The 72,089-nt window shown below is 40.1% G+C and overlaps 1 protein-coding gene across 1 annotated transcript; it reads left to right on the top strand.

The window, feature by feature from the left end:
- The first annotated feature begins 14,526 nt into the window (after positions 1-14,526).
- On the top strand, positions 14,527-71,765 carry Oprm1 (opioid receptor mu 1). The gene is made up of 4 exons (XM_052750926.1): positions 14,527-15,137; positions 43,844-44,196; positions 44,993-45,513; positions 63,899-71,765. The coding sequence occupies exons 1-4, from the start codon at positions 14,857-14,859 to the stop codon at positions 63,935-63,937; spliced, it is 1,194 nt and encodes a 397-aa protein (XP_052606886.1). The 5' UTR covers positions 14,527-14,856; the 3' UTR covers positions 63,938-71,765.
- The last annotated feature ends 324 nt before the right edge of the window (positions 71,766-72,089 follow it).

Genomic DNA, 72,089 nt, shown 5'->3' with positions numbered 1-72,089 from the left:
AAATACCTAGTAGTCTCAGCAGTTATTAAATATGAAAAATTTCTCACAATAATGTGGAACTTATAACAAAAAACTAGATGGATTAGTGGGATAAAATGGAAAATTCAGAAACCAATTTTATTTCATATCCATAATATATAAAATCTCAAAGGTGACAGCTCAAGTTTCTTAGTAAGTGATGTAACAATAGCTTGATAATCAAGTGGGGAAAACATAAAGGCTACATGTGCCCCTTTCGCCAGACATGAGAGTAACTTCCCAAAGTATCAAGATTATTCTAAAATAATCGATACTGCAGTACTGAAAGTTAATTAAAATTATGTCTTCTATCATCTCTGCTGTGTGTGGTGATTGTTCCCAAAACGTCCATGTGTTAAAGGCATGGTCACCCAGGCGGTACTATTGGAAGATGGTGGCTTTTAGGAGGTGGGACTTTACAGGGCACACCTAAGTAAATGGGAATCCTCTCAAGGATTAGGAACTGTTGCCTGTTCTGTCTCTGTCCCCTCTCCTCCCTCTCCCTCCTCCCTCTTCCTCTCCCTCCTCCCTCTCCCTCCTCCCTCTTCCTCTCCCTCCTCCCTCTCCCTCCTCCCTCTCCCTCCTCCCTCTTCCTCTCCCTCCTCCCTCTTCCTCTCCCTCTCCCTCCTCCCTCTCCCTCTCCCTCTCCCTCCTCCCTCTCCCTCCTCCCTCTTCCTCTCCCTCCTCCCTCTCCCTCCTCCCTCTCCCTCTCCCTTTCTCCCTGTGAGTGCATTAGTTTCTTGTCCTGTTGTTGTTTTAAACTATCCAACAAAAGCAACTTGAGATGGACATTCGAGAAGCACCCTTTAATCCCAGCACTGGGGAGGAGGGGCTGAGTGCAGAATCAGCTGGATCTTTGAGTTCAAGGCCAGCCTGGTCTACAGAGAGAGTTCCAGGGCAGCCAGGGCTACACAGAGAAAAACCCTGTCTGGAAAAACAAACCAAAAACAAACACAGCAATTTGAGGGGAGGGGAAAGATCTCTTTTACTTACAGTCCCGGGCACAGACCATCACGATGGGGAAATCTGGACAAAAGACGAATAAGGCAGTTGGTCACATGACACCTGCCCTCATGAAACAGGAAGTGGTGATTTCTGGTGCTCAGCTCAAGTTTTTTTGTTGTTGTTGTTTTGGTTTGGTTTGGTTTGTGTGTGTGTGTGTGTGTGTGTGTGTGTGTGTGTGTGTGCAGTCCAGAACCTAAACCAGGGAATGGTGCCCCATGGGTTCGGGGTGGGTCTTCCCATCTCAATTAACATAATCAAGAAAATCCCCCACCAGCACCTGTAGAGGTTTGTCTTCCACATGAATCTAGACCCTGCTGAGTTGACAAGCAGTATTAAACACGTGAGGCAGGCGAGTCCAGTTCCCTTCCACTACAATGTGTTCTCTCCTCCGACTGGGACTGCTAATAACATTAAGTATTGTGTTATAGTAATGGAAAGCTAATATAATTTAAAGGTAGGAAAATATGCCTCCTGTAATCATGTTTGGAAGTAAGGACGTGGAAAAGGATGAGCATAAATATATAACATAAAATGATTTTGTATGGCAAATTGAGAAAACATTAAAGTGGTAATATCCTTAAAATATAAAGAGTTCATAAAATAAAAATAAAAAGATGTCTCTATTTTAAAGTGGGGTGGAATATTGACCTGAGAAAATTGAGCAGAAAATTAAAGGCCAGTAGTTTCTTAGGAAAGGTAGGCAGTTTTGCTGGAAATACAAAAGCAATTAAACTTCCACCAAAATACCATTTCCTACTGAATGGGTAAACCCTCTGAAAGGCTGAAACCATACTGTTAAATTAAGGAAATGTCAGCACTCAGATAAATCTCTTCCAGAGTTGTAATGTGTGTGTGCGTGTGTGTGTGTGTGTGTGTGTGTGTGTGTGTGTGTGTGTGTGTGTGTGTGTAATTTACCCCAGAAGTAACTCTAGGAATCCCCATGAACGACTAACACACAGGACTCACAGGGCTACATGTTAGCCTATTAGCTGAAATAACAAAAGCCTGAAAAGAGTTCAAACTCCATGAAAAAAGTAGAGTACATCCACATCCACACAGAGCAGGTGGTTGCATCTATTGGAAAGAATCAGCAGTGTCTCCACATACCATCATATACACTCACAAGTATCTAGGTAGCAGAGTATCAAACACGGAAAAAGCATAGGAGAGAAAAGAGGATTGAAACTGTGTACTGTGTAAAAAAACTAAGAGTGAAAGGGACACTATATGTGTGTATGTGCATATATATATATATATATATATATATATATATATATATATGATTAGGACTTTTGAAATATACAGAACAAAAACAGATTTTCCAAAACAATTGCCTTTAATTCAAAGTGCAAGAAGAAAAGGAAATGGATAGAGAGGCACTGACACCCTTTAGATTGTACTTTACTGTGGTTAGACTTAATTCGGACGATAATTTAAACTGTTGATGGAACATAATTCTGTAACTTCTAAAACTGCAGTTGAAGAATTTCCACTGAAAATGTTTTTTAAATCCCGGAATTCTAGTTCAGCAGTATAGCGTTAAGTTGTTTCCTGGAGCTGGCAATACATCGCGGAAATTTCAGAACACGTGAATTGTAATACATGGGCCCCGTTTTCACTGTGTCTGGTACTTTAGTGCTCAGCAGAGAGAGACTGAGTCTGGTGGAGCCTGGAACTGAAAATCAGGTTGCCAGCCAAACAAGCAAACAATAAACTTATTTATAAGCATGAAATGCCAGCAGTTAATAATCATGTCCAGAAATAAAAAATTTGTTCCTTTAATGGCCCTGATCTAATTTACGTCATCAAATACAAACACACCAGAAAGTCACCTAATTTGGTTTCTTACTCAGCTATCAGTCTGGTTTTTGACACAAAATTGACTTATTTTCCTTGCTAGTATTTTATACTTTTTACTATCTGATATTATATTATCTTTCCTCTTCTCTCCTCCCCTCCCCTCCCTTCTCCTCTCTTCCCCCTCCTCTCCTCTCCTCTCCTCTTCTCTCCTCTCTATCTTTAGAAGAGAAGCCACAATAAAGCAGAGCACTTTTTGTTGTTTACTATTTCTACCAAGTATCTGGTACTAATATGTAGCACATGGTTGATGCCAAATAAGCACTTAAAATAAATGAAAATACGCAGGTTATCTACTTCCCATCCCTGGAAAAGTAATGTGTTCACAGCACGTTGGGTCAAGTCTATAACCCAGGTATCAGGACAAATAGCATTTGGTCTAGACTTTTGATGACACTGAGTCTGGGGGTGCCTATGTGGTGGTAGACAGTGGCTAAAGTAGCGTGCTATGAAGTCCTTTGAGATACCTTCTCATAGCTCCTAGGTGTTCACCTGGGTAGACAAGTAGTCCAGTCACATTTCTCCACATAAGTGCACGTATGGTGTCTGGCACGCAGTTAGTCCCAAGAAAACATGCCATTCCTATGTGTAAATTGCCCGAAGGGACAAAGAAAAGAAGTCTGAAGAAATCATGATGACTTCCCACATCTGTCTTATTCATGTCCACATCCTGCTGCAGTCCACACAGGTGACTTGTCAAATTAATGGGAGTGTCAGGTTATTTATAATTCAATTTTTGAATTACAAAAACAGTAATGAAATAACATATACTAAATAAAACCTACTAAATCAGACCATTTATATGAAAAGGATGTGTTATTTTATAATTGATGCATTTCATCTTCTACTCACATACACAGTGAAAGGCACCAAAGCCATCTAGTACGTAACATAACAAACTTGTTCTTGACAGGTCACCTGAAAAAGAGTCACTGAGTCTTCTGATTTTTGTTTGACATTTCAGTACTGACACACTAGTATAAATACAGAGATTTTTTTTCCTATGAAGAAAATATTCCCATATTCCAAGTCCTTTCTCCTTTCATATTATACCCCGATCCTTCCTTCTGCCTATTTTCTGGTTAAAAATGTAGAAATCCAAACCTGATTCCACTTCTGGTAAATAATAAAAATACACTGACATACCTAGGCTGACCCAGGAGAGATCACCGAAGAGTCTCTTTCAGCAGAATGTCATTTTCTCATCCAAACTGTAGGTCCAGGAATGAAGGCTCACCTGCCTAACTGCTCTATGTTTAGATAAGACACATTTCTCTTCCTGTTTGTATACTCCGGGAAAGATAAGGCCTATTCTACACATCTGTGATGGGGCTCTTTCCCCAAACAGCTCAGCCCTTCTTCCCCCATCCATTATTCTCTTTCTGAACACACAATTTCTCTCTTACAATTTTTCTTTACTAGATATCAACTCACCCTGACAGTATCCAGTATCATCATCATCAGTGGTCCTGATGATGGATCCTCTGTAATTCAGAGACCTCTGGGGCTTTTCTGAGCTCAAATGTCTATTTGCGTGTTTAAAAGTAACTCTAAAGCCTTTTGGTGTTCCATGCCTGTATTCACAGAGTCAGGGAGGTTAGATGGAGGAGGAGTTTATCGGGAGTGTAAGAACAGCCTGGGCTATAAGGGAAATCTTTCCTCAAATACAGAGAGAGACAGACAGAGATAGAGAGAGAGAGAGAGAGAGAGAGAGAGAGAGAGAGAGAGAGAGAGAGAGAGAGAGGCAGAGACAGAGAGACAGAGAGACAGAGAGACAGAGAGAGAGAGAAGAGAGAACCAGAGAGAGAGAGAGCATTGATCTCCCCTTAAAATATTTGACTGCATGTAAGAAGGTGTTTTCTAACATATTGCATGTATACTGATACAACAAATTAAATCTTTCTTTTTTATGAGAGTTACGTATTCTAATATATGGATGCCAAAAGGAAAGTAGTCTATCAAATCAATCAATCATTTTGTACCATTGTATATTTCTAGCAATACTTTCTTCTTCAAGAACTAATCTTTAAATTGCCTTTAAAATGATATGCCAATTAGAAATAGATCCATCCCCACACTTTAAAGCTGAGTATATATTTTTTAAACTTCAAGACAAAAAATTATCTGAGAATAATATACAAACTCGGCCTGAATGAGTTCCTTATAATTTCAGAAAACCAATTTGCTGCTGTCAGAACAAATAAAGATTTAACCAGGTGTAGCTGAGTTTATGTCATGTCAATAGTGACACGTAGGTCCATCTCCACCTGAGAGCTGCTGAAAGCACTATTGGATAGTTCCAGAATTTCTGTGGTCTCCCTTTAGGAAACGTCTGATATATTGCATTTAGCTCATACTTGCCCACTTCCGATACTCTCCTCTCTGTATAAATTTCATCCAAGAAAAAGACATTTTAACATATTTGCAAAGAATTATCAAGCTTGGTCTTTGCTCTTAAGGTACTTATGTTGTAATAAAAAAAAAAAGGCAAGCTGTCTGGAGACGTGGAGTTTTAGAACATTTTTGTTAAGTTCAGAAAAAAACTGTATAAAAGATTCTAAAAAGACACATGTCTGTCTTTCCAAGAATTTAAATCGTGGATATTCAAGTAGTATTACCTAGGACAAGCTTGGTCAGGTTCCTTCAATCCAAAGTCTTAGTATTTGCCTAGAAAGGAGGACAATGTGTAACCATATGCTCTTAAAGGGGAGAACACATAATATTGGCCAAATATATGTCAGTATCCCCCCCCAACAAATTCATTTTTAACAAAACAAAACAAACAAGCAGAAATAGTTCATGGATATCCTACTCCCAGGTATACTCTACAGAATATAGGGAGGTAGTGAGAGAGGTTTGGTCTGTGTAATGTCTTCACTGAAGAAGAAACATTTTATAAAGCTAAGAATGATCCAGAATGAAAATATAGCATTAAAATATATCTATTACTTTCATGGTTCCTAGAAGAAAGGGTTCTAGACAGACAGTAAGGCAAAGTTTTATTGGAATAGCCCTCTACTTGCAGACAGCTACAGATGAAGCTACAATATGTGGCCCCCCTCCCCCATAGTAAGAAGCAGGTATCTCGGCCACTGAGAAATTGTCTATTAATTCTAAGATCATCAAGTTTGTTTTACCCTTGCATCACAAGCAAGAAGAAAAAAATGGTAAAAACTTCTTTGACACTTTAATCCTATCAAAAGTCCTAAGAAGGAATTTGTATTTCTTTAAATAATATTTCAAATAGTCTGTTAATGTTGACAAAAATTATTGACAGCCGGGCAATTTCTAATTTTATTATAAAAGGAAAAATGGCACAAGAGCATTAAGCTCTGAGATTCTCTTCCTCATGCGTCTACAATGCTTTTGATCACCCATTGAGACTGCTTCCCTTCCTGTGGCAGCTGAGAGATGACTGAGGATTTGCTACATCGCCCCCATGCTAGACCACACTGTCAGCAGAAATGGTACTCCACAGCCAACAGCTGATTCTTAAATATCTACCATGTAACAGCAGAGAAAATGAGCAAAACACCAAGGAATGAGGGAACACAGCACACATTAGCCACCCACTGTGTCTTAGCACCTCAGTAGTCACGTGTGCCAACTACTAGATGCTCACATTTGTCCTGTTTGATGTTTTGTCAACTTGACACAAGCTGGAGTCATTTCGGAGGAGGAACTCTCAACTGAGAAAACTGTCTCCATAAAATTGGCCTGTAGACAAATCTGTCAGGCATTTTCTTGGTAGATTGATGTGGGAGGGCCCAGTCTTCTGTGGGCAATGCCACCCCTTAGCAGGTGGCCCTGTGTTATAGAAAGGAAGCAGGCTGAGCAAGCCATGAGGAACAAGGCAGTAAGCAGCATTTCTCCACAGCCTCTATTTAGGTTCTTGCCTCTCGGTTCCTGCCTTGAGTCCCTGGCCTGACTTCCTTTGGTGATGGAATGTGTAAACTGAGATAAACTCTTTCCTCCCCAGGCTGCGCATAGTCACGGTGGTTTTAATCACAGCAATAGAAAGCTAACTATGGCAGCACTCCAAAGAGCAAAGCACAGTGAGTGGCAGAGGTGCAGCCCTGGGGGTGGCCCTGAAGATGCCAGGATGTCAGCTCTGCCCCGCAAGTTATAGCGACCCAAGGAGCAGGGTCAGCAGTGACACAGTCACCCATCTGTTTCCTAAATCTCATTTGAGTAACATTATATAGGGTGAGTGTGTGGGGTGGAAGATAGATCAGCGTCAGAAAAGGTTGAACTAGGGAAGTGATACCAGCACCACGAGTACATTTTTAAGATCTAAGTCAGTGATCCTGGTAATTAAATATTGGGATGAGAAGGGAGTGGAAATGGCCTATGATATTGCTTAGTAAATATTTACATCATGCTTAAATATGCTGGAAATTCTCACAAGCACTTTACTAATCCAAACCCATTTAATACTTATGTAAAATGTCTATGGGGTAGACACTATTAGGAAGTAAAACCTATGAATGTTTCAAACAACAGACCATCAGTGAAGTACATAAGTTGGGTATGGCCATGCCCCTTATCCTCAATTCAAAGATAATTTTACCGTGAACAGAAACTAAGAGTTTATACCCTTACCTACTGCCAGGTACCGAGGATGGAGGGATGATACAAGGATGGTGGTTCCGTTAAGAGAATGATGCTGCTCCAGGAAGATGAGAATAGTTGACACATTGTATCTCCAGTGAACATGTTCACCAAACTGATGCACATAGGAATCTTACTCTCTGTGATGAAAGATGGAGCTGGGGATATAGATTGGCTTCATCACCACATACACAAAAATGCAGATGAGCATGGTTTGAGATCGCTGTGAAGGGCATGCTGAGAAGATGAGTGGGAAGAATGCCGAAAACACCCTGTGTGAGATACAAGCAAAGGAAAAAAATAAACCGTAGGATAAACAGAAACAAAACTGGAAAATTGGAAGTATAATAAATGAGGAGTTGGGGAGAAGGAGAGAGAGAGGGGAGAGGGAAAGAGGAAAAACAAGAAGAGCGATAAAGATTGAAATGCCAGTAAGTTTAGCCTTATTAAAGTCCCTGATAGCCTCTGAAACAGAAGGTTCTGATATTAAAGTATGGGAGAATAAATAGGGTTGTGAGAAAACAGAGAGAAAGTAGGCAGGACGTGGCTTAGAAACAGAAACCACCTTACAACTTTACCTTGGATAGCTTTCAAATAGTTTTCAAAAACAGGGCAGCCTTGTGATATCCAAGGTAAAGTTGTAAGGTCTTCTGTGCATAGGAGCTTGCATGGTGCTTTGAAAGCAGAGTTGAGTGCTAGAAGAAATGCCATCCCTATTGATTTCCTTGTGATCTGTGGAGTGTGAAGGTTCAGAGAGAGTGGAGAGGGAGGGAGGAAGAACAGACAAGAAGGGAGCCCTGAGAAATGGAGACAAGAATGCAGGTTAAAGCAGGGCAATGGTGATGCACACCTTTAATCCCAGCCCTCAGACAGAGGCAGGCTGATCTCTATGAGTTCAAGGCCAGCCTGGTCTACAGAGTGAGTTCCAGGACAGCCAGGACTGTTGCACAGAAAAACCCTGTCTCAAAAATTCAAACAAACAAAAATAAATATGAAGGTTAATAGGATTTTAGTGGAAGTGGAAGAAAGTCATTGAAGGCTGTGGGGTACAGGAGCCAGTGCTCAAGGAAAGAGACCTGGGTGCTGCTAGGCAGGGGCATCCATGCATCTCTGCTCTGTGGATTAACAGGAAACAAAAACAGAGAAGCCAGAACATTTTTATGATGGTGTAAATTAATAAGCATGAAGATATGGTTTATGGACCCTGGAGGTCTCTAAGAGTCATGAAATCAACAAGGTAAAAATTTATTTTAACAATTCTATAAAGTCATGAGGCTTTTATTAGATTAAGTTGGAGATAGTATGGAAAGCATGGTTGATAAAGCTGCCAGCACTGTGAATCAACTCTGTCCGCTACTCACCGCTGTCTTCCTCACATTCACGATGCAATAAAAAGAAAACAAGCCCCACCCTAGACAGATACATCTCTGCACTTTGACAAGTTGTGAGCTTCTGTATTAACCACACCCCACTGCACAGAGATGCTTCTCTGTTGAGGTCTGAACGTTATCCTGTATAGAGATTCATATTTAGAAAGCAGTTTGATACCATGTCCATTAGCAAACTAACAATGATAGATTTACCCATGGATTCTGTGAGCTCTACAACCGAGTTCTTGGCCAGATTTACAAGACAGGGGAAGAGTTTATTCCTGTGGATGGGGCCTTAAATCTAATCAGAGAGTGCTTATTACCTCTATGACACTCATGCTATATATCTTGACAGGCTGGTCATTATTGTAGCTGGCAGGAGTCACAGCTGGGAAAGACTGATGACCACTCTTCTCCCCATAGTGACCTGAAGAGCATCTTCTGGTACTGGGAAAGCTGGCCGGCAGAAAGGAAGCTTCCAGAACAGTATCCACTTCACTTTTCCAAGTCCTGCGACCAAAGTGTGTGGTATCCTCAGCAAAGGGGGTCTCATCGTCAAGTCCCGGCGGGCAACCAAGAGTGATGACGATAGCTTATGCTGCTGGGGAGAGTCTCATCCCTTCTGCACCAACAACTGCAAGAGAGAATGGCATCGATGAATGAACAAAAGCTAAGTTTATAAAACTTCAACCACTGGAGGCTGAGGAGATGGCTCAGCAAGTGGAAGGACTTGTGCAAGCACGAGGACCTGAGTGCAAATCCTTGGAACTCACATAAAAAAATCTGGGTGTGGCCATTGGAGTATTGTGACCCCAGCACTGTGCAGCTCAGATATAGAAGGATTGCTGGGACTCTGGCCTCGAGCATAGCTCCAGATTCAGTAAAAGAGAGTAAGGCATCATCGAGCACTAGAAGAGGACACCCAACATCCTCCTGTGGCCTCTGCACACTCATTTCACGTACATCATGTGTGCGTAGTCTATACGTATAAACATTACACACATACAAACACAAAGAGATCCTGACCCTTGACATGCTGTGTGAGGAAATAGGAAGTACACACAGAACACTTCGGTCACCACAAGCCGCAGAGGGTTGCCACTCACAAGGAAAAGCCCTTGGGAGGTTGTCACAGCTCTAATGGGAACCATGTACTTTTTTCCATGGGACACTACTTTTATTTGAAGAATGATTGAAAGACAGCTGTCTACATTCAGAACCATATGTTTGGCTGATATTTTATTTAAAATGAAGAAGGTGAGTCTATCACTTCTGATAGGACTGAAAGCATTAATTATCAATGAGGAAGTTCTGGCTTCCCAACAAAACTGGAAATATAAAAAAAAATTAAAAAGAGCTCAACAGCATCACAATATTGAGAATTTCTCCTACATGGTGTGGATAGCTGTTAGTAGAATGGAGTCCTTTGCCATTTGGAAAGTGATAGGATGCCATGAACTAATAGTCCCAAATGACCTTTGGGCAATATTGCAAAGTCATGATTAAGATTATTCACTTAAAACAGGAGACCAGCTGAAGAATCTGCAAGTACCACAGGAGCTAAGAATCATTGGTGTGGCTTCAATTCCCATAACCCAACTTCCCATTAAGAAATGAAGACATGGTACTAACTGAGTTTAGTACCAAAGGAAAATAGCCACAATTATTTATAAAGACTGCTAAAATTTTCTCCTCTTTCCAATCACATATCTGAGTAAATTCAAGCATTCTTGTTTTCTTTATATACTTCAACCACCCATGATGCACCTGATTGAGACAGAATCAGATATGAGAACCTAATTACCTACTTCTAAACCATACAGTTAAAGTAATGGCCCGGGCATAGCACCATTCTTTCTACTTTTTTTTTCTGTTCCTAGAGGAAAATTGGGGAAGATAGTCCTTGTGTAATGTTTGTATTGTTAGTTTTACTAAATTGATAAAGAAATGTTTTCTAAATTTCTCAGTTTCAACGTCCAATGTGATGAATGATGATAAACACAACCTACTGTATTAAGTACTTTTCTCACTACTGCAACCAATTGCCTGGTGAGATGCAAATTTTAAAAGGAAGGGTTTATTTGGGCTTACAGTGTGAGGGGATACAGTTCTACCTGACAGGGAAGGCATGGTAATTAGGAGTGAGGTGGTTGGTCATGTTGTAACTGCAATAAAAGAGCAGTGTGTGGACAAGGAGTAGGGCTGGGCTATAAATCCAGGGACCACCCCACAATGATCCATTTCCTTCAGCAAAGCTCCACCTGCTCCAAGGTCTACAACATCAACAGTCAAAGACCAAGGGTTCTAACACGTGAGACAGTTTGGTATATTTTACATTCATGCCATAACACCTGCATAAAAAGAAGTATTTTGAGTATTCAATAGTTTTGAAGTGAGACTGATAAAGAGTAAGTACTGTTCAATAATAATAATAATAATAATAATAATAATAATAATAATAAGAATAATAATAATAATAATAATAATAATAATAATAATAATAATAATAAGAGACTGTAAACCTCTATAGGCAGAAACTGAAAAATGAAACTCAAATTTTTTAAAAACTGAGCTTCTATACTTGAAGAAAGGTATGTAGTCCTATGAATTAATGACTTAAGCTAGTTATTCATAATAATTATTTGAAAGGCTGACAGTTACACTGTTATTAGAACATTCAGGCCCTTAGAAAGATAAAAACTCTTAGGGATAAGTTTGTGCCATTAAATATCCTGTAATATCTCCAAGAATTCTGCTTGACACTGAACTTGAAGACAAAGAGCATGCTCTTTTAAATACATGTAGTCTTGGAAAACTGCTCTGTAGTTGATTCTCACTCTTTTATCTTACATAAGAGGAACCAATTAACAGCAAAGAATGTAAGTCTCAAGAAAACGGACAGTAGAGTCTGGGTTTGGGGCTACTTTTAAAATTTAAAGTTCAGGGATTTTACTGGCTCTACTTCAGATATCCCCTTAGGTTTATCACATTGAAATTGGTGAAGAGTTTTTATTTTTAATTTAGCTTTTTATTTTTTAAACTCTAAACCAAGGAATCTTACTCCATTTTATTGAAGGGCCGTGCAGAATTCCAGTATTCTAAAACAATATTGTATCAACTCAACTGCCTTCTTATTAGCTGTGCACATTTATTAGTAGGATAAACTACAAAACACATATCATGCTCTCCTGATGAAGTCCTATATGGTCTTCCTTTCCTGAGCTTCTAACCACTGTAATTAGTCCATACATGGTATTTATGACTCTGGCTCTCATTAACAGCTGTTAATCATGTGTTCCATTAACAGCCACTCTCAAAAGCAATCATGACTAAACTGCTAAAATGAGTGTGCATTGATGGCCATCATATGAATACCTAAAGCCAATAAACATGAAATCCAAGAAAGAGGAGCAACTTTTAGCTCATATCAGAATCCATCCATATGGTAACTAAATGCATTTCTTTAAAGCAAACAAATTCATGAGAAGTGTTTCCTTATATGGATTTTATTATATTAAATTAAATCTAGACCAGTAGGTAATAAATTATTCTTGATTCAAATGGAAAACCAAGGTTCAACAAGAAACATCAGTGAAAAATCAGATATTCCCACAGACAACATACTATGGCTCTAAGAAATTAAAGGTCTCATGGGTAATCCAGGCTGTATAAAATATTTAGGATTTCAGTTTGCTGAGTCATTTTTGAATAGTCTGCCTCTGTTTATGGAAGATTTAAGCTCCCACGAAGACCTTCGATCACTCTGGAAGGAAATGAGCAATTATGGAGAAAGCTAAGAAATAACAGAAGTTGAACATGGGGTCTTTTCATAGTCTGTTGAGTGACATGAAACTAGTATTTCTATTTAACTTTTCAATAGACCTTTCAGGGCTAATTTAACACTTGTATTTGGCAGATAAATTTTCTTTGTCGGCATTTTCTCAAAGTATATATTAAATAAATAGGACATACAGGAAATGGATAGGAAAATAGGTGAGAGAGAAAAAGAGACAGACAGACAGACAGAAAGACAGACAAATTGATTGATGAAGACATGAAATGGTGTTCAGGAAATGTTTCATTTGGAGTAATCGAAGGATGATAATTACTCTCTGTGAAGCATGAGAAACAGAAATAGAAGGGAAATATTGATCTCAGATGAGAACATATCATTGAATAAAGTTCAGATTCTTACTCTGAAAAGGAAACTATGACTCAATAAGGTAAAGTAACCTATTCAGACTCACACTGCTTGAGATGACAGGACTATATCACAAAACAGTCTGACAGCAAAGGCAGCAGGAAGCACCCCATGTGCTGACTTGTCTTCACATGAAGGGAGTGAGGATGGTTCTGTGCATCCTCAGAAGACCGATGAATGAGTGAGCACACAAATTTCAGCTCAATCATGTGAATTGACACATTTATTCCTAGAATAATGCATTTAAAGGTATTTTAGCAGTCACTGGGAAATCTTATCTACATTAGTGCTGAAATTACACCCTTTAATGGAAAAGGGTAAAAATAATACTGAACATTGGCCCAAAGTCTATGATTAATAGTTTAGCTGTGAGTTATCTGTTTTCAAGATGAATGTCTAAAAGTAAAATTGGAATTACGTGTTCCTTCTAAGCTTGCTTTCCACAGTCTATGAGAATACAGTTAAACTTCCCACAACCAGTCAAGCCCATTTAATTTCAATGTTTATAGTTAAAAACTATGGGTATGCACAAGCATGTGCATGCACAGGGATGAAAAGAAGAAGAAAACACACTACTGTTGAATTTAAACTTGTATTCCTTCAGAAGCACTTGTGAACTTAGACATGAGATGAAATTTTTTTAAACCCATCCTTGTTCTTCATGGGTCTTGTTTGGGCTGTTTCACACTCAAAGGAGCCATGTGGGTCTTTTTAGGAATCTCTACCATAGAAAGAATAAAGCAGTGCAATTTCTTCTTAGTTCAGTCACCTGCTCCCCAGAAGCTTGTAACCCACCCACCCCCCCACCCCCCGAAGGAAGGGTAAAAGCTAAAGGAGAAATCTTTCTAAGCAGGTCCATGAGAGGAGCTAGGAGAGGCAGTGTGGTCGTTAGTGGATTTTACTGGGTTTTGCCCCTCCTCCCTCATGTCCGTGCTTCCTCTTCCCTGGGACAAATTCAGATGCAAAGAGACCACCCAATCCAAGATAAATTGAGGGAATGGGGGCACAAGAAATAGGCTTCCCCCACAAAATTTTTCTTTTTCGGAGAAAGATCCTTGTTGCTTCAAAACAGATTTGTAGGGCTGAAAATTTGAGAGACTGGAGTTATATTTTCGCTTCAGACATGGGGATCTTGGGAAAGAAGAAAAATCGTGGGTCTCCAGCACCAAATCATTGCATTGGGCAGTTGAGTGGGAAGAGTGTGGAGGTTTAAGGGTCATTGAGAATGTAACAGATCAATGACTTCCCTGGCTGATTAGAAAAACAGCGCTGGAAAAAAAAATAGGCATGCGAACCCCCTACCTTATGCATCCTTGTTGCAAAGAAACTTAACTGCCTGTCTTCCCACCCTTCTCTACGACGTCCCTGTTTCTGCCCCCCACCTCACCCCACTTTACACTCGTTTTGCTCGGAAGTGCATGGAGAGAGGGGAGACTGACTCTCAGAGTTGCTTTGCGCAAAATCCACGCCTTCTCTCTCCTCCCTCCTCTCCAGCCCCTGGATCCCTCACAGGCTCCCTCCCTTCCACCCAGTGAGCAGTGCTTTGGGGTGCTAGGGATGCGGCTCCGTGTACTTCTAAGGTGGGAGGGGGCTCCAAGCAGAGGAGAATATCAGACGCTCAGGCGTTCCCTTCTGGCTGACGCTCTTCTCTGGTTCCGCCAGGGCTGGTCTGTGTAAGAAACGGACGGAGCTGAGGCCGCTGGGAGAGGAGGAGGCTGGGGATCGCGAAACCCAAAAAAGTCTTGGTGCTCTCAGTTACTGTCCACATCGAGTCCGCGGCAGGCCTTCAGCACCATGGACAGCCGCACCGGCCCGGGGAACACCAGCGACTGTTCTGACCCCTTGGCTCCGAGTTGCTCCCCAGCACCTGCCTCCTGGCTCAACTTGTCCCATGTAGAGGGCAACCAGTCGGACCCATGCGGTCTGAACCGCACCGGGCTTGGCGGGAGCGACAGCCTGTGCCCTTCGGCCGGCAGTCCTTCCATGGTCACAGCCATAACCATCATGGCCCTCTACTCTATCGTGTGCGTAGTGGGCCTCTTCGGAAACTTCCTGGTCATGTATGTGATCGTCAGGTAAGGAATGCCCTGAGCGCCTCCAAGCTCCACAGCGGGGGATGGAGACAAAGTCTGTGAGGGACAGAGGAGAAGGAAACAGGGTACAAAGCTGGGGTGACTTGGATAGAGCACTTGCTGTTTGTGTGTGAAATTTTACTTTTGTGGGTTTTTCTCCCTCCCTTGATAAAGCAGTATTCAACATTCCAAAACCAAGAAGTTTCTTTGGGCAAAGATTTTAAGATATGGGTTGGGGGGCAGGGGGAAGGGCTTCATCTTAGATAGCTTTCTTATTCTAAGCTAAGAGTCTCAATCATCCCTCTGCATGAGCTACAAGAACAGTGAGTTGTGAAGAGTGAGAGGTAAAAAAAAAAAAATCTAGTTAGCTTTCCCTAATTGAAGGGCAGAGGCTTCTTAGTAGGTTAAAGAGATAAATTCTGCTAACTTTCTCAGACCTGCTGGTTTAGGTTGGACCACAGCCCCACCCATTCTCCTGTGTTTGGGGAGTTTTTATCTTATTCTTCTTCCATCCTGAGGCTACCCCAGGTAGAGGGAGCTTTCCTGGCATCTCTCCGGGGCAGGGTGGCTTGGATGTAGCAAGTATGCTGCTGTGATGTTTAAGTCCAGTTTGTACTTTCTTCCTGCAGATCTGCTCAGGGAGTCCTGAGTGGCATCTGGAATTGCTGAGTAGCTCAGGGCATCTACAGGGCATAACAATTCTTCAGTGCTTGCAAATGTGGAAGTCAATTAGGAATGATAAAAGCAACAACGTTATGTATTACGGGGAGCTGTTCAGGATGGTCTGGAGAGGAAAGTGTCTCTGTTTTACTTCCAAAGAGTTTGAGGTCTACTTCCTGTTGTTTGGGGGTGTAATAGATGAATTTGGCAAAGAGTGAGCAAGGTATTGTTCAGTGTGTTGTGTTGAGTTACTGTTTTGGTACTGAGTTACATGTTCAGATTCTGCCTGTTAGTGTGGAATACTTACCTACCCACTTTTGTTAAAGTAGATGGCTATCCCAGCACTTTAAAATGGCTCCTGATTTAAGTCCTTCTTCCCAGTGGGGTCATGTGGCATCATGAGCTTGGCACTTTCATGTTTAGTTACAATATTTGCTTTACCTATCCAGCACACATGTCACAGGCTTCAACAGAGTGCTCAGGTCATTGAAAGATCATTTCCCTCATTATCCCTTTGTTCCCAAGGTACTGCAAATTGCTTGTCTGATTTCTTTAATTAATGATTGTTTAAAGTAAGACTGATTCCTCTGATCTTTGGGTGAGGAATATGTCTCTGAGAAAAGAGCACCATCTATTGAGAGGAAGGCTAACAGCAGAAGGAAAAAAACAGGAAGGAAATCAATACGAAAATGTATGCTTTCAAACACCTACTTTCTGCAATTCAGCACAGAGATTCAAATGAGAGATTAAAAACCAGTCTCATCCCACAGTTAAGGCAGTAATTTAAAGATGACTTTCAGTAAGGAGAATATGTTGTTCATTGTTCCTGGAAGAAAAAAAGAATCACAGAATCATAAAATGAAAGAACTAGAATGGACTAAAGGTTATCTATGCTAGACGAGTGAACCAATACAAAGAAAATCAATTGTTTACCCAAGAAAAGATATCCATTAGTGCAACACCCCGGATGTCACTTAGCTCACATAATTTTCTGTTAATTAGGATAGAAATTGATTATTTGAGTTAATTCTGTTGCTAGATCAACAGAGAAATCTTGGTTTACAATAATAATACTGAAATAACAAAATACCCCAAATTTATGGGTGGGTTCTTGGGTTTAAAAGGCATGAAACAATTGCCAAAGCATCTAAGAGTCTTTTCTCCTTATTAGTCTACAGTATCCTCCTTCCTCGTTTTTTATCTCCTCTGGCTTCTATTTTCTATAAAGAGTAGCTCAGCAACCAGCTGAGGCAGACAGTTTGGTCTTTTCCCAGTGCTGAGGAGGTTGCTGGCTGGGTGGATTCATTTTAAAGGAATTGCCTCTCACTTGTTCACTTGGAGTCACATAGTGACACCGTGTCACACTGGGAACATGGCATTGTGCTTTATTCTCTGTACTGAAAGTTCTGACAGAAGCAGTTCTATTTGAAAGGTCAATCCAAACACCCACCTGTGGCAGAGCAGGTGCTCAATTCCATGGGCAGATAACCTTCTGGGAATAAGAATGTGCAACAGAAAAATTGGTAGTTCAGTGACAGATAAAGTGCTGGTGAAGCATCTGTGGGTTGAAGAAACTGTGCCTAGGTAGCTGAGCATATTTAACTGAATGTCTGGAGGCTGTATGTCCCAGATAATCTAGGAGACTTTGTCACTCTGTTACAAATGGAAAGTACAATAACGAGTCCATGCAGTTATGAGAAGAGCTCACTAACATCTACCTGCTTGAAACAACAAATACGATTAAGTAGTCCAATAGCTACAGCTCCTAGAGAGATGGAGGTAGTATCCTCAAGAATAGCTTAGTATATTGAGTGAATCATAGATAACTACAACAAAAACAGCAACAAAAGTAACTGAGATCCTGATGATATGATTAATGTCCCTTTTCTCAGGACCATCCTCATGATCCCTTCCACAACACCAGAAATGAGCAAACCTTATGTAGGATTCTTGTAAAGTTCTGTTCTAAGGAATGTAAAAGATAAAATAGGATTCTGTCCTAGATCAAAGATATGAAATACAAAAATGACTCCATAGAAATGTCATAGGTAGCCATCACCTAAGAAGACTTTTGGTTTTAAAATGGGGAAAATGGCTTTGTGGCTTTGTGGAGAGAGAGAGAGAGAGAGAGAGAGAGAGAGAGAGAGAGAGAGAGAGAGGGAGAGAGAGAGAGAGAGAGAGAGAGAATTTTCTCCAACGAGGAATCAGTATTGCATATTGATACCAGCAAGCCACAGCTCAAATACACTCAGAGACATGCATATATGTGCATAAATACACATACAGCTCCATCAGCTTTGAATTGATACCAGATTGGTACTGTCACCATGGGAATAAGAAAGTAAAAAGAAATGAGTTCAGTGGTTTTCATCATTCATCATGGTACACTCACTGAAAAGTCTCCATGACTACCACAGTATTGTTGTGAGCCTCTGGTTGAAAAACGTTCATCGACTAATCAATACATAAACCTGTTCCATGTGTGTTTCTATTTAAGGATGTCCTATTTAATACACATTACAGATCAATTTCCACTGAACTCACAGCCTGCCATACATGTCTGAAGTCATATGCACACAAAGTCGAATGTGCATACTTCCTCTATAAGGCACTTAACAGTTTCCCTGTGTTTGGGATTCTAGACAGCATTTTATCACTATACACGTGAGCATTTTCAACAGCAAAGTTGCTGTGGTTGATGAAGACTAGGAAGGTCTCTGACAGCACCAAACTGTCACTTCTATCTAGTGCTTCCTACTTCCTGTCATGATCAGAGAAATAATTAATGGGGGTGGGGGGGGGGAGAATTAGAATTAGAAAGAAGTTCCCTTACAGAGCAAACGTTAGCCCCCAAGAGGAAGTGAGGGCTTCTCAGAAGAATGTAATAACACCAAGTATTTTGGACCACTCAGTTTTACAGAAAAACATTTATAGAGGGGAGGATCATTCATGAAATAAGGTGAGGGATTCCAGGAAAGGGGTGGGGTTTTCCTGGAATAGGGTTTGCTACACTTTTCTATCCTTATATGGAGTTGAGGGGGTGTCATAGAATGAGATGCACGATGGGAATATCCAGTTCTGGAAGGAAAACAGTAAGGTACCATACTGAAGCATAGCACAGTTAATGGGGGACTTGGCCAGTTGTGCTGGTCCCAGGCAGTTTGGATACCCTTGGTTTTTACTGTTTGAGCAATCCCATCACACTCAGCTGTCTCACACCGCTCTGTGGCTGCACTGCCTCCAGCCACCATGTAAGGTGCCTCTCTTTCCCCTATCCAAAGCTGGCCTACCTCAGACTCAGAGACAAAAAACCTACAAAGAAGCAAATGGGGCAAAGCCTAGCCTTCAGAAGGGATGCCGGCTCACAGCAGCAGAGCCCAGAGGCAGAGCGTCACCTTTGGAGTCACCTGGGAACTTACACACAGGGCCCTTCAAGTAATGCAGGGTTCTCTACCAACCCACGCAAGATCTAGGGTGAATGCAAAAGCCCGTAAGCACCTTTTTTTTTTAAGGCTAAATAATTTCAATCACGTCTCCTCTACAGTTTCCTCCTGGAATAAGGATTGGCAGCAGACATAGCAATCTTCAAGGAAATAATGTGAACTCTTGGTACCCAAAGGGGATTTGGCCCTAGGACTCCTGTAAATACCAAGTCCAGAAGCTCCAAGCCTTTATATTAAATGGTCCATTTTTTGCCTTCAACTTTGATTCTTAAATTACATCTTTCGTATAATTTTAATATAATGGAAATGCTGTGCAAATTGATGGCATGCTGCACTTTTTAGGGCATAACAACAAGAAAAGAAGTCTGTGCATGTTGAGTACAGTGCAAAATCTCCCAAATACTTTTGAACTGCAGTTGCTTAAGTCTACAGATGCAGGGTTTTCTGATACTCAGAACTGACTCAAATAAGACAACCAAGAAGTTCAGCTACACATGATTACATACAGCAGTGAGCTCACCATGCAAAGATGGGTTCCATGCTTTGAGCATACACTACCATCAAGCAGAATAGAAAGAAAGCAAGGTGAATACCCATAATTTCCTCATCACTTCAGCACTAGATACCTAGGTGTATCACACACACACTCAAAATCAGACATGGCATATTTTATTTTGTGTATTAGAGTAAGACTGTCAAAATTAAATTGTTTTCTTTGTATTCCTAAAGACAGTGGGTTAAGCAAAATTAAAATTGTGTAATGGAATGTCTGGAGAGCATAATTTGGGATTCAGCTCCATTGTCTGAATTCTTACCCTTCATTTCCAAAGCAGTTCTAAAATAAAGGGGGCAATTACCTAATATGTAGTAACTGGTCTGTAGCTATAGCATCACAATGATTTGATACCTACATTTAGCAAATTTTAGAAGCCATTTGAAGCAACAAAATCTTTATTCTAGTTTTTAATGGTTCATTTAATCAGGGCTCTGCCTACAACTTGATGACTCTAGGTCTGTAAATCTGTCTGCTTTCTCCAACACTGAAGATGGTAGGAATATACAATCAGCTGCAGATTCAATCTGTAAAATTAAAATCTGTTTTATTACCCTAAATTGTTTCATTAGATAAAGTAAAATTTGAGCTTAAATTACTCCAAGCACGGTTCACCTCACTTTGGATGCATACATGACTTCTGTCCACGGGATGATGAGTAGATAGCCACCTTGTCCAGCATTTCTTATAAAAGGCTAGAAAGTAAACGCTTTGTTTCTACAACCAAATGATCCCTGTTCTAATGACTGAGCTCTGTGATCATAGCTTAGAAGAAGCCACAGAAATCATGTAAACAAAGAGAAACAATTATGTCTCAATAAAACTTTATATGGACACTGAAGTTTGAACTTCCATATTAGACTCATCTGCCTAAAAATATTTTCCTTTTGATTTTTTTCAACCACTTAAAAATCACAAAATCATTCTTTGCTAACAAATCATAGAAAGAAGTGGTTGGCTAGATTTGGTCCACAAGATCTCCTTAGTCAAAGTCTATTAAAGAGGTATAAAATTTTATATTCATGCAGTGGCCATATTCATAACAGATACAAAGAATTTTGTTGAAATAACATATTTTTCAAGCTCCAAAAACAGCAATAGAAATAGGAAGTCAATACACACAGCACAGTAGCCACAGATGGTTGTGACAGCAGCATTGGCTTTCCCAAATTGGTGCTAAGTTGGGTTTTAGTAGTAGACACACAGGATTGCCTCTAAATCTTCCCAGACTTCCATCTCTTCTCCATTGGTCCAAATGATTGCCAACATTCCTGACCACCCTTAGCCAGTGATTAAGGGTGCGTGCTTAGAGAAGAGGATTTCTAAAGGTTTCCCTCTCTTAAATATTCTTTGTGCTCATCTTGATTCCAGGCAACTTTGCAGACTTTTGCTCAGCATTTTCACCTTTAATCACTTGAAGGCTTTTGAGAAAAAGCTGAAATTGTCATATGTGAATTCCTATTAACTTCTTGGGACATATTAAATCTACCCTCAAAGCCATATATGCCTGCATGCCAGACATGCTGAACCCACCATGCACAGCCAGATGGTGACTGCAGCTTCTAGGTGTCACTCAGGTGTTTTTAAATTGATTTATTTCATTACTGATGAATATTTAAGCCCTGATCCTCCAAGATTTTACATATATTGTTCATACATAAGATGGGTTTCATTATGACATTTTTATAATGCATGTCAGTCATATGCCCCTTACCCTCTTCTGTTCCTTTCTCCTACCCAGTCACCTTCTTCCTACCTAGTACCACTCTCATGATTGTTTTGTAATGACTCATTTGATTTCATTTGTGTTGTTTACACAAGCATTGGCAATATTTAAGTGGCCACCCCACTGAAGAAAATATCTCCCCTTCCCTCATCAACCAATAACTACTTTTAAATTCTCAGGAAAGGGCAGGGCCCTATGAGCCTATCAATATCTTTATGGAATTTGAAACACCAACCTGATCGGTTTTTTTTTTCTTTATTTTTTTCTTTCTGACTTATGTAACACAATTGTGTTTTAAACATTTGATAACTATAGTTCCCAAAAGTTGTTTTGAACACTGTCACTCCCTTATTTCAGTCTGTCCAGCTGGTAAGAGGGACCATTAAACGTCAAGGTGTTCTGAGACTGTGGGCGATTCCTGACTTCTTTCTGTCCATGGGTTTTTCAATGACTTTGTGTACATTGTTTGAAATCCTCTTCATACCTGATTCCATGCCTTGATGCAGTTTCCTCCATCCACATTTAAATGATCGATCTTTTCATAAGTTGTGCCCAGCGGACACCTCTTTATGGGTACCACAGTTCTTTAGCTTAGACAGATGACTACCAGACTAAAATCTGCACAAAGAGTTGTTTCAGTAGGGTGATGTAGAGTCCACTAAAAATCAAATTCTTTCTTAAATGTTCTTAAGTGAGAACTGGATCTAAGTTCTAGCCAGGAACCCAGTCTACATAAAAAGAATAATAAAATGTGATTTTCATTTTAACTAACCATGGAACATCATACCCATTGCACAAAGCCTTACAACACCCTTAAGCACATGGGAGCAGCTTTCCAGAACAATGGTTCTCTCCTAGTTACAAATTAGCATTACCTAAGAAGTTCTTTTTGAAAAGAAGTTGTAAGAGGAGGAAAAGGAGAAGGAGGAAAAAGGGGAGGAGGAAGAAGAGGAGGAGGAGGATGGGGAGGAGGAGGAAGAGGGGGAGAACGAGGAGGAGGAAGAGAAGAGGGACAAGGAGAAGGAGGATGAGGAGAGGCCACTGCCCATAGAGAGCTAATTAGTTTACAGTCTCTGAGAACTGGTCTGGGAACTGGCATGTAGAAAGCTCTTCCCCACGTCTAATGTGCATCTAAGTTCCTACTGCTCCAGTCTGGTCCACCTCGCTGGTCTAGTGAATAAGAAACTGAATCCTGTTCTAAGGAGGTATAAAAGATCTGAACTCTAGGAGATTGTGTATAGTGTAACTAGTAAATTAACTTCCAGGGAAGTTCAAGCCCAAGAGCTTTTAAATTTTTCCTTAAATGTGGTCTGGCAGTTCTCTTCAGAATAGACATAGTAGATGGAGTGCTAAACCTGCAGCAAAAAAAGACATGTTTGAATCTCTGTCTATTATTAAATGTTTATGCCAGCTACCCAAGCAACTTGAATCTTATTAGTGAGTGTTTTGTGAAAAATACTAACCATGTTCAATCTCAGATGGATTTCAGATCTAAGTTTATATACTATACTAAAAATCTTAGCTTACTCTGAAGTGCTCTCTCTGCAAGAGAGAAAAGATTTGTTGACTGCTTCCAAACTTCTTCACACTCCAACCCCACAGGACACAGGCCATCATTATCAGCACAGTGGCATGCATCCAGAGCCTTTACTTACACTAGACCACAATTTTTGTCCATTAAAATGTATTTAGCTGTAGATTACATTTTTAGCCTATAGAAACAAAGCAAAGCACCACATGGGTATCACTGTGGTCAATCTTCTTGTCCTTCCTGTTAACTCTTTCTCAAAGCATTGGGTCACTCCAAACCCATCTTGCTGGAGAGAAGAAAATCTGCAGATAGATTATGCATTTTGTTCCTTGCTGATAAATCTTTTTGTATTGCCTAATAAATTCAGAAGTGGGGAATACAAACAAAATTTTTGAACAAAATATGTCATGAATTCAAACCCATCTTGGGCTGCAGGATGAGTTCTAGGCCAGATTGAGAAACTTGTCTCCAAAAATATCAAACTGAGACTAGATAATTTGATATTTAAATATTTCACTTTTAGATTTGTATGGAAATGGAAGGTGAGTCCTGACAACATAGGATAAAACTATTATTTACTCAAGACTTGTTCATATGAGTCAGAATAAATTACTTAAACCCACAGCTCTGTCTGCACGTGAGCTGTGGAAATTTAGGTATTTAAAACTTCATCCCAATGAAGAGTCACCCTGACTTTTGTTAGTTTGATTCTCTAATTAAAGTGAAATAGGTCAAAAGATGAAGTGCTTCTAGGAGGTAGTGGAGATTTCGAGACTCTACTTGTCCATTTATTCCAAATGCCTGAATAATGGATTTTTCCAAGACTTGAAAACAATGCCTATCAACTGCCAAAGTCAAGGCAGCAATCTGCAAAATAAAGCAAGCATTGAATGTGGTGGGGGATTAACACCCTTGAGGCACACTGGGCCCTCTCAGAAAGAAGACTACAAGGAACAGCAGAACGATAGAAGTGGGGGCTTTCTTTGTTTCTCAACATTCTTCCATTGAAATGCTGGGTTCCATTCCAGGGTGAGGTTGAACTTTCTGTGGGGGAAGATTAAATGTTAATTGAAAAATGTTGCCAGCAGTACAACCTGAACATCTGCACCTGGCTGTGCTTGCCAAGAAGAATAAAGGAAATTATTACTGACATTATTTCATTCTTATTCATGCCCCATCAGCTCTGGAAAGAAAAGCACATGGATTGAGTGAAATTAAATGGGAGTTTGCTTCCTATGACGGGCTAAGGTTGCTAAAATACGTGACTGTATTAAAAGCAGACAGCACTAATAAAGAACCTTCTAAGATTTTTTTCCTTCTGATGAAAAAAGGAAGTTAAAATTACTCCTTTGTAAAAATAAAACATGTATCTAAGGACTAAAACTGGTGCCTTAAAATTGTGTGGATTTTAAAGTCTTTGTTATATTGAATAATGGAGTTCTCGTACATTGTAACTATAATCAGGGAAGAAAATGGCATTGAGTTTGGGGGGTTGTTGCTTGAGACAGGCTCTCATGTAGCCCAGGCTGGCCTCAAATTCTCCTTGTAATTCAAAGATGACCTTGAACTCCTGAACCTCCTGCTGCCCTTTCCCATATGCTGGTATTGTCTGGTAGTGTGTGTGTGTGTGTGTGTGTGTGTGTGTGTGTGTGTGTGTCCACACCAGGTTGAAATTGTTTACCAGACCATGGATGCTTTAAATAAGACCATCCTTCACAGGCTCAGATGTTGGAATACTTTGTCCGTAGTTGATGGCACTCTTTAGGTAAATTTAGAAGGTTTGGTCCTGCTGAAGGAAGCATGTCACTGAGGGTTGCCTTAAACCATCCCATTCTCTCTGTGTGTCTCTCTTTGTCTGTCTCTGTCTGTCTCTCTCTGTGTGTGTGTCAGTCTCTCTCTGTCTCAGTCTGTCTGTCTCTCTGTCTATCTCTGTCTCTGTCTCTCTCTCTATCTGTGTCAGTCTCTGTCTCTGTCTCTCTTTCTTTCTGTGTCTCTCCATGCTACATGCTTGTGGTTAGAGATGTGAGCTCTCAGCATCCTGCTCCAACTTCTATGCCTGCTACTTCCCCACAATGATCCCTCTGGAACCGTAAGCCCTGACCCCCAGTAGATTCTTCCTTCTATAAGCTGCCTTGGCTGTGGTGTTTTATGACAGCCACAGAAAAGCAACTAATACACAGAGTGATATTAAAGAAGATTAAACATAGTTTTTATGTTTGTTGACCACTAACTATGAACAAAGCACTCTCTTTGATGTACCAGATTTAGCTCAGAGTGGCCAAACTTGTTGGCATCCTCCTTTTCCTCCAAAGTGCAGTCTAAGGAAGGAGATTTCACCAGCACTGTTCTCCCAGCAATTTAGAAGTTCCAAATAATAGCAGGTGACACAAAGAATGAACGTACCCTCTACATACCTTTGCTTTCAAGCACCTTCAAAACATATTTGACATAAGGACATGTCTTCTAAGGTATTAAAATCACTCTAACTCTGATACAATGACAAGACAAATATGTTCCAGTACATCTGTTACATTTCCCTCACATAGTTTTTTGATGCTAAGTTGATATACAAAATACAATGTATTGATTAGCATTCTAGTTGGAACAGACAAAGTCATAGAATGGAAACCCCGAAATGTTTTGGAATGATAGTTGCTCTAAGAAACGGTTCAGAAACAGTTGTGTTTTCAGAACAATGATGGGTCAGGATGTTACCTTTAGCACATATGTGCAACATCTAGAACCCATGTTAGGACAAGGAGAAGTAATCATAAATACAAACCCAGAAAAATAAACGTGAACAAAACAGAAGATGTGGTCCCTAGAAATCTGTCCATGGGTACCATCATGGTCATCTTGTCTCCATTATTGGCTTTTCCTGGATGTTACAATGACGTTACAATGTCCTAGATTCCTCTACTAGCCATCCTAAATTACACTACTGTTTTAAACATTCCCAGGCTTGTATCAACAGATTAAGAAAAGTAGTAACATTTTCCAACCTTCATCGGGGAGAAACTTATTAAGTCCAAATTCATTTAACTAAAAAATTGACAGAACTGATATTTGAGCAAAATTCTATATGACACTTAACTTTTCAGTCTTTAAAACAGCTCCATCCGACTATGTTGAGGACGGATGTGCGAGCTAGCTGTTGAGGGCCCATTTGGATGTCTGCCTGGTATATACTCTCCATTTCTGTCTTCCCAGAATAGTCCCTAAGTAACAACCTATTGGTGACTATTCTATCACTGATAGATCCTACTTCACAGAAGTACGAAACGGAGGAAGTAGGCGTCTCGCCCCTTACAAGCAGGGTATTCTTTATATCACCCTGTGACATTTTCACTTAACCTTTCTTCTCAGGCCAACTGGGTCTAGTCTAATTTTCTGAATCTGAGTTTCCTTTCAGCTTGGGAAAACAGAATCCATTAATTATTTGTGGGCTGTTACTTGTGAAAGCTCAGTTACGATCTGAAGATACTGCCATATACTATCGCTGCCAGCATTTCACATCTGTGACCAGCAAAGCTGATACTCATGTCAGTAAATGATCAGGAGACAGTCACTGTGCCAGGCTTAGCTTTGTAGATCTATCATTCATCCAAGAACCACGGTGTTTTCCGTAATTCCACTACACACACACACACACACACACACACACACACACACACACACACACACCAGAAATTTCCTACTTGGTGAAAACCAGTTTCTGAAGGACAGATATTGCCTTTCTTTATCTTTCCAGTCTTATATTTTAAAGCTCAGCAGGCTGTGGGATGTAAGACAGCTGAACTGTTTCAGTACACTAATTTATTATAATATTTTAGTTAATTTTATAAAGTTTATTATTTTAAAATAAAAACTTGTAAAGAAATAAAAACACCACATACCAATATCAGCCAGACCTAAAGTCTATATAATTAAATAACTTCTATACAGTTAGAATTGGCATTTACAATGGAAGCTGTATAGCTTCATGCTAAATTTTACGTTTCACTATCAAATGTATTTTATGCACTTATCCATCACCTCCCCTCCCCCCAAAAGAACCAGAATTAGGGTACCAATTAGCTTAATCTCCACTTTCATAACTCAGGTCCATTACCTGCATTCAGTTCTTCCTCATCCCCTTATATTTAGTATTTAGCCTTTCTTCTTCTTTTTTTATTCATTTTATAATGTACCCACATGTATATTCATTTACATACATATTACATACATTATTGGCCAGATTATATTATGCTAATTCTGCAATAATTTTTAACCCTTTGCTTTTCAGTGCCCTGTTTCTGGTGAAAATAACAGTGCTGGGCTGAGGATACAGTTCAGTGGTAGGAAGCTTGGCAGGCAACTATGAGGCCCTGGGTTCAATTCCCAGCACTATCAAGAAAAAAAGAAAGAAATGAAAAAACAGAAAAATGTCTAGAGGGATGTTCCTAAGCAGCTAATGACTAAAAGAAACTTGGAATTCTCAAAAGGAAAATTTTTGGGATTGGGGAGAGGGCTCAGTGGTTAAGAGCACCTGCATCACACAGGAGTTTCTGGGAGGTGATGTCAGATGTCCCAACTTCTACTGTACACCCAGCGCTTCACAAATACCTGACGTAAGACACTCAGGGCAGTAAAGAAAGTGTTACTTCATAGAGCAGAAAATGCAATGGCCACAAAATTACTAAAAATCTCCCTAGCTGTAAAATTGAGTAATAAAGTTTGTGAATTCCAATGCACTTAACAGATGTTTATATTTGATTTCAGAAAATGTAATAGCAGTCTGCTACAGAAATTAGACTAACATTTGTTTTTGAAAAACAGCAATAACTAGTTCAATTTAGGGTTAACCCTAAACTAGCAGTTTCCTGTCACTATCAGAGACAAAAAGCTTGGCAAGTTAAGGCCAAGATGATAACCCCAGATACATACCTATCATTTTCTTGGGTGTTCTCAACTAATCATACATGTTTTTAATAACTGCCATATGCTAGCCACTTAAATACTAAACCATTATCTTCTCAACTTTGGTTCAGCTCTCACACACACACACACACATACACACACACTTTGCCATCGTATCTACCCTTCCACTTTAAAACAATTTGGTTCTTGAAGGTTCCTCCAAGGTAGGTCAGATGTGTCTCTCAGTGGGAATCCACACTTACCGAAAAAGAATGTGAGAAGGTGTCACGTGATTGTATGCTACGGTGTCAATCACTAAGGAGATATTTGATGAGGGAACAAAGTAATCATGGAAATGTGTATTTTATGAAAATTCAAAATACTGATTTGGGTGTCAAGATGCTATAAAGCATGAAGTCCCATAAATTTGTACATAAAGTCTAATAATATTTTTATTTTTAGCTAGAAGAAGCTGTGAAGTGTATCATTTTGATCACAAAGTAAAGATATTAAATACATCAAACTGCTCTCCAAGTTACCTATATACATTGATAGTGATTTGTATTGTAGCACATATTTATACATATACATACACACATATTTCTAAACTCCTCACATTGTTTAAATAAACCCTATGGTAGGAACAGAAACAATTACTAATACAAAACTAAAAGAAGTTTCAAAAATAGTAGATGATCCCCAGAAGCAATATAATACCACATAGAGAGCTTTCACAGGAAAATATAAATCATCTTTGTGCTTAGAGTTTTTCTATTAAAACCACACTTGCATTCCTTATTTGTGACTGAAACATTGTTAGTGCCAAAGGAGTCCATTCCAAGTTGGAAGACAACCCCTGCATTGGTTTAATAACCCCGTCACACTGTAAGACTGAACTTCCAGCCTTTAAAAACTAATGGGACTTCCTTGCTTTGCCAAATTACTGGTTTATTCATGAATCATATTTTCCCCTAACAAATGCTATTGAATTCTCCACAGGGGAAGGGAAATACCTTCCAAAAAATCTCTCCCTGAAAATACTTAGAAGGAAAAAAGCTCAATAAGCTGCTTTCTGTTTCCTAGAAAAAGTCCAGGTTGGCATGATATTTAAGTTCAAAAAAATTATGTAATTATTGGATGGAAAACAGTCATCATAAATATGTAATTTTATGTAAATCAGGATCCCAGGGAGCTAAATTGCATTACTTTTATTTTTCTTTCAATTGGCCCTGAAAGCTGCTATTGCAGATGTAATGAAATGCTAAACTACTTAGGTAGCAGCAGGTATCCAGGCACACTGAAAGGGTGAGAAGGGAATGCCCAGCTGCAGTTTTGACAAATGGGATTTCAAGTTAAATTGCCACGAACATTAATCATATTACTTTTAAAAACTCAACAACCATCAGAACAGCTTTTTTTTTCACATTTAATTCCTCTCATTCTGAAACTTGGCATATAGTTCTAATGTTTTATGCTACCATTTAACATTGCATGTTGTTATAATTTCAAAAAATTCCAAACTCCATGATTATAAACTCTAGACAACAACAAGAAAAAAAATCCTAATTATCCACATCTTCTATTAGCATACCAAGGAGCATCAATATACTTCTAACTACAGTGTTAAATAATTTCCTGGCTGAAATTTGATAGGAATCTCAGTGGTATTTAAAATATGGGGTCTTAACTGCTGCCAGGGATTTTGTGAGAATTTGCACAAACATGGGTTGAGATGTTTATGAACCTTTCTAACCTTAGTAAAACTGATTATCATGCAGATAGTTCGTGTTTTGGGTGTGTATATTGCAGCAGTGAACTGTAGAGCTGAGGAAGCCACACTTCACAACAAACAGATAACAGTTATGAATTCTGCCTCCATTACTCCTTTTACTCTGACTCATTTTTTTCTTTGGAGTAATACTGACACAATATAGAAATTTATCGTTTTAATTATTTTTAAAGTGTGTGTGTGTGTGTGTGTGTGTGTGTGTGTGTGTGTGTGTGTGAGAGAGAGAGAGAGAGAGAGAGAGAGAGAGAGAGAGAGAGAGAGAGAGTACTTGTGTTGAGGTCAGAGTACAATTTTCTGGAGTTAACTCTCTCCCTCCCTCCGCCCTAGGTCATGGGATCAAACTCAGCTCCTCAGGCTTGAACAGCAACTGCCTTTACTTACGGAGCCATTTTGCCAACCCTATTTTAATGATTTTTATAGATTTATTTTATTATTTGTCTTTGTGTGCATGTATATGCAGGTGTGTGCAGGTGCCCACAGATGCCAGATGAGGGCATCAGATCTCCTGGACTTACAGGACTTACAATATGCTGCAAACCCTGTTTGACAATGTTCTGTTCAGAACTTTTTACATCAGTTTTTTCATAAGTTTATTTATACATCGATGGTAGATTTCTTTGCTGGTCATGATTTTTTAACTTTAATGTCAAATCAGTGTTAGCCTCCTGAAAAGAATGAGGAAGTGATTGCTTTATCTTCTTCAATACTTTAAACACATTTGACGATTGGTAGCAGGTCTGTCTAGATGTCTGATGTCCAGAGGTTTTATTTATTGGAAGAGTTGGATGATTATTGACTTGCTCTCTTCCTGTTTTTCAATCTAGTCATAATTCCTGCTTCCTGATGGTGCTTTTTAAGGCATTAGTATCTTGTGTAGAAAACAAAATGTGGACTTGCAAAGCAAGGTTAGAGAAATGCTAGCTTTTGGACTGACATTTTTACTCTCAGGTATGTAACTCATGAAGACCACAGAAGTGCATAGCTACAAACCACTAGTATAATAATGCTAGCTTTTAAAATTGCCTATTAACTTTCTGTTAGTGAGATCTTCTCTTCATATGGCCTCAAGTTATTGCCAACTATGTCTTCATTTTGGCCTGCAAGACCCCCTTTAGGATGTCTTGAAATGCAAGGGTTAGCGAATTTCATCAATTTCTGTTTATCTGGAAATGTCTTAATGTCTCCCTCCCATTTGGAGAAGTTTGGTCAGTGTATTCTTACGTGATAATGTTTTCCTTTTGACACCTTAAATATACTAACCGCCTGACTGCCTTCCAGCTTCCAACGTTTCTGACGAGAAATCTGCTAAGGTAAATCCTCACATGTGACAACAGCTTGATGCTTTTAAGCTTCTCTTTGTCTCTGGGCAGGTTCACTGGGCATCTCAAAGCAAGTCTCCGACTCCATCCTACCTAGGGGGTCGCCATCTTCTTGGATGTTTGCATGTTCACACCATCCATTTAATGTAAGGAGTGTCTGGCAGTGTTTCAAACACTCTCACTTCTCTCTTTCAGTTTTATGTCTTAGTCCTCTTTGTATCTCTCTACTCGTCCCTGCGGTTCTGTTCTTCCATCCTTTCTGTTCTTCAGATTCAATCCCTCCAATTTGGATGACCCTCACTCAGTGATTCTTCTGCTCATTTAAATCGGCCCTGACATCCCTCCTGTTCATCTCCATTTCAGTTACCATAATCTCCAGCTCTAGGATTTCCCTCTGGTACATTTCAGCTTCTCCACCTCTGCCCAGTATGTCCATCTTGCTCTCTCATTCTTTTCCTGATTTTTCCACATTGGTCCATCATTTTTGGGACCTTCGTTAAGACTTGTTTTCAAGGTTGTTGTTCTCCCTACTTGGCCTGACAACCTACCTCTTTCAGCCTCTGCTTTATTTCTCTGCCTGCCTTTGTTCTTCTCCTTCTAAATAGTCAATAATTTCCTATGTCTGTGCCTTATGGTATTTTTGGCAAAAATCTAGCTTAAATACGATAACATGTTAAATCTAGGAACCAGATTCTCTCCTTTCTCTGAAGTCCATGGGTATTTGTTTTGGTTTTGGTTTTAAATCACATAGATCATCATCTCTTCCAAGCATCAGCCAGAAATGAAAATTTATGGTCTTTCCTACCTTTTCCAAGCCTGTACTTTTCACTGGCTATAAATAGTCACTTTCTCATTTTCGGTATATATGCACTTTCTGTTGGCTATCTTAATCTTTCATGTCTGAATTCCAAAAGAAAGGTGGTTTAAGAAAACAAATGAAGGAAGTGAAAGGGAAAATCCCAGGACCTTTATATCCCCCTGAAGTTGCTTCAGCTGTAGGAGGAGGGATTTGCACCACTGAAGGGATTTCACCAATGCTCCATGACTCTGTATCTGCACCTGTGTGACCAGAACACACACATTGATATTTGCAGGGCGGGGCTCTTGCTGCCTACCTTGCTTGGTGCACTATGTCCAAGTTGCTCTTGCAGCTTGTATATACCTTGCCACTGGGCTGAGGGTTAGCTGGCTAACAAGTGAAATTTGACCAAAATTAACTGCAGTAAACTGCCCAAATATTCCTATAGAAGTTGTAAGTCTTCGATGTACTCCAAAGTTCCAAAATATTTACATCGCACAGATGCTGTCAGTGCAATCATAGCTCAGTGGAGGAGAGAGCTTCTTAGAGCTTCCTACTCAGCCGTCTGCTCAGATCCCTTGCCTCAGTTATTCCTGAGTGAGTTATTCAGCCTCCAGGAATCCTAGTTTATTCAGCTACCAAGAAATAATGAGACCCATCTTATAAGTTTGTTACGAAGATTGAGAAAAGTCCAAGGAAATGTCTTAGAATGATGCCCAGCACACGGTGAGCAAGCCATACCTGCTGGCTGTTGCTGCAATGCACAGAAGTAGGATATATCTCCATTATCTTTTCATTTGGTTCAGCAGTCATCTTTATTGATAATGAAATCAACTCTTTATGATGTGGAAATCAAGGCTCAGTCACATGACTAAGGTCACAGACAAAGTGCTCAGACCTATAGGTCCTAATTTTAAACACAATGTCCCTATCAGGCTATACCTGAATGTTTACTTCTAACTTGATAAAGAATGCAAATTAAAGGAAATTAACAGAATCAAAAAAGTTTCTCCTACTCACTGGTCTATAGATTCATAGCCCTTGAATAGGGTTAGGCTTGCTCTTAGGATGGTTGCTCAGGCATCCAGGACATTGCTACACCTAAGATTTTAACTCAAAGAACACTACACACTCATTGTAACATGTAAGCTAACCCTAGAAGGTATGAAAGTACCCACTATAAATATAAATCAGTTGATATTTAAAAAGCTTTTCGATTTGAGGGCATCTAGAGTTAAAGTCTGGTTTGGAGTATTTTGTTGTTGGTGGTGGTGGTGGTTGTTCCTCTTTGGGGCTAGGATTTGAAGAAGTAAGATATATCTTATAGGTAGAGATAACCTAGAGTGTGATAAAGATGGTGCCTGGCCAGAGGCTCTGAAAAAGGGAAACAGTGCGGACGGACAACATGGTGAGATGGTACAAAACACTTGCCTCCATAATTGCCTAGCTCCAGCTGGAATGGATATTTCCTATTCTACAGACATTGCTGACTGCACATGCCAAAACATTAGTGGTACAGCAGCTGCCATAGCTATAGTAGCACCCCAAATGGCCTGTTCTCATCTGTTCACATCACTGGAGAATTTCTAATGCCTCTCTTCATGGCTGATTTTCTTTGGCCTCCTGGTGATGGTACAACCTCCCAATTTACATTACAATGTCCAAGTGCACTCCACAATCAATGTGCATGAGCCCCAAAACAGCAGGGACATGTCTGTGGTTTAAAAAAAAATCATAGATTTGATAAGCTTGCTATACCAAGAAAGAGGGACCGTTATAAAAATTTGAGGTTGGTTATCACAAGAGAATTCAAAGAAAGAGGAGTTTATGTGAAAGAGCATGCAAAGGTAACTCAATAAAAAGGCATCAATAACTTTATATGTAGTGAACTATAGTTAAGAGATAAGGATGGGGTCGTCTGCCTGAGAAGCAGGGGTCATGTTTATCAGGAGATGTTTTGCATTATTCATGTTGTGGGCAGATTCTATTTTATTTCTCTTAGAAACATGCTTATAAAGTCAACTTATTTTTGATTGTTGGTTTTTTGTTGTTGGTGGTTTATTTTTGTTTGTTTGTTTGTTTGTTTGTTTATTGTATCATGGAAAATCTTTGTATGATGTTGATACCCAGTGTAACTCTGTTCCACACAGGAGAACCCCACTGTTTACAACTAAACATTCTCTGAACACTATCTGGGGCTCTTTGTCTTTCTCGCTATGACTCAACTTCAATACTATTGTATCTCACTATTACTTCTCCAGCAGCAGTGAAGGAACTTAAACATGAGGATTGATATGGAAGTGCTAAGAAGACAGAACTAGTAGATTTCATTCCCATAGGAGTAGAGTCTTTGAAAACTTTTAAGACTCCAGACCAAAGCTGTCATAATCGATAATAGCTGTACATGTGAACATCAGAGCCAGAAAAATTCACAGGCTGCTGAGGTTAAGCAAAGCAGAATAGTCCAGACATTGTAGATGGCAGACAGCTCTGGAGCATAGCAAACGCCAATACACAGAGCAGCCGATACTCTGATAAACATTACTCATTTTCAGCAGAACTATGGTTTCATGTATAAGCATAATAAATTTGAAATGGATAATCAAGTCCATGGATAGCACAAGATTAGCCTTTATTTGGTTTTCTGTACTGTTTGAGGTAAATCCAATCTTTATTTTCAATATGGTCCACTATGAATAACCAAAAAATTCTGTTGTCTGCCCCCATATCCAGACTACCCTAAAAATTATCTTTGAAAGAATATAAGTAAATAACATATCAATGGCTATTCACATATAAATTTATGAAAATTCTTATTGGCTAATGCATCAGTTTAAGGAGTCCTGTTAAGTGTTACAGTTTTCCCTGGTAATGTTTTAATCCATTGTGGGAACATAAAATGAATTAGCGGATGAAGAAGAAAAACCGTTGTCCTTGCTACTGATCAATACAATTGCAGTGGATGTGACTGAGTTGTATCACGTTATCTTCCTGTTCCTAATCCAGATTGCAACAACCAGCCCACTTGTCACAAACCTGAGCTGGTGACCTCTCTACGAGGAGAACAGTTATTAAAGGTTATGAGAAACAGAGCTGTGGGACGTAAAGTGAATTTCCATTCAGAAGACAAATCGCACAGAGAGGGAGATAAAGGAAAACTAAACACATACATTTTTTTTTTATCTTATACTGTAAGATCGGTGTTTTAATCCTTATTTTTAAAGGGGCGAATAAGAGAACTGAGAAGAGTGAGACTGTTGGAGTCATGGAGTTAGAAGGAAGAATGTTCTCCTAGCCAGACAGACAGCCTGGGTGAGTAGTTAGGACGCAGAAGTCGCCATGTAAGACCCAGGCTGTGGAGGGAACACCAATGTCATTACATTATGAAAAGGAGTTCCACATAGTGGCAGTCACTGTGCCAGTTGACACTGGGTGTCTTCCGATCCCCAGACTGCACAAAGGCAATAGTGCAGTGGTTGGGGCAGAAATGCTAGGCTGCATCTGGAAGAGGAGCAATTCTCTGAAGGATTCGAAGGCACTCAACATCAGATTAGTAGCCCCTGGCACATCATGTGTTAACCAAGTCCAACCCATCCACTATACCAACTAAGAACTGGATAATTCCAGCCATGACTTCAGACAGGCTGCAGGATATTGACTTCAGAGATCTCTCTCAACTCTGTAGTCATCGTCCTGCTCATGCATGGCAGTGTTAGATCACGAAGGAGACAAGCAGGAACACAACAGCCCCCCAAAAAAAGCCACAAAAAGCAATCAGACAATGACTTTAAAATATTAAACTTAATATTTTCAAATGAATAAAATAAATGTTTCCGTGGGACAGGGAGGATCACATGAAATTGGATTTGGGTAACATTATCTATTAAAAACTAACATTATCTATTAAAAACGTGAACCAAGGGATGGAAGAAAGGCAATAGTTGTTTAAACAACTACCCACACATCCTGAACTGGACCGGCCACCAAGTACCACATACAATACATTTTTTTCAAATTAAACAGACATTTTTACATAAAGAAAAGAAAACTTAAAATACTATAAGAAAGGAAACTATGAAAACGATATTTCTTAAGATAATTAGATGACTTCTTTTCAATATAATTGGAGAAAAAGAAAACAGCGAATAGACTACTATAGCCAAAGTGAATGCAAAGCCAGCTGGAAGCTTCTAGACTGCATCCTCAACATATGCCGGGTGTTTTTATTAGCCATATTAAGTAAACAACACCATGAGTACAAAATGGTCTTTGAGATATAAAAATGAAGTGGAGAAAATGGGGCTAATGTTTCATCACAAGGATGATCTCATTTTTGTTTTATTTATTTATTTTCTGCTCATGAGTGTTCTGCTTGGTGACCATGGAGGTCAGAAGAGGGTGTTGGATCCCTTAGAACTGGCATTATGGATGGGTGCCAACCACCAGGTTAACTGGGATCTGAATTCAGGTCCTCTGCAAGACCAACGAGAGCTCTTAACCATTGAGCTAGCTATCCCTGCAGCCCCAATCTTATTTTTGTATCGATAATATAAGCATTTTGAGTGCCTACTATGTACTTAAGAACTCTCAGATTCAGCCCTGCCTTGATTCCCTCTCTGTTAGAGGTGGGCAGCGGAGAACTGTGAACAGACTCAGTGAAATCCCATTCTCTAATTCATTGGTATTACTATTTAGATCATTTTAATGACCTCAGGGTAAGGAAAGCCTTTATGAATAACATACATGCACACACATAGACACACAGATGCACATGCACACATGGACATGCACACTTGCACACATGCACACACACAGATACACATGCACACACGGATGTGCACACATGCACACACACACATCATGTAAAACTGATTTCAGCACTACTCTAAGCAGATATACCTTTGCCAAGAAAATAAATGTTTCCTGCAGTTTCTCTGGTTTAACTGGACCACAAGCAGAGATTTTTCAGCAGCCAAGTGTTTTATAACCTCATTGGCAAAGCACTCATCAATATGCAAGGCTCACAAGGCAGTATAGTGAGTACATTTTAGTTCCCAATGCAGTCTGGAGAAATGGAGCAGAGAGGACACCCTCACACTCACAGTTCTTTGTGCCTTGGGTCCTTTCCCATAACACAGGGTATTCCACAATGTGACTTTGAGATATTCTATCTCAGACTTATTCCATGAGCTTATGTGACGAAGTCAATCAATGTCTTTAAACTTCAATGAGGAATTAGCCAGACAAAAATAAATACTCTCTCTTCATTTTATTTCAAATTTTCTGCATTGGTAAGAAAACTTGGCTCATATCACAATGAATTAAACTGCTATAGTCCCTTTCCTTTATTCAGCCCCTTTCAGTAAGCATCTGGCGGTGCCCATCTTGTGCTGGGTGTTTTAAAGGGCGGATGATTTTTATCTGTTTCTATTCCTTTTTTTCTTCTCTGTATCACTGCTCATCTCCTACTTACATTGGCTGACTACAACATCACCAAATTACCACCAAAAACAAGGTCAGTAAACACCACCAAAAGTGCCTATGAGCCATTAAACCTACTGAGCTAATTTCAAAAGAAAACTATTTACCAATAGCCTATGTTCTCTGAAGAATTTTAACTTGCACATACACGAGCATCACAAGCTTCTGCAATTTAGTTATCTAATACTGAAGTTGACATTTGTTTCAAAAAACATATTAATACGGTTGACACTGTTTTATCATATTTCAGAGTTCCCTTCCTGGTTCCTTCAATACTAAAGAAATGTCTGCAGACACAGCATTATTTGAGGTTGCTAGATTTTTTTTTGCATTGTGAGTGCATAGAACACATTTCCTTTCCTCTCAGAAGCTCTGACTTTAAAAGCTATAGAATGTTGCTATTCGTTAACCAAAAAACCGTAGCTCTGAAATGGATGTTCTGATGGTGTTTTCAAACTGTGTGTGTGTGTGTGTGTGTGTGTGTGTGTGTGTGTGTGTGTTCTGTTTATTAGCAAAAGACGTTCTAGGTTACAAATAAGAAAATTTTATCCAACTCTAACTGCTTATTTACATCATACAATGCAGCAAAGTAATGTTTCTCCAAAATATATATTTATCATAGAATCAAAAACTTTTTAAGGCAAACCATGTTTTTTTTCTTGTAAACTTAGTACACAACAGTCACACTGATGGCCCTGTCACAAAATAAAACAAAGAAACGTGAACATGAGAGAAAGAGAGAGAGACATAGAGACAGAGACCAAGGGAGATTTGTGGGGAAGAAGAGATGTACACAGGCGTGGTAGAGAGGTGGGGCACTGAAAGTCGTCAGTATACACTGTATACATGTAATTTAAAAATTAATAAAATGTATTCAGTAAAGTAACAGAAAATTGCAAACAACCAGATAGAAAGTCAAATTAAATGAAATGAAGACTAGTATTATAAAGAAACTTAGAACAATAGAAGTATATCCCCAGTAGATGTCAAGCAAGGGGAGACATACACTTTACTCTGACTTTTATTAGCCCCAGATGTAAAAGTAAAAGTAATATCAGTTATTCACTTTAAATTTTCTATGCATGAAACTCACCAATGCTCCAAGAAATTATCACTTTATGTAACTTTCTCTGGAAGATTCTTTTCTCATGACGTCACCAGGGTAATCAGGGGTTCAAAAAAGTAGAGTAGACAAAGAGAAAACCGGTACAACGCACACAGGTAAAGAGAAGGTGAGCTCAAACAAGGGTCCCTTATTCTAGGGACACATGGAGAGTTGCTAGTTCACCATGGGAAGATTATGCTTCTTTGTTTAATTTTCTGGAAACTTCTATCTGTCTTCTCTTGAGGTCAAAGTAACAAATTACCTTTCACCTATAGAGGAAGATTCACATCTGAGGTCACTCAACTGTACTCTGCTAGCATTGACTCATAGAAAATGGGATCATTGGCCATGTAGCATGGCTTGAAAGAAACACAAATTAAGTGTTTTAAGCATTTTACAGAGAGATCCCTGTTTCCTCCTTAACCAAGGTGGTAGAAAATATAACAGAAAATAGCAAACTAACATATAGCCTCTTTCCGTATTCATGGAAAATGATGCTTCCTTTCGGACTTGTTATTAGAGAATTCTTCTCTCCTCCTCATTCCCTGCCTCTCCTCAGCCTCATCCACTCATATACACCCCAGCCTGGATAATAATGGAGAAATTCAGACAGGTGTTCACTTGACAATGTCTCCACTTGCATAATTACCTGCAATGTAGGACAAGCACTTGTATTTCATTTGATTTACCTCATTCATCATGAGATTGAAAAGATAATGCTCAAAGGAGTGCTTCCTCCTCCATTAAAAATATGGATTTCTGTGTGGGGATGTGGACACAAAGGTCACAGCAAAACAAGGAGGCATTTCCAATATCATATCAAATTTATAAAAGAAACTCACCAAGCCTTGTTGAATTAAACCTCTTCCTTCCTCGCTCAAATTGGTAAAATCCTTAAAGTTAGAAAGGGCCCAAGGCTAGGAGACATTTCTTCTACAAATCTCATAGGTCTTACTGTAAATACCTAAAGTATGATGGAGGAAAGGGTGAGCCATGTGAAGGATATATGATATATATGATATCTGGTATATATGATATAAAGCCATCAAATCTAACTGGAAAATTACATACTTACTGTTTTCAGACTCCCTCTGTCAGTTCTATTTCTGAACTAAAAGTCATCAAAATTCAAAGAATTAACTCAAAAACAAAACAGAAGAAAGATTGTCCAAGGCCACTGGTAGATCGTCACACAGGTAGTTGGATTGCTGCAGTTTCTTTTACCCTAGTGAAATCAAATCTATGAGGTCTTAGAAAGTAGCAGTCATCAGGGGAATGAAGGATGAGTGTAGCAACAGAGAGTAGTTGCTTCATGTAGACATTTGTAAGCAAAAGATATATACATGTGCCATGTGAGAGGCGAAAGGTACCAATGAAAGAGGCTTTGCAATGCCTCACCACAGCCTGGGACCTGGATTGTTCAGACAGATACTCTAGTGATCAAGTGTGAATGGTCCTAAGATGAACACAAAATGTGAAGCAATTTTGCATAGTAATGCCTTTAAGTGTAAGGAACATAGCTAATCAATCATCTAGAACACATTATTTTAAGTATTTATTATGAAATTTGTAACGGGATAATTAGAAAGGCAGTGTTTAGGTCACTGCTTAGTAGAGAAAGGTGCAGCCAACATCAGGAAGGGCCTGGGAGTCCAGTCAGCCAGGCTGCATGCCTCACTCATTCACTCTGAGTACCTTCTCATTTCCTTCACATTACTCCCATTCACTTTGCACAGTAAGAAGCAGAAAAATTAAAGGAGGGAGAAGGGATTACATTTATTATTACATTTATTATTGTATTTATTATTTATTATATATTATATTATATCCATGGGTTCTGTCAAGACCTGTTCAAGCAAAGGGAACAGTAAAGACAATCCTTCCTTTGGTTTCCTTCTTTGTCCACTTGCTAACTCTGGTGTGTTTTCTCTGTATGGTTTCTAGTGTGTCTCTGATAATTCATTTAAGTTTCTCAGGACAACATTCATACCACCACATCAGAGCAGAACGTAATGAAAGGCTCCTTTGCCGAGTAGCAGTCCCCTTCCCCCCAGCAAACCATTTCTCCAGATGAAGGACTGTGGCAGTATGCTGAGGGCATCAGCAAACCTCCAGTATCCATAATTCTCTTTCACATACTGAGAAAGCTACTGGTATGACTCAAAGCATGAGTAACTGGTGTTAAAATCCCAGTCCACTTCCAAGGAAGGATCTACAGACATAAAAGGAAAAACTAAATATCCTTGCTCCTATAAAACGCCAGTGGAAAGGTCTTCACAATATTTCCTTTGCTTGATTTATTTGACAGGTAATATTGTATGTGTTAACCACATGTAATATGATGTTGTGATATGCACATGCATTGTAGAATGGAAAAATTAATACACCCTCCACTCACTTCTCCTTTCATGATAAATATTAATCAAATTTTGTTTCACAAACACCTCATTCCAAGGGAGGAGGAAATTATTTTTTTTAACTGAGATAACCTATGCATTCTAAGTACCTGGTGAGCAAGTAAGTTTAAAGAAAATGCCAAGAGTGCAATGAGTCAGAAAACTGCCTTGAGGTCCTCTCTCTAGAGTGTGACTAATGTCATGAGGTATGCCTTTGGATCACAGGCCTATTATCAATAGCTTATCTTTTTTAAAAAAAATCCATTTTCTGCTATGGGGAAAATCTTTCCACTTATCAAAACATTGAAACTGTTTAAATTTGTTGAACATCAAAGTGAGTGATTTTAAAAGCTTAAAATCGCAGTTATAATTTGATTTCCATACGTTTGCTTCTGTTGAAATGATGTACTTTGTGTTTGTCAGGCATTTGGTCCTTTACTGAATCACATTGACTTATCTCAAGTTAACTGGCTGTCTCTACCCTCCTATATTAAAATCTTTTAAGGAAGGAGTAGTTCTAAAACAATTCAGGGTAGTCTTGCATCCAAAACCCACCAGCTGTTCTGTAAGCTCTGCAGAGGGAACCAGGTGTCCAAAGTGGAACTCAGGAAACAGTCCCAGCTGGTTGGTCCTGGTGATATCCATGAAATAGTCTAAAGGTTCAGCTCCCTGCTGTTTGTGGAGACCAAAACAGTTGTGGAACATGGAATTAAGGCCTATACCAGAGGCTCTATAATACCATATCCCACAGAAGTCAGCTGCTTGGGGCTAAGTGAGTTAGATTTTTTTAACTTGCCAGACTGAAAATCCCTAAGCACAAACTGAAATTTAAAAGGAACTTACTATCTTCTATAAATGAAAGTTCAAGGAAGCCCTTGCTTCAAGTATTGCATTCTCTTTAAAAATCTTCAGATGGGGAGCTTTGAAAACCCATTTTCAAATGAGTTTTCCCCACAGCTATAGATTATAAAACCTCTCAGGTTTGATCCCTCCCTTTTGTTTTTGTTTTTGTTTTTGTTTTTGTTTTTGTTTTTGTTTTTGTTTTTGTTTTTGTTTTGTTTTGTTTGAAAACCTCCCCTGATGGTGGTGGTGGAGGGGAACTCTAGGTTTTTTAATTAGATCATTTCCCAAGTTTATGGAAAAATAACTCAGGCAGGATAAAGAAAGAGGTTTATACAGGTCACAATTTTAGAGTCCAAAATTCCAAATAGCATGTCATTAGCTCTGGTGAGAGCCCTTCTTTGTGTCATGACAGGCATTCATGCTAGAGGAAGGTACCACATAGCCAGAGGAAGCCCAGAAAGATGCTGGGCAGTGGTCCTTCTTACCCTTTTCTAGCATTCCTCTCTCAAGTCCCAACCAGGGTTACAATGACCAGGTCAATTCATTTTGAGGACAAAACCCAAACCAACAGCCTGAAGATCTGCTACTCTTGTTTCTTAAAAGCCCCCTCATTGTTAAGTATCATCACACTAGAGGCCAAACTGTGAATATGTGAACCATGTAAAAAAAAAATCAAACTATAGTGGTTCCACTGAGGCCATCTCTAGTTCCTATAACCCCCATCTCTTAAATTCTTCATGCCCTGAGCTAATAACAGAGCCTACTGAACAACTCATGGAAAACGAATAGGAAGAAAGTCATTCCCCAGAGTAAAGCTGGGATGCTATTAAAGAATTTGAATATATAAACACTTAATGGGGAAACAATAGGAGGTAACTATATGCAGAACGCGTTCTACCATCAGTCGACTTTACTATTATAAATGCTCATCATACAACTTTCTGTAGTCTTTCAAGACAACACTCCCAGCTAAATAGCTAGGAGGGGGAAATGCATTCTATTTTTAGTTCTAATTCTAATGCTCACAATAGATTAATACACTACAGACAAAACGTGTATGCCAGTCACTTCCTGTTGACGAATGACTGGGTTAAGGAGCTGGGGTATACTCATGCAATGATCAACTTCTTGGCAATATAAAGGGAAGGATTTTTGATGCATGCAACCAAACACTGATTTTGATGACAGTGATTTCACAGACATACATATGTTAAAGCTTACCAAATTGTACTATGTATAATTTCTTACATGTCAATAACAATTCAATAAAGACCTTAAAAATAAAGCAAAAAAAAATCTTAAATTTCTATCACCACTGGGTGAGGGCTTATTCATCCTAACACACACTTTCCCCTACTACCTTGCCTCTGTATTACTTTCCCCTCATATTCACTGCCATTTCTTGGTAAAAATTTTGCCCTTCAGCATGCCAAATATGTTCATTGTACCATTTCAACTCTACGCCTTGACTGGAGTTCTTTTTCTCCTTCTAGAATGTTCTATGCCCACCACCATGCTCTTACTTGAGCTTTAAGACAAAATATGGGCTTCTGGACTGCTTTCCACCTTACTTGTCCCTCACCTGTTCCGTTCAATACCATGATTATTTCCATGCTCCCCAGCAGCCAATACATGTAGAGAAACACATGTCCTTGCACTACAATAGTGTTCAATAATTTCAAATCTATCCATATATCTAAAATGTTCTCTTATATGTTTAGAATCATTATCCACTCTCTGGTAGTTCCCCATGCCAGTTGCACCAATCACAGTGATCGCCACATTAAAAACAAGGAAACAAGCTAAGCATGGCAGTGCACATATATGATCCCAGAACCTGGGAGTTAGAGGTAGGAGGATCATGAGTTCAAGACCAGCCATGCTGTATATAGCAGGTTCAGTCTGGGATACATGAGACTATCTCCAGTCAATAAACAACACCAAAAATTGCCATGTTTTCTATTGTAATAACTATTTTATAGGAAAGAAAAGTTTAATTAGGAAAATTTATCTCATGGGCACTCAGTTGTAAACAGTCTATTACTTTGAAAGAGTCCTGGGTCTACTCTCAGGGTCTTCCATTAACCGTCGATGATTTCTTAAGGGAATGACCCCTGTCTTTCAAGTATCTCTAATAATCCCTCTGCTCTTCTCCTGTTTCCTAGATACACCAAGATGAAAACTGCCACTAACATCTACATTTTCAACCTTGCTCTGGCAGATGCCTTAGCAACCAGTACACTGCCCTTTCAGAGTGTCAACTACCTGATGGGAACGTGGCCTTTCGGCACCATCCTCTGCAAGATCGTGATCTCAATTGATTACTACAACATGTTCACCAGCATATTCACCCTCTGCACCATGAGTGTAGACCGCTACATTGCTGTTTGCCACCCAGTCAAGGCCCTGGATTTCCGTACCCCCCGAAATGCCAAAATTGTCAATGTCTGCAACTGGATCCTCTCTTCTGCCATTGGTCTGCCTGTAATGTTCATGGCAACCACAAAGTACAGACATGGTAAGGGTAAACATGGGTCAAAGTCAGGGATGAGGGTACTTAGAGTCTGATGTGTTGGTGATGTCCTGAGCCAAGCAGAATTCATGGTTCAGAATCTTTGTCAAGCTGTACTTTGAATTAAGAAATTAGTTAATTAATTAAGAAATAAGAAAATGCCCTTAAATATACTGAAACAGGAAGATTTCTCTATAATTACAAGTCCTCCAGGTATTTTAATAAGTACAAAGCCTAGGTATTCCTGATTTCTCTGAACTTACTTTGTCAAAGTGCTGAATAAATAGGAACATAGATTTTCCAAAAGTAATTAAAGCTTAAACCCAGAGAATGTTTCACTGAGGCTTGTTCTAAATTTTCAAGCAGTTGTCTGCCTGACAAATTTACCTGTCCTGACTTAACGGCAGCTGCCATCCTGAAGTGGAGGGGAGACATCCATTAGTGAGAAACTCCTGGGAACCTTGGACAATGATTATATCTTTTATAACAGCATAAATCCCACGAGCATCTGATTCATTGTGAGATGTACATAACTTCTCACTTCATAAAATCTTAATGTGATCCAAGTGGGCAGAAAAATGGGAAATGTAGGAAAGGAGAGAAAAAGCAAGTAGCTTCTCTGTGAATAAACAGATGAGTTTCTTCCTTAATGTCTTTCATTCTTTCCTTACATGTCTATGCAAAGCAACAACCTTCACTTAGCTCAGGTCAAAGCTATTAGTAGGCAAAGGAGCAACCTCAGTACCTAACGGTATAACTAAATGTCGCTGCTAGTTTTTCTTAAAAAATCCTTTTCTTCCAGGGTCCATAGATTGCACCCTCACGTTCTCCCACCCTACCTGGTACTGGGAGAACCTGCTCAAAATCTGTGTCTTCATCTTCGCCTTTATCATGCCGGTCCTCATCATCACCGTGTGTTATGGACTGATGATTTTACGACTCAAGAGCGTCCGCATGCTGTCAGGGTCCAAAGAAAAGGACAGGAACCTGCGTAGGATCACCAGAATGGTGCTGGTGGTCGTGGCTGTGTTTATCGTCTGCTGGACCCCTATCCACATCTACGTCATCATCAAAGCCCTGATCACGATTCCAGAGACCACCTTCCAGACGGTTTCCTGGCACTTCTGCATCGCTTTGGGTTACACAAACAGCTGTCTGAACCCAGTTCTTTACGCGTTCCTGGATGAAAACTTCAAACGATGCTTCCGAGAATTCTGCATCCCAACCTCCTCCACCATCGAACAGCAGAACTCCACTCGAATCCGTCAGAACACTAGAGACCACCCCTCCACGGCTAATACAGTGGATCGAACTAACCATCAGGTACGTGCTTTCCAGAATTATGTATAGCTTATAAAAAAATACAGCACCTGGTACCAGTCCAAGATTTAAATTCCTCAGGAGGTCAGTTACTGGGGAGTTGAGGCCAGCCCCAAGAATAGAGAGGGGATGGGATCAAGTTCTGATCATAATGTCAGAAAGATGTGTCACATGAATGTGCTCAATATCTTTGTACATGGTCATTTAGGTATAAAGATATGATGACTGACAATCTACTAAACTGCTAAAAGTTACTCTCCTCAGAGCCTTGCCTTCTTTGAAAAATTAATGGTTTTAGTACATCATAGATGGAATCCTACTTTGGAGTCCTTGTTTCACACAGAAACTTTCTATATCCCAACAATATGATGCTAATATCTCTGCCACTTAAGAGCCAACCCACTCCAGTTCTGTAGTTAAAGAGCCTTGTCCACTGTGGTCATAGGTACAACATAGTCCCAAAAACCAGTGTCAGGGCAAAGGAGAAAAGATAAAAATAAAACCAAGTATAGCCATCCCTGTCTGTTAAGGCTTTGGTTTGTAGAGTCTGGTGTCCGAACGCTAGAGCAAGTGCCCACATATTACCTAACTAGTATATTAAAATCAATTTTAAACACTTTCCATGCTATTTGGAAATGACTTAAGAGTGATTAGATGCTTGGACATCTAATCATCCAACAGAGTCCTACATCCAACAGAGAGTCCCAGGAAGATCCAAGATTTACTCACAATATTGTAACCAGACAAGAAATGAACAAGGGGAGAGAGGACTTTGCAATAATTTGACATCTAACCTAAAACATCAGGACCCACATGACTTAATTATAAAAAAAAAAATTAAATAAATAAGTGTTCCAAAATGCTTCCCATACCTAAAAATCACAGCGTATATAATTTTATGACACGGAGTTGGAATTCAAGCCTCTTGTAAAGTAAGTGCTTGGGTCAAAGTTTTGGGTCAAGTTCCTATTCCAAGGGGCAGGACTATGAGGACAGCAGCTTCCTACAAAAGACTGTAAAGTCCAGCAGAGGAGCGGCCAGAGGACGGCCTGGTCCACCACAGTGACAGCTGCTCCCACCTGCTGGTGCTTCATCATACCCATCCCTCGCTGTCCCTTTTCACCCAGCTATGGCCACCCAGCCTAGCTGAGGCTCAGTCTTTCTAACTGACCTCATAGTTATGTAATACTGCCTAGATGAATCTGCCTCAGGAGACATGAATCCCCATACCTGAATGAGAAATGCGGCTAGCACAAAACATGCGAGCCAGTACCCCTAGAGAGCATGTGGTTCAGGTGGCAGATTCATTCCCATCTCAAAGGCAAATACTAACAAATTTATCTCCCTGCTTCCAGCTCAGAAATCAAAGCCAGAAAGAAATCGGTTTCTCCTCTGCTTCCCCAACCCACCCCACCCCGCCTCTCTCTCTCATTATTATCCACATTGACATATCACCTGTTCCCTTTTTCTAAGCAGTCCTTCATTTTCAGTGGCTTTCAAACTCTTGCAGGTCACTTTAAAAGGGTGAGGATTTAAATTGATTCTTTTTTTTTTCTCCAACCCAGGGGTAACACATTAGAGAACACAATTTGAAACTCCCTGTCCCCGGGCTTCAAATCCTTTGCATTGAATGAAATATTTTACTTTCATTACAGAAAAGGATGAGACTAAGGAAGCTTGGGCCCTTCCTCCCCTCCCTAAGTGCCATGCTGTGTCTTTCCTCCTGACAGGCTGACAGGGGTGTGGCTGCTTGGTGGCTTTATTCTAGGACACTGTTGGGCCTTCTTATCCTGCCTGATCCACCCCGACCTTCCTCTAACAGAAGCGCAGCCCCCAACCTCTCTAGTTCAGCACATCCCAGACTTGAACAAGATTAACCTCTTCCCCCTTCTCCCAGTGCTGACTTTGACTCCCTTTCAAACCCCATGTTTGCACATCATTGTGGTTCTTGCACAGCCAGAGAGTGGAAGGGAAGCTAATTGGAGAAGTTCTGCCCTAAGTAACTAAAAGGCTTGCTTTAAAAATACATCCAATTAGCACTTATCGCTATGACTGCCTCCATGGAGCGGTGTCAGCATCAGATAACATAGAGAAGCACATTAGCCTGGAACTGGCTGCTTCCCAAAGGCCCAGCTGGGAGAGCTGGACCAAGAAGAGAAGCTACAAGGAGCGGAAAAGACGCCCTGACATATTTGAAAATTAACAGAAATCAAAGCTCCTTTTCACCAAGCTCTACAGGTGTGTCTTTTTTTTTGGGCTAAGGCAGTCAGGCAAAGATGTCTGGAACAACAGGAAATCCTATGATGGTTATTTTCAAGCAGACATTCCAATCAAATCTGAAGGAGGCCTGACTATGTGGCTCTGCCATTAGGGATCATTAGATTAGCTCAAAGAGAGCTAGAATCTGACAAGCTGGTGTTGTGTTTCTGTGGGTTTCATGTTTGTTCGTTCGTTTGTTTTAAATAGGAGCAATTAGGCAACAAGGCTAATCAGATGGGCGTGGAACTTTTTAGTTAGAAGTATTAGAAGTTTGTCATGGTGATCAATGCTTATGTTCTGTCTATTTGTGTTTTCTCCAAAAATATGTATTATATTCCGCGTGTTACACGTCAAGCACATTAGTCAACTTCCTATTCTGCAGACCCGAGACCCAAGTTCAAACCTCCCCAGGGTGTCTGTATTATGACAGCTGTGCACTGAGGCCACGTCCACACAGCGCAAAGTGAAGTGGCGATGTGGCAGTTCCCAAGGTAATTTGATAAGCCATACAAGAAAGTATAACCAGCTCTAAAAACATCTAACTAAGTTTTTCATGTACAACAAAACATTTCAAAACCTAGAATCTAGAATTAACTGTCTACGCAGACTACAGTTGTATGATACATCAGTAATTTGGGCCAGGTTTGCCTGTGCTCTGAATTTTAGTTGTTTTCACTCAAGCCAGCCAGTGTCAGAGCTATCAGTCACCTAATCTAAGACAGCCATGGCAGGAATGACTGGATCCATAGACTCTCATCCTCTAGAGTGTTATCTCAAGCTTGTCTTCACCCTGGCCACAGGTTCTGAGGAAGAGAAAAGAGAACAGTCCTCCTCAGACCTGGTGACAGAAATAGACAGTGTCCTGGGGAGATAACTCAGTGGCAAAAGTACTTGCTCCACAGGCCTGAGAACCAGAATTCAGCTCTCCAGAAGCCATGTGAATGCTGAGGGGCAGGGGCCGAAGGTCTGCCCTGTGGTTGCATCACTGGGAAAACATGAGATGGGTATCCCTAGAGGAAGCTGCTTAGAGAAACCAGGCATGTCAGTGAGCTATAGGCTCAATTGAGAGACCCTACCTCAATTAATAAGATGGAAAGTGATCAAGAAAGATTCCCAATATCAACCTCAGGCGTCCGCATGCACACACACACACACACACACACACACACACACACACACACAATTCTTAAGTAAATAAAGTTACATCCGCGCTTACTGTGGATCAAACAACCCATCAACCTAGATTTGAATGGGTAAAAGGGAAAAACTGCCTCCTGGTGACAGGAGCAATGGTCACCTTGTGAAGAGACAGAGGGAGGTGGAAAGGTCGCTGTGGTCACAGTTGTTCACGCTGCAGTAAACAGCTACCCCAATGATTCCTGATGGTAGGAACACACCCATCTTGCTTCTTCTTGTGCCTCTTGTGTCTACCTAGCCCAGTCCCTGACACATTAGAAAGCACTCCACAGATATCTACAGAATGGCTGAAAAAGGGGAGAGCTGTGATATTTTAGATATAGAGGTATATAAAAGACCTCTTTCTTATGTGACCGACTGCAACTCAAATGACCCTGTAACACTGAAATTTGGGGCCCACTCTTCAGAAACAATGAACAGTAGGCTTTCTCCACCCCAACCCGGAGTACTCTGATCATAAGTTAGACTTTGCAACTTGTCTTCTAAATTGATTTTTAACAAATGCTTTAAAGGACCAAGGCCCAAACTCACTGCCCTGAAGAAGTCTTGTTGTTACTGAGGGTGGGGCAAGGGAAATGTTCTCTTCTGAATTTTGTTCATCCCAGTCTCAGCATTCTGGTCTTTCTGTAGCACCCATGGTGGCTTCATGTTCAGTGTGTCGCCTTTATGGCTTTTTTATCTTGATTAGGTGGAGCCTAGTGGTCCATCTGTTCCTGTTACAATTGAGTTTCCCCACCCACGTAGCATCTTGCTGTCCTGTTGAACTGGACAGAACACTTCCCACTATGGACTCTAAGCAATATGAGTCTCATTCAGACCTGAAATGTCACCATCCACTCAGAGCCTTTCCTGCCTGGTTTCTACCCCAACCTTACCCATTCAGGTACTTTCTACTTGATACCTGGGTGAGTTTGAAAATGTTTAACATCATATAAGGAAAATGGGTGAATCTGTTAGGTCAACATAGTTATTATTTAAATACAGTAACCATAATCGTAGAAGAATGGTATGATACTTTCCTATACCAACACACAAATTAAAAGGGGATTGTGTGTGGTCCCCCACATCTCTTTTCCCATAACATCCCAGACATATAAGCATGAGAGGACAAATGTTCATGGAGGTTAAATGGTTATACAACACCCAATAATCAGTAAGAGGCATACTCCAGACAAGCACCACTGATTTTAAGAATAATTGAGAGCTATTCTCTTCTACCCCTCCCCACCCCAATGTTATGCCTCTTTCTGTGAGTGCGGTATAACCATAGCCAGAGATTCTCAGCCTTTATGGTGAACTCCAGACAATGCAGGATCTGCAAGATGTCTTTGAAAGAATCATGGCTCATTGTGTGGGGCCAAGAATCAGTATCTTAAATAAAACATGATACCAGAATTTCTGATTTAAATAGTGGGCAAGGTGATTACTACATGACCGTGAAGATTCAAGTCTGCATTCTTAGCATCCACATAAAACTCCAGGTCATGTGGCACACATGTAAGCTCTGGATCATGTGACACCTATGTAATCTCTAGGTCGTGTGGTATGTATATCTGTAATCTCCATGTCATGTGGCACAGATCTGTAATCTCCAGGTCATGTGGCACATATCTATAATCTCCAGGTCATGTGGAATATATCTCTAATCTCCAGGTCATGTGGAATGTATCTCTAATCCCCAGGTCATGTGGCACAGATCTGTAATCTCAGCACTAGGGGAAGAGAGGCAGGCAGATCCCAGCCTGGAGTAGAGCTAAAACAGCAAGCTCCCAGTTTAGTGAAAGGCCCTATCCCAAAAGATGAGTTGAAGAGAAATAGAGGAAGATACCTGAATTCAACCACCAGCCTCTACACACACGTGTGTCCACATAGCATGCATATGCACTCATAGAACATATACACACACATATGCACAGTAAATAAATTGCACCTTTTCCTTCAATTACTGCTATATTTGATGAGCAATTGTTATTTTTCTCACCAAAGGAAAACCTGAGATTTCTAAAATAATATAGTTATCTTTGAAAACAAGCAGTCACTTTCAGCAAAGAGCCTTACAGGGTTAAGTCATGCTACAGCAGTAAAGCTAACATCATATTAACTTCTTTTCACTGGCATGGCAAGGCCATTCCTAAACCCTCTGATTACCATTTTGAAAGCATTTTCTTAGCATCTCAATCCAAGGAGCAGGCCAAATATCAGGAGATGGTTGCATTTGAATAAGCTATAAAACCACACTCTCCCCAGAGAAGGAAATGCAGAAGCCCGATCTTTAAAATAAACTGCATCACTCTCAAAAACTGGATTCATGGGGGTTTATTTTTTTTGTAAGACATCTGTGGACAGCTAATTTGGGAAGGAAATGATTTCAATGCCATGACAAAAGCCCCAAATGAGAATAGCTCAGAAAATGACAGTACTGGACCATATTAAGGCATTCTTTGTGAATGAAACCCAAATGGCTTATCTTTCAGTTCTTTGGTTCAAAAAGAAAATGGCTCAATCATCGTGTGTGTGTGTGTGTGTGTGTGTGTGTGTGTGTGTGTGTGTGTGTGTGTGTGTGTTATGAATGAGCATCTTTATGTATGTCTGAAATTAGAGTCATCTAGGCTTATATGAAGGTATACCACAGACAACAGAAGCAGCTAGTATGTTTTAACATCATTTAACTATAATAACGGTAAAATATTGTTTAATTAGAAATATGTCTATTTACACAGTTGGCTTTAATAACATTCATAGATATGTGTGTAGCTGGGAAAGTATATATTATTTAATCATTTGCAGTATGGATTATAACCTCTATAGTTGTGGGAAACAATGTTTATGGAGAATTGAGCCAGTGTCAGAGTTAAAATGCAGTGACTGAGGATGAACTCAAATTACAATTAATCTCGTGACCCAGGCCATCAATGTGACTTACTTCTTGGCTCTCTAGGTTTTGTTTTATGGTGATTCTGATGTGTATTTTTCTTTTGGCAGGGAGAGCTTTAAAGATTAGATTAACTGATACTACTAATATCTAATTTCCTTGTGCTTACTTTTCCCATTATTATACATAACTCTTCAAATATAGCAACTGTTTCTATTTTTTTGAACTATTTTTAAATTAGATGTTATCTTACTTGACTAAACTGAAATGGTAAATTCTTAATTTGTAACCATCTTTGATGAAAATATTCTCATTTATGAAATTTATTATTTTGAAGATTTTTTTAAACTATGTACGTGTGTGTGTGTGTGTGTGTGTGTGTGTGTGTGTGTGTGTGTTACTGTATGTGAGTGCTATGCCCACTGAGGTCAGAAGATGGCATCAGACCTTCTGGAATGGAATAACAGGAGGTTACCAGCACAAGGTGGATGCCTGATAAAACTTTATGTAATTTTCACCTCTCTATGGAACACAAGCTGAAAGTGATGTCACAGCTAGGTCCAAGAATGAATGTATGGGGAAAAATAATTTGAGTCATGTGTCTACAGGAAGGCAGGAGGGGGTGGAGGGGAAGGAAGGGAGCAGATAGAAAGAGAAGGATGGAGAAAGTAGGAAGACAAACCTATACAGCACGGTTATGCTCCAGATCCACTACTACTTCTGAATATTCTGTTTCCCATGCACACACCAGGAATCTCATGATGAAATATATGAAATCTCACCCTGACCACCTAGGTGATGCCTACTTTTCCCACATCATCAAGTCTTCATAGTAATCAAGAAGATGATTTATAAATAAAGGAGAAATTATCTGCTTCTTTTGATTCAAAGAAACTTAAATATCCCTGGGTTTTAGGGAGTTTGGAATATTTAAATGTCTTTAAAACAAAAGAAACAAATGACTTCTCATTGTGCCCTCAAGATAGGTGACAGGCAGAGTTTACGGAAGATGATTTTAAGAAATAATATTGCCAGGCAGTGGTGGCGTACATCTTTAATCCCAGCACTCAGGAGGCAGAGGCAGGCAGATCTCTGTGAGTTCAAGGCCAGCCTGGGCTACAGAGTGAGTTCCAGGAAAGGCTCAAAAAAAAAAAAAGAATATCTTAATTGAGAAAAAGTCTTTTTTAAAAAATTTTTTTGACAACAAGCAAATCCAATTAATAAATTATAGAATTAATAAATATGGAATGGGATATGACTCTTATGCATTTGACAGAAATCAACTGTTAAATGCCTATTAAACTTACAGCTAAGAATATCTTTCCTGCAGAACTTCATTCTGATTTCAGGAAAAATGCCATCATATCCAAAATCCCCTAAATATTATTAAATACAGTCTCATTCGGATCCTTCAGATCCCATAACCTTATGTTCCTTTGAGTTTCTCTTTCAGAGAAAATGACCTACAGCCTTAACCATTATCCAGAAAGAATTAAGAGCCAAGCAAGGTGTGTTGTTAAATCTGGGAAGGTCTGGATTATGCCAAACCTCCTGGTGACAGCGAAGTCTTGAGAGGATTTGATGAATACAACTCCTGAAACATAAATCATAACCCAAGAATGAGAAGAGTCTCTGGCATATTTGGGAAAATAGAGTTCCAAGATTAATAGGAAAGAGCTGAACATGCACAAAATATCTAGCATTGTAAGTTTGTCCCAGAACCTGGGTCACTGAGAGAGAAGCAGGTGCCTCTGAGAAGCAAGATTGCCTATGGCAAAGTTATAGAGAATGAAATTAACTACTGGATGGCACAGTTGGGTTAACTCAACAGTCAGTGTTTCAAGGAGATTTGAAAACCTCTACCAATATCTATAACCCTATACTGTGCTTAGTTCTGATCTGAATTTAATGATGTCATGACATAGCTTTATAAGATTTTATTTAATTGTATTCTTCAGCGCCTCAATCAGTAGAGAAATACTGTGAATAATCCGACTGATTAGACAAGGTTCCCAGAATACTAGAATATAATACAAAACAAGAATAGAGAGGTTACTAGAGAAAAATTTGTAATCTGAAAATTCAATCATGGAAACAAAATGAGTGTGAGAGTAGATATTTTAAGACTTCATAGAGGTTTTATTTCATGACCAGCAATATGAACCAAGGCACCTAAACCATGGTGACTAGATTAGAAAGACAATTCTAGTACCTGGGACTAAAGAAATGTTAGCCTCTTACAGACAGACCTCACATTTCAGTAACAGAATAAGCAAATTAGATAAGCATGCAAAATGGTGGGGGGAGTCAAAATATCTTCATGTACTTACCTGAAATATCGTCATGTATGACCTGGAATCCACAAACTAGGGAAAGACATGACTCCAAAGGACCTGATAGTTACCATATATTTAGAGCAATGTGAGCAGTGAACTGGCCTTATCCAGTATCACTCCACTAATAAAGCCAAGAAGAAAGTTACAGGAGAGGTATTTCAATACCACTAAAGAAAGAATTAAAAACGCAAACTTTTATGGCAGTGTTATTGAGAGACAAAAAGTTGCAACTAATTCATATGTACAATTTGTTGAGTTTAGAAAAAAAAATGTTTCCAAGCTTTGAGACTCTGTTATAACCTTGTTCCTAGAAGTTTCAAATGGTAAGAAGTGTGCATTGTGCCTACATTCAAGAGACACTGACAGACTTTTCATGTTAAGACTTGATAATTCAGCAGCAAAGGGAATGAGGGTCTAATTTAGACGGTGTGTTTTTCTGGTCTGTCAGGTTCTTGTGAAACACTATATGGTGAACTGTTAGTACCGTCCATTAAAAAAAAAAAAAAAAAGGAAAATAAAATCTCAACAGACAAATGCCAGGCTGTGTAACTTATTTTCGATCTAGAAGTAATACAATGTGCACACCCCATCATCAGAGAAGCCCCTTGCTCTATCAGGCTTAACAAGCCCACCATAGACCATTAGGCCTGAAGCTGTGAATCAATCTGCAGTTCAATGATTCATGAAAATAAATAGCAATGTCTCAGAATTCCAGACATTCACCAGAATTCTAGAATTGATTGTTAAAACTCATATTCCCATGCATTTGAATAAGTGTCCTGAATACATCCATATACAAACAACATGCTAAAACTTTATGCCTCTGAAAGTGGAGCAGGTTGTGCTTTGGTTTGGGTTTTCATTTTTGTTTTGCTTTGTTTTGAAGCTTAGCACTTCCCGGCTATAATTATGAGGGAAACAGTCTGTGTAGCTTTAGGATGTGTTTTTATCTAATTAAATTGCATGTTGCTAAGAGTAAGCCTTATAAGTGACACATTCTTTTGTTTTGGATACAATATCTTTGCAGAAAATAAATTTATTTTGAAAAGGCACATACATAGAGCTGGGAGAATCGTGCCAAAGATATTATATCTCCTTATGGCAAATGCAAGCATGGAAACCAGATGCCACGCTTCTGGTGCTAAGCTCACAACCACTGGACTGAGTACATTACATGCTGGTGGCTGCTGAAGGGACCTCTTCATGACCAGAAGTCCATTGACCTCATTTGCTCTAGAATTAGAACTTGGTCGATGGCATCATTCAGAGTCTGGGGCCAGCTTCTTTCACTGAGGAAAAAAAAAGAGAAAAAAAAAACATAGTCACCTAAGCTTTCTTCCACTGTAAAAAAGGTCTAGTGTACAAAGACAAAATTTGCTCCACATTAAAAGCAGTAGGAAGCATCCAGAATATCATGTGTGGATTCTTTGAACCACTCCTTTATCGCATTTGGTAAAAATGTGGCTGCATTTTTACCCATCTGTATCACTGACTATTAGAAATTTTATAACAAGGGCTGGGGAAACTACTTAGTTTGGTCGTGTGCTTACCTTGCTAGCATGAAGACCTGAATTCAGACCCCAGAACCCATGCAAAAAGGCTAGACATGATGCTGTGCATTCTGGAAAGGTGGCCAGATGGGTACCTGTAGATTTCTCGCCATCCATTCTGACCCAATAGGTTGACTTGAGGTTCACTGAGAGACTCTGCCTCAAAGAACAGTGGGCAGCACCTGAGGAATGACACCTAAAGCTGTCCTCTGAGCTCCACGGGTATGTGCACATGTTCTTACACACACACACACACAGAGAGAGAGAGAGAGAGAGAGAGAGAGAGAGAGAGAGAGAGAGAGGTGGGGGGTCAGCGGGGGAAACAGACAAGCACACAGACACACAGACAGACAAAGGTGCTTCAACCATTTTCTTGTCCCATGCAGCATTAGACCCAGTGGGGAATGAGAGGTCAAGAAAGTGAATCTAGTGACTGGAGAGGAAAGATGCATCGTGCATAAACTTCTTTCCTGGAAGAGAATGTCTGCACATAACCCATTTGCATCAGTGTGCTTTAGAAATACTATGGGAAGCTTCTTGTCCCCATATCAGATATAGGCCTATACTGTATATTCAGGAATAAGCTGAAATCCCACTATGCCTGACTCAGGCAATAAGCCTTGAAGAAAGGATAAGCTCCTGTTACTTAGGAACACTGAGATCTTTGCCTATGAGTCATCGGCTCCAAATGGTTTTTGTGTGACTCGCTTTTTATGATTTCTCTAATGAATGGGGTTTTTGAAATCTATTATGGGCAAACACTGATCGGCTTCCAAAGTAACTGATTCAGTTACTGGCTTCAGTTGCAACTTCAGATGGCTTCGCAAATAGGGAAGAGAAAGTGGAAGGGCAGAAAAGGGTTGCAAAATAAAATATTAAATCAACGTCTTCATCCAATGCACGGGGGCACATCCCTTTACTTCTCAAAGGTGAGATTCCTTGTGCAGATTGACAAAGTTGAAAACCATACTCTTAAATTTTCTCCAGCCCCAAAACTACGGGAAATACTTCAATCTTTAGATTGAGAGGAACTAAAATTCCTTAAATAAGCTTCACCTTGAAGCCTAAAAGCTTTTCAAACATTTTTTTTTTAATGGAGTAAAACAGAGCTTAAGGGGATTTTTCTAGTTGACTTCTCAGAAAAGTTACAGTTTAAAAGGCTGTTTATATGAAAGGAAAAATTAACAGAATTATATCTATGCATCTAATGTATGGATCTAAGAATACTATCTAACATTGACTGCTAACTCCATGGACATATGTGACTGCAATGTCCTTCTTGTCAGAAAGGAGTTCAGCTTTGATGGTTATGTCTCAGCAAGAACCTACCACAGATCCAAGAGTAGACGCAGGGGAGCCAAGAAGACAGCAGAGTCAGCAACATGGTAGTGCTGTTCCCTTGCCCTGTGCCTCACCATACAACACAGTGAGACCAGAACACTGGCACCCATGGTGAGCGGCAGCACAACTTGGGAGCCCAGAGCAAAGGGCTCCATGTATTTTGTAGAAATTTAAATAATCTGATCTTCCTTCCCCAAGAACAAGCATCACAAAGTAATCCTCTTGTAATCTTCATGTTGTTGGGTAGTGATGGTTCTAAACTATGTGACTAGCTGTCACTACTCGGGTTCACTAGGATTTACAGCCTCACTTAGTAAGCAAAGATAGGCAGAGATGCTCAGGGCACCTCATCTCCCCCAAATTCACCTGTCAATCTGCCATCTTCTTAGCCTGACATGTCCACATGGGCATATCATCCCATCAACAATTGAGATTGGATATTTGCAAATGCTCAGACCAGATCTGTCCCCATTTATTTCAATCAACCCTTGATTAGAATTACCGTCAACAGAATGCCCTCAACAGGATGACGTTGATGTGCAGTATTGAGATTAAGTGTGTACTACACTACACCGGGCCACGAGGCAGATTCAACTATGTCCCAGAGAAGACCAAAAAGTCTAATTTCAGATAGCCGCTTCGCTTCCTTACTCACAGTTTGCATACATTGTGCCAGCATGCTATGGGTACTAATCCAAAAACGATAAAAGCATTTGGAATCCATATCAACCCTCCACTCTGTTCAGCCAGACGATGGGTTAAGGCCAATAAGAGACCGATCTACCATCAGAGAATGTTGACTGTGATGCAACTGCTCGTTTTTGGTGGTCCTTCCCATCTCCCTGGTTGTAGTCTGTAGAGTGAAAGATAGATTCCTGACCGGCCTCTAGGATCTGAACTCTGATACCAGGGACAGTCCTCACAATGCTGTATGGACGAAGGAAAGCGTTTATTCCCTGATACATATTCTCTACCTGGGGTCTCAGTAAAGAAAATATTCACAGAGTGGACCATTACCACCAATGGTGGGTCACTAAAATGAGCTTGAGTCTGGAGAGATGGTTCAGCACATAAAGTGTTTGCTACACAAACATAAGCACATGAGTTTGGATCCCAGTACCTGTATAAAAGCCAGGCCCAGCAAGGAACATCTGCACCCTAGCACTGGGTGAGGGAAACAGACACAGGGAAATCTCTTGAGTTCACAGCCAGCCAGCTTAATCAGATCATTGAACTTAGGAGTCAATGAGAGACCATGTCTCCTAAATGAGGTGGAGAACAATAGAGGCAGCTGACACATGTTGATCTGCCTTCTACATTCATGGACATACAGACAAAAATTGATGAGCCCAAGAGCAATCCTACCCTTGGAAAGAAACCATATGGGCTCCTCTGCCTTTCATATAAACATACAACAGAACGGGGTGGGTTACCCATGTCACTGATAAACTTGATTCGGACCATCATTGCATTGGTTTCATTAAGCCAGATAGCCACAGTCACCAGGCTGTGGTCTAGGCACTATACATTGCATAACCCCGGGGCACTTAGATGTCAAGAGAAGCATATGCATGGCCATGAGCATAACTAACATAACTCTCTGTGAGTTCACGGAGAAGAGAGATTCATTGTGTAGAGCTGCCTCTGATAACACCAGGCACAGCAGGACAGTTTAGGGCCAAGCTCGCCAACAGCAGTTCCCCTGCTCCCACAGCAGGTGGACAGAGGTGGTAAGTGCTGCAATAGCACAGTTGGCAGGTTGCTGCTTATTTCTGGTGAGTCACGAGCTTGTTTGGCCAGACTGAAGCTGTGAGATAGCAGGAATGTTATTATGTCCTCCCTCTACCTCCAGGGTCGAAGGTGTTCCTTCCACCATTGAAGTGGTTAGTGTCAGGGGTCAGGGTATAGGAGTTTACAGCCCAAAGGGTATTGCTGGTTAGGGGCTGACTCCATTCCCAGAGACCTGCAATTCAAAAGGGGGCTTCTGGCTAATCTATTGAGATAGCTTTCAATGCCACCTGCTGCTTAAGTTTCCAGCCAAATTTGATGAAATTCTCATTTAATCCAACAGAATGGATGCACAGATAACACCTGAAACAGTCCCTCTCAATGCCAGGCTTCCTTTCTGATAGGGGCAAGCCAAGGTCTCTAGGATTGGACCATATTTTTTCTAAGGTCTTCAACATCAATGTTTGATCTTTGTGTCTTACCAGAGTTAATGAGCTTCCCAAGACCATTTACTGGGGGCCTATGAATACAAAATCATCAATGTAATGGTGACTTGTGTTTTGATTCTCCCATATGGTGGCAAATAGCAGGAGAATTCAAACTACTTCCGGGGCTGGGGAGAGATGGCTGAAAGGCTAAGGTCATGTACTTTTACTGCTCTTGCGGAGGACCTGAGTCAGTTCCTAGCGCACACATGGAGTGACTCACAGTTGTCTGTAACTCTGGTGTTTGGGCTGTACAACAACGTAATTTGGAGTCTTGGGTCAGGGAAAGAATCATCGTTGGTGATCAATAGGATTAAGAAAAATACAAGATGAAAGTTGTGGTGGTTTGAACAAGAGCAGCCCCCATAGGCTCATATATTTGAATGCTTGGTCCCTGGTTGATAGAATGGCTTGGGGGAAGGATTATGAAGTATGTTACCTTGGAGGGGGGTGTCTCCCTGGCATGGGCTTTCAGATTACAAGATTTCAAAAGCCTAGTGTCTATTTATCTATCTGTCTGTCTGTCTGTCTATCTATCTATCTATCTATCTATCTATCTATCATCTGTCTGTCTCTCTCTGTCTCTGTCTCTCTGTCTGTGCCTGTGTCTGTGTCTATGTCTCTCTCTCTCTCTCTCTCTCTCTCTCTCTCTCTCTCTCTCTCTCTCTCTCTCTCTTTCTCTCTCTCTGCCTCCTGCTTGTAGATCAGATGTGAGCTCTCAGCTACTGTTCCAGTGCCATGCCTGCCTGCCTGCTGCCATGCTTCCTGTCATGATGGTCATGGACTTACCCTCTAAACTATAACCAAACCCCCAATAAATGCTTTCTTTTATAAGTTACTGTGGTCTCTTCATGGCAACAGAAAAATAGTAACTAAGACCCAAGTCCAACATGGCATAGCGTGTGCTGTCACAGTCAGTTGATTCATTTACAATTACAGTGCCCAGGACTGCAGGCTATAGACTGGAGCAGCCAGTGCTACCACGTTAACTGAATTCAGTTGGCGACCGTCCACTGTAAGCCTCCAGATCCCATTAGCTTTTGTCACTGACCACACAGCATGATTATTTCAAGATGTTGCATTTTTCATTAGTCTTGTTGGGTTAGCATCCTTTCATCAAGGCTGTGGTTTCCTATTCTCTTCCTAGAATTCTGAATTGTTTCCCTTTGAAACATAGAAGGGAACTGAAAGATGAGCTATGATCTCCTTGCACATCTCCCACAATCATCTCTCTACAAATGGTTCTTACAGAAGAGGAAAATCTCCCTGCTTGAACATCACAAGTACTCACAAGACAAGCATGTCAATTATCAGTAGAAAAAGAGACAGTGGTGCCTAGCCAAAGGTCCAATCAGCCTCACTCATGTTCACAATGACTCCATGTCCTATCAAATGATTTAAAGTCTGTCTGATTAAGTGCATGACCCTAGCCATACAAGACAACCCAGTGCTTAGTGACCAGGTATATTTCAAAAAGAGATAGAGTTCATATTCACCCTAAACCCTCTTGCCCATATCTATTGTACATTTCATGGGATGAGCCCTCTGGTCTCCCAAGATCAGGCAAGAAAGGCTATAAAGAAGCAATTGCTCTAAGACAGCCACTCACGTTCCCCTAGCTCTTCTGGTAATCCCCACAAGAGAACTGTGTTCCATAGAAGCAAGATTTTAACCTGTGACAACATCTTCCTTTTCTCAGAGATCAAGTGTCATGGCTTGATGTTTGGACCAAGCTTCTCTGGTGATTGTCCAAATTGACTCTTCTTTGGGTATCCTAGTCTTCATGGGCATACCCATCTTGCCTTGGATGTTTTTATAATGGGTTGGTTTTTCCCATTCTGGCTCTGTTTTGGGATTTCAGGCGTGTCCCATGACTTAGAGAGTGGTGCCTCTTCTCCTAGACAGCTTATGGCGTAAGTAAGCACACTGTCAGTGTAAGATCTCCTAGCAAGAATGGTTTTGTGAAGGATTTGACTTTTCAGACAGAAGGGCAATTTTGTAAACTCAGTAGTTATACTCCTAAGGAGGGAAGGTCTTTCCATTCAGCACGAAGTGAGTTGTAAGAATTACCAGTCTTCACATTTTGAATAGCTTCTTCATGGAATCATGCAGAGAAGTCTTCTCATGTTGATCATAGGTAGTGACTAAAACAGAAATTCAGAATAGTCATCAACAGTCATCTTCATTGTGAGAAATGAATCTGTCCTGGTGATAATAGTCATTCTCCTTAAACATAGGGTCTTGGGGGAGGTAGTCTGTGTGTTTCTGGTGGCCATGTAAAAGCATAACCTTTGCCCAACCATCCTCACAATGATGGAAAGCCAACAGCCCACAGGGCATATCCTATTAAAGCATTCCTATTCTCTCTTCCTTTCTCTATCAATACTGGCTTGTACCATGACACTTTCTCTGGGGACATGCTGCCCTTCAGATCTTCCTACTTGTAACTTAGGTCTAGGTTTTCCTGATAAAAATTCATAGTATGTTCCCCCAGGTGGCAAATACAAACACTTGTTAAATTTTACCCCTCTCTTGTCAGCCTCCATACATTATCCCAACTCATTTTTTTTTTGGGGGGGGGTTTCGAGACAGGGTTTCTCTGTGTAGCTTTGCGCCTTTCCTGGGATTCACTTGGTAGCCCAGGCTGGCCTCGAACTCACAGAGATCCACCTGGCTCTGCCTCCCGAGTGCTGGGATTAAAGGCATGCGCCACCACCGCCCGGCCCCAACTCATTTTTATCTAGAGGTAGGACAGAGGTGGACCATCCATTGCCTTCTCCTACACCACATTTCTACCAGCCACAGAAAATTTCCAAATGTGCCTGAACACAGACCATGAACCTTTGCCTTTCCTCTATTTTAAAAATTCTTCACCTACCTTGACATCCTGAATTTTTGTACCACTTTGGCGCTGAATCCCAACTTCTTCAAAGATGGCAAAAAGGAACAAGACTCAAAAGGAGATGACTGAGCGAGAAGGTGGCCTCACTGCAGTCACTCTACAGATTGGAGCAAGAAGATAGTAAGACTCAGCTATCCCAGTACAGCAAACAACAGAGCGTGAGCATGTCGGTGCCACTGCCTCTATCCACAAATCCCACAGGGTAATGCAAAGAGCCCAGATGGCAGCTATACACACAGTGGGTTCTGTCACAGTTGGCAGACCCAAAGCTAAAGTCTCAGCACCTGAGGGAGCAATAACCAAGCCTCCTCAAGATCAAGCACCAACACAGTGGTCAGGACTGTATTTTCCTGTGCCGTCTCAGCAGCCTGTGTGACAAGTCACAGAAAAGGTCAGTTCAGGGAAGGCTGTATTCTGGTATAAGCATCAGCAGTGTTCAGTGACTTGTGGTCCATGATGGGCAGCCACACCTGATGATGACATCAATCTGATCTGGTCTTTGTTCTTAGGAAATACATACTGGCATGACATTAAACGGGTTAAAAATATAGTGTGTGTGAATGTGTGTGTGTGTGTGTACACAAAAACATGCATATGGATGAGAAGAGACAAAAGGAGAGAAAGCCTGTGGGATGACTGTTAACAGATGAATCTGTGTAACCAGTGAACAAACATCTTTTGTGCCATTCAACTCTTGCACCTTTCCTGAAGTTTGAAACTTACTCAAACACATTAATTTTTGTAAAAACCCTTGCAACCCTTTGTACTTACCATGCAAACACCTTCATACCTCACCAGCTACAACAGCAGGAAAAACAATAACTTGCTTCATTGCAAGACATTCCGTTCTCATAATCCTCTTAGCTTATTGGATAAGGCCACACGACATTCTCACATACCCGGGCAGAATTTGTGTTACTGCTCAATGGACATGCTTCGCAGTGGGAGCTGAATGCCAATGTACTCCACACCCAACACTTCAGACAGAAAAAAGAAAGAAATTGTAATAATTGGTTGAAAAATTAAAAAAAAAATGTTTTCATCTAGAAATAAATTGTAAAAGAAAGTTACTCAATTTCTTTTTGAGATTTTGGTCCAGTCATTAATGACGTAACAGGAAAAGAAAAGGTAAATAGAGCAAGAGAAAGAATTTTATTTAAAATTTATTTTCTAAGGCCTACCATAGTGGCACATTTCAGCAATCCTAGCACTCAAGAAGCTGAGGAAGGAGGATCTCAAATTTAAGCTCAGCATGGGTTACTGAATAAAATTCTAGCTAAGAAACATAAATAAAAATTTTTAAGAAAACCATCAGTTACAGCTTTATAATAAGTAGTATATACAAAAACATATTTATAGGCCGGGCGGTGGTGGCGCACGCCTTTAATCCCAGCACTCGGGAGGCAGAGCCAGGCGGATCTCTGTGAGTTCGAGGCCAGCCTGGACTACCAAGTGAGTTCCAGGAAAGGCGCAAAGCTACACAGAGAAACCCTGTCTCGAAAAACCAAAAAAAAAAAAAAAAACATATTTATAATGACCTAAGAGACATTTATAATAACTAAAATATTAATGCCTGAGTACTTAACAAAAATGGGTTGCAGATGAAGATACGCACGACAGTGTTTGGTACAGTCTTACATACTGAAGATATCATAAAAACTTATGATTCACTGACCAGTCCCCAATTCTCACTGTCTTTGCTCTTTCTCTTCTTTCAGCTAGAAAATCTGGAAGCAGAAACTGCTCCATTGCCCTAAATGGGTCCCATGCCATCCAGAACCTCTCTGAGCTTAGAGGCCGCCGTCTACTTGGAATCAGGTTGCTGTCGGGGTGTGTAGGAGGCTCTGGTTTCCTAGGAAACCACCTGATCCTGCATCATTCAAAGTCTGTCCTCTCTGGCTACTTAACTCTGCACATGAGAGACATTCATACTGCATCAAGCACTCGGAAGAAAGAGATGATGTTACACCACTGAATACGGCTTGTGTACGGAAACACACCCAGTGGACCACAATACTCTGTGGTATGTGAATCAGGGTCATCATAGAAGATGACCCTTCTGTATGTAGAATTTCTATTTTCAAGCAAATACTTATGACCTGATCAAAGAAAAACCATCAGTTGTTAAATTCATTGTAGTAACCCATAAAGTAAATGCTACCTCTGACCTCTGACCCAGTCACCTTCTATGGAAAGTTACAGCCTTTCTAGTCTTTTGTGAGGGAATACATTATGTTTGACCTATAATGTTCACCTTGAAATTATTGTCTAGTTAAGACATCAGTGGCACCTCCATTTCTTGGTTTTGTATTGTTTGAAAGAACACAACTTCTTTCTCCCCTGGCTCCACTATGAAAATGAAAAGGGTTTAAAACACAGTGTCAACTGCAGAATGGTTGATTCTCACACTGAAAGGACTTCCTGGGAGTTATGGGGATGGTCCTTCCCGATTCCCTTGCTGTCCTCCAAGTGTTCACAAAGTCAAGTTCATGAAGTTACCCAGTGAGCTCATCATGCCATCCAAGCAGGAAGCCAAGACTTTTGCATCTTCCTTTCTCAGTAATTTCTCCACACTGCATGCTCTCTTTTATATTATTTCCTCTGATGCCTTCTGAATCAGCACGATAAAACAACAGATGTTTTTGTTGGGTGCCAGAAAAGTTTAAGCAGTTTTTTAAATATGGACCCAATAAACATAATTAAAAGACAGACTCAAACAACCACATTAAAAAATGTGATCTATTTTTCAATCCTATATAGTTACTTGAACATGAAATATGAACAATACCCCAGGCCTCTTTCCCTAAAGATTTGAATGTATGTAATGTCATAATCATTATCCTGGTCTTTTTGTTCTTGGCTAAATATCAAAATTTCCTTGATAAGATGCCAATCTTTGATGTAGCGTCTCTAAGAAAAGTCCTGTCTGACCAGTTTTCATGGACATGACCTGCAGCTGAGATTTGGCAATCTCCTATTTTCAGATCTGGAAGAATGGCCGAGTCAGATGGCCCATGCAAGGGAGTTCTCCACTTTGAACTTTCGTCAGCAGTGGTTAAATGAATTGAGTCTTTGGTTGTCTTCTATGGAGATGGGAGTAGAAAACAAGGCCCCTGGTCACACACACACACACACACACACACACACACACACACACACACACACACACACACACACACACACACACACACACACACACACACACACACACACGGATTCCAGAGACTGCATGCAGCCAGGAGATGCTACTGTAAATGTGCATCCCTTCATCTGTCCAAGAAGACACAAATGCACTCCATAGTTTCTGGAAGACAGTTGCCATAGATCAGAATAACTGAATTTACTGTCTCAGATCTGATTGGCTATAATTACATGGACCCGGCCATGTATCCATTAGAGGAGAAAAGAAAAATCCAAGATAAGTGTTTTTGAATGTTTCCTTTCAATGATGCCTCTAATAACCTCCATTTCTTGGACGTTACATCCTAGGATAGATGGGCATTGTGTTGTAGCTTTTACATTTTCTGATAGAAGTAATTAAAAACAAAATCTTAGAAAGATTCAGAATTTTAAAATGGATAATGTAAATGAGACTCATTTGGGAGAATGAAATATCTGTATCTAAGCACTGAGGAAGAACGTTCTTGCTTCCAGTATGCTATTTGACACAAGTTCTCTCAAGGGATAGCACAGTGTTGTTTCTACTCACAGGGCTTCTCTTCAATTGACCCCATTCTTGGTGTTACTTATCTGGCATGTGGCTGAGAGCAATTTGGATTTGATATAGGACTTGATCCATGGTTTTTTTCATATATATGTGCATGAGGCTCTTCCATATCATCTCTTAGACTCTACAAAAAAAATACACAATGAAAGGGTTCATTTTAAAAATGCATTCTAAAGCCAGAAAGTGGTTGCCAGTAGTTTTCATGGAAAGCCACTTTCAATGCCCGTGTGCTAGAACTAACTTGCAACTCAGTGGCAGAGAGAAGTGAGAGCCCTCAGTCTGGCAGAGTTAACTTTCTATTGTGATCTAAAGGTAAAAGAAAACGAACAAAAAGAAATGATCAGGATTAAACTATAGAATGTTTTTAAAAAATAACTTTGACCTGTCATGTATTAAATGTTTTCTATTATAAATGAAAACCATCAATGTTGAAACAAATAAAACAATGACCATAGGAAGCTTAGAGACCTCACTGTCCATATCCACCTTTGGGATAACACTAACGCATCTTTGTTCCCAGCTTAGAGCACATAAAACGGTCCAAGTTACTGGAGATGATCGAATTTCACCAGAAATGGTTTCACCCTACAGTCTTCACTCCCCACTGTCATAAAAAGTTCCAGGAATTATGGGATGGCCCACTGTTCAGGGAGTGAGCAAGGGCAGGTGCCAACAACTTCCCGTGTACAGTATGTGAAGATGTTCATCATGGACAGCCATAACATTTCTTAGTGTGAGCAGATGGGTGGTGCTGATTAACATAACTAGCATGACTGTGTTTTAGGCACTATACATTGCAAACAGCAGATGACTGAAGCTTAGAATTGGGACTATAAAAAGTGGGTGGGGCCATTGGTGGGACACAGCAGGAGAAAGCAGTACCCCTCCTGCCTTCCTCTGTGTGACATTTCAGTGCAGCCACAAGTACAGACTTATTGAAGTTCTCAGTTCAAACTCATGGGAGGTGCAAAGTGATTTGGAAAAGTCTGTTATTGAACCTATATTAAATGTGTGATGAGAAGAATCCTGAAAAGTGGCTCTTTCTCAGAATATGTGCCCAGCGTCTAGAAGCATCTTACACATAACTGCTTCCATAGATAGGTATATTTCCCTTCAGTGTTTTCCAACTTATACAGTATTCATTGGATAGTATCTGACAGTCTAAAGCTTCATCCCAATGCCCTACCCTCTTTCTTTCCTTTCTTATTTCTCACTTCTTCCCAAGACAGGTTCCTGCTTCACAGCCTAGGTTAACCTCCAGCTCACAATGTAACCCCAGCTGGCCTTGAACTTATGATCCTCCTGCTTCAGCCTAAGGGCTGCATTTGTGGGTGTTATCATCACACACACATACACACACCTGGAAGAAGAAAAAAAAACTTTGTTGGTACAATACAAACACAATGCCACTCCTTCATTTGTCTAAACCACCCAGTGTTAACCAGGGCGATCCTGTATGTTTCAACATCAACACAGACATATTTACAATGATCAAAGGACACTTTATCATTTCTGATTTTAAAAGAATATTAGCATTAATTCTGTCTCATAGAGAAGTTGTCTGCTCCTCTCCATGAGCGGCTGCTGCCATCCAGAGCTGCAAGGAATAGAGTTTGTTTCTCACGGCACAATCATGCTCATGAAATCTAAGATTTGCTTAAAATCGCTCTAATCACATTAGGCTTTCAGAAATATATGCAATTCCTCTGTAGACAATGCATGTCTCTTTTGTGATTTCAGAGAAGTAGAACAGAAGCCCTTTTGGAGAGATGGGGCACATTTTTTTTCTCCACATTGTCACATGCACCATAACAGAAGTATTTAGTAGCCAAAAATATCTTTCAGGAAAAGAGTGTTTAAAGGCTGTCTATGAGTTCCTTCTTCCCACCTCGTGATCTGATTTTTAAAAGGAACTGAGTCTCAAAAGCAGGCTGTGATATTCCATTTCCTTTCAAACCTCTTGAAAGAAACTTCTGCTGTTTTGCTTCAAACATGGAAATGTTTTATTTAATTGGCATTTTCGACTAATGTTGGGAAATTTTCCATGAACACAAAGTTACTAAATGCCAAATGGAAACACAAAGAGATGTGGTAGTATAGGCTGAGGAAGAGGCAGGAAGAGAAAGGGGAGAAATAAAGGCAGCAGTAATTTCCCAAGAATTTGTTTTGAACTGAACAGTCACATACATGGAATAGCAGCCGTGAGCTGGGTAACCTAAGCACATTAAAACTGTTTTAACTAACGCATATCAGAGAGAAGGCAGAGATGCTACATTCGCTCGACTTTGGAAATACGATTTCTCAAACAGGTCAGAGCAGAAGACTCTGGGATTTTCTCTGTTTCAAAGAGAGCAGAAGCAGCACAACACCTCACAATGCTTGACTCCAGTGTCTGATGCTCTCCATGTCCTGGCTCCCTCGGGAGATGGTCACCTAGTCTGCAGAGATACTTTGTGGATCTGGTACAGTGGCAATATCACCGTTTGGTGTGGCAGTCAAATAACCAGGTCTCAAATTCAGTGCCTATCTCTTCCAGGCTGCAGGTGCCTAGATAGCTTCAGTCAGGCTGCTAAGGTCCTTGGGAAAGCTCAGTGCAGGTGGCCAGTTCTCAGTATACCTTCCAAAGATCTGCAGGTGAGCCCCTGGATCGGGCTGGATCTTGAGTGACACTATAATTCTCATGGTCCTCACACAAGAATATACCATTTGCACTAGGTTTCCTTTCTAGAGCCCAGGGCTCAGATGTAGTGTTGGATTGTGTTCTTTCTGTAAGAACAGCACATGGTTTTTCCTTTGCTGTGGGTAAAACTTCATTCATACTTAAATAAATGAGTGGACTTTATCCTCGTAGGATTCTACCCGACACTTTCAAAAGAGAGAAGGTCCTGTTGGAAGCAAATGTGGCCCAAACGGCTCACAAGTGTTGGTGAAGCCTGGGTCCTCCTCTGCCTATTTTCTAAGACGTGTGGGTTGTTATTTACTTGCTTACTTTCTAACTGAGGAATATGTTGCTTGTCATTATGGCTCGTCTTTTGTTGTGTGCAGGGTCTTTCATTTCTGCCTGAAACATGTGTCATTACACAGATGCATTCACCTTAGAAATAACGCCCACCATCTCCCCGTCTCCCTTCTGCCCTAGATGGGTTTCCTTGTGTGATGCCCTGTCAGCACTTCCTACTGAGACAGGCCTCACTTCTTGGTTGGCCATTACACTGTGCCATGTCTATTAAAGACTTGCTGTGCTCTATCATTTTAAATATAGAACCCGTTAGCACTTAATGTCCAGTGTCCATCCTACCAACCTAAGAAACCCAACCAGCCGGGCTCTTGTTCTCCGGAACCTCTGAAGGTAGCAAACCTGATTTGCATTCCTGCCCCTGCCGAGGCAGGGGTCCATACTGGAAAAACCAGAAAACAACAAGGCCTCTTGGTACTCTCTTTAGTTATGATACAGTTTGTTCCCTCCTGCCCCCAGGCTCACCCCTCCTCACTCAGTGGGGAGCTGCTACTGATCGGGCTGTATTAACTCACAACTCATTTGCTCTATGGAAATTCTGGGCTTTTATTTCTCAAGGGAATAGAGAAATTCAACAGGCCTCCCACCCAGCTGGTTCTTTCCATGCAAGCTACTGAATCTATACAAATTAGATTCAAGCAACGTGTTATTTTAGGGATTTATAATCGCAGAGCTGCAGACAGTAACCTGACAAGTGTTCTCAGAGTCCCCTTTGCCTGTGACTCAGTCACTCAACTTAGACATGAATTGGGGCAAAATAAGAAAATCCTGAGGTAACCTGAAGAACTGCTGTTGGTGGCTTTAGATTTTGGGTTTTGTTCATTGTTGGGAGAGGTTTTGTTTGGTTTTTGTTCTTTATGTTTTTTTGAGATAGGGTCTCACTCTGCATTCCAGGTTATCCTGACACTCAGTCAGTATTCTAGGTTAACCTTGAACTCTTGGCGATCCTTCTGCCTCAGCTTCCTGAATGCCAGGGTTATGGGCAAGAGCTACCCTACCAGGTTGTTTTTGACTGTTTTTATAAACTTTATCCATTTATTGAAGGAAGCAAAGGGAAATGACACTAATCCCAATGATGTATACCTACACACCTTTATAATGGATGCCTTCTTTCCAAACAAATATTTTAAATAATCTATAAACCAAATTATACAAAACAATTCCCAGTAGTGGATGCTTTCTCTCCTATAATGCACAACACAACAATTCCTGTAAAATCTAGGCACTGGGACCACCCATTGTGGTGATCTGTAGGAAAAGACAGCAGGGGTGTGCTTATAAAAACTAGGGTATCTTTTAGAGTGCTGATTTCCTAATGGTAAGACTGAAGCTTTCAGTACACAATTGAGAGATCAATTAGGTTACTGTTTTCTTATTGATTCTGAAGCTAGAGGAAACAGCCTGCTGGCTATTCTCTGACTAGCCTGGCTTCTCAGAGACAGCTGGAAGCCAGCAACCGCAGACACCATGAAGAAAAGAGCTACCTACAGAACTGAAGGAGAGCAAAGAGGAATCCAGTGAGTGGGAACTGCCAGAGAATGGCAAGGCTATTTCTGACATAAATTTTAAACCAGAAGCATTCTTTCTGGTTTGCATTTGCTTGGTATTCAGACATCTCTATAGAGAAAATTAGGAAAGCAGTATGAGATTGGCTCTATATACAAAAGTCAGTTTGACTCTGTCATGGTAGAAGAGCCTAGGAGCTTACAGCTGGTTCTGTCTTTTATAATACTTTATAAATACTTTAAAGTGTAACAACTTCATGTCAACATCATATGATGTTGGAGATTCCTGGACACAGAAATACCATTTGAATTTTAGTACACAGTTTGAGAAAATCATTCACAAAAACTGATCAGAACTGAATTAGAGATGTTAATATGTATATATGTATACACACATATCCCTATTATGTGGCAATTATATAGGGATCATAATGTTATCAATGCCATTATATGGAACTCTATATGCCTTTAGGAACATATCTACCAATACAAAAGAAATATATAAACAGGTAGATAATGATATTTTAATTTAATTAGAATCAAAAATGAAATGGCAATTTCCACTTGGTGATACATTCCCTGAGCTTTTCACCTAATTAATAGTTACAATTTGAAATGTGAAGTGGTCTTGTTTTCATCTCATTATGTTACATGGAATATAAGTAAATAAGTTTGCAAATGGAGCTTTCTAAAAATATACTGAACAATAGCTATCCAATGTAACAAATAAATAAGTTTCCTTTTTTTAAGGAAAAGCGTAAGTCTAAACATCAGGTGTGTTGCTTGTCATTGAATTTTTTATAATACCAATGATGCATTCTTGATATTCAAAGACAATTTCTGCTAGAAAAAAAAAAAGACGTACTTCATAGTTTTAATTACATTTGACATTCTGGTAACCAATGACAGTGTTTAAAAATAACTCATAATGCTTCAGCGGAGAAAAAAATCAAAATATAGTAATGAATATGGTTAGATGCTCACGTCATTAAGTTTAAATATTTTAAGTAGAGCATTGCCTGGGAGCTGCATTTCTCTCCAGCTGCAGAAGTGGAGGCAGAAAAGTGTCCTTTGGACCATAGACCTGAGTCTACTCTAAGCAGAGCATCCATTGAGCCTCCCACTCATGCATCTCTTCCTTGCATTCTGAGGTACAAGAGACTGGAACTGACCCCTTTCCTCAAAGTTCAAGGGTGAAGTGAATCTGGAATCCTGCTGCTCAGCATATAAGGTCAGCTTCTATGACAATGGAACATTTTAAGTTATGGAGAAATGCCAGCAAGTAGCACACAAAATAATTTAAAAAAAAAAGGAAGAAGTGTGACATAGTTCATGCTTTGCAGATTTTTGTATCCGTGTAAATGAAACCATAATCATATCTTCCAAAACTGTGTGTGAAATTCATGGGTATAGCAATGAACACAGAATGCTGTCTAGCTGAATTGTTTTTAACAGCCTCCCTAACACACACACACACACACACACACACACACACACACACACACACACTCCACACATACTTGCCTTTCAAAAGTATTTCCTGGGAATCTGTGCCCTCTTTGCCCCTGCCAGAGATGTACACACATGGTTGGTTGTAATGATTCACAGAGGAATGGTCAAAAGCATACAGCATTCTTTTCTGAGTGTCCTTCCTTTAATGT

Source organism: Peromyscus californicus, unplaced genomic scaffold (assembly GCF_007827085.1).
Source record: "Peromyscus californicus insignis strain IS unplaced genomic scaffold, ASM782708v3 Scaffold_22__1_contigs__length_63687245, whole genome shotgun sequence".
Classification (NCBI taxonomy): domain Eukaryota; kingdom Metazoa; phylum Chordata; class Mammalia; order Rodentia; family Cricetidae; genus Peromyscus; species Peromyscus californicus.
The sequence above is the reverse complement of the archived record's forward strand: the minus strand, read 5'-3'. Positions and strand labels throughout refer to the sequence as shown.

Excerpts from the sequence above, each read along its gene's own strand:
- Oprm1 (XM_052750926.1), top strand. The coding sequence starts at position 14,857 with ATGGACAGCCGCACCGGCCCGGGGAACACCAGCGACTGTTCTGACCCC. Across the intron at positions 15,138-43,843 it reads GTCATGTATGTGATCGTCAG|ATACACCAAGATGAAAACTG; the intron begins GTAAGGAATGCC and ends CCTGTTTCCTAG. Across the intron at positions 44,197-44,992 it reads AACCACAAAGTACAGACATG|GGTCCATAGATTGCACCCTC; the intron begins GTAAGGGTAAAC and ends CTTTTCTTCCAG.